Below are 72089 nucleotides of genomic sequence, written 5' to 3' on the forward strand. Positions count from 1 at the left end.
GATTATTAAACAATAAAGATATCTTACTTTACAGGAAAAATTATAGATTTAATTCAAATTGCTTTTAGACCTTTAACTTTATAAGGTTTACCAAAAAGCTTTATAGCACCTTTAAGAAATGATATAAATCTAAATTGAAAACAATATCTTATGGGAATAATTCAATTCAGTTTGGCTCATGGTCTAGTATATTTTGATGTTTACCCAAAATTATATTTATCTCTGTCAGACATAAATATAATAGATTTTTTAACATTAAATTTTAAAACACATGGTTATAATTATACTCCTGGAACATAAATTCTATGTATATGTTATCGTATTTATTATAAATCACTATTTATACTGAATCCTATGTGTAAAAAAATAGATAAAAAATTAAATGAAACTATTCTTATAGAAACTAATTTCAGTAGATCTAATATTACAATCTATAAAATGGGAAGAAATTGAATTTTCAGAACACTGGATAATTGAACAAGTTCCTTGAAATCCTATAATAAATAGAGATTTACAACAAGTTATACAAACTAATGAAGGATATGTTCAAATACAGTTTAATAATGAACAAATAAGATTGTTACCATCTTATGTCTATTCTAGATCAGGATTTAGTCATTCTTTTATTTCACATTTAGATTATATGATGGATATTCAAAAATTTCTAAAGCCTCTACTTCTCAAATAAGATAAGAGATATGATCTTCTATAAAAGATACAGTTAAAGATTTAATTATTAATCAAAATAATATTGTACATCAAAGTAATTTTCAAAAGGTTAGGGAAACTGATACAGTTTCGTAAATGAATTTTACTATTTAATAGACAAAAAATAAAAAATTGATTTTACTAAAGGATCTTGAAGGATCGTTTGCTAGGCACCTTGAGGTGCTTCAAACAAAATATTCTCCAAGAGCTGCAATAGCTCGTGTTCTAAGAATGTTCACACCGATGAATTAAATCGAGTTTGATTAAGAATCAAGCGGAAAACACTCGAAGTAATCATTCGTTAAGAAAAACTGATATATTTTATATAATGTGCAACTGAATAACTGAAAATAGGGGAATCAGTTGTGGCATATATCAGTTCAGTTATGGTGACAATTGAACTGACGAATGCTCTAACTGATCAAATAAGTTGAAAACAAAGGTTAAACAGTTAAAGAACACATGATATGTTTATGGATATTCGGAGACTTCAACTGCTTCTACATTACCCCTTCTACCTCCTCGAATAGAATACACTAGAAAACTTTGATTTATACAACATCTTGTACAAACCCACCCAGCTTAGGACTTACCCATTGCGTAACTGAACTCCTAGACTAGACTGAAGGCAGCACCTCCCAGCCAATACTTGTTTTATGTCTGTGTGTTAAAGACTACATACACAAGTTTAATGTTTTTGTCCAAGACTGTATTTTGGGTGGTGGTGGTGTGTGTGTGAGAACTGAACAATGATCACTACTCGAAGGTGTTCTCACACACTGAGGGAATTTTGCTTATAATCTAAGCTAATAACACAATGAAGTGTTCCCTCTGGGCAAATTGCTTATAGAAAGCAAATATGCAATGTGCGTGCACTTTCTCTATGTATCTTCACACACACTTGTTCTTGTATTTCTTCTTGTTATTTGTCTTCACTGATCTTCTATTTATAGACGAGAAACCGATCGTACAGTGAGGCTCAATAATTGTATCCGTTGCAGCTTGAACGTGTTACTTGAAATTTGTGTCTCGAATTTTCCGACAGCCTTCTGAAACATTTTGGCTTTAAGCTTTGCTGCAACGTCCATTATTGTACTATTAATAGTACAGATACTTTGTATCCTTGTGCGTAGCTGGAATCCATTTTAGATAAGCTTGTCTTGATCTGCGACTGATTGATTCATAACTGATACACCTAACTGGTCATCTGAACTGATCTTCAGTTGGGTTGGTGAAATCTGTTGACTCGTCAGTTGAACTGATTTCACTCTTTCAGTTGAACTGATCAGTTGGGCTCTTCATCAGTTGAGTTCTTCATCAGCTGGCCGGACTTCTGAAGTTCTCTTGCTGAACCACATATCAGCTGGACATCAGTTGAACTCTTCTTTGATATTTCGTTGAGCTGATTCAGTTTAGGCAATCAGCTGGCACTTTCAGTTGTGTCTCGATAGCTTCAGTTTTGGCTCAATTAACTGATCAGTTCGAATCTTGATCAGTTCCAGCTTCCTACGAACTACAATAAATCACTAGAAACAAAATAACAAGTTTTGTTAACATCAAAATCAAGATTGTGAGCATGAAATGTTCTAACAGACCTCTTGCTAGAGCGATGATCAATGCAGAATTTTATCAACCCAAATGAGAATATTTCAGAGAATGTTATTTTAAAAGTTTTTCTGAACAAGAACTTGAATATATTGTTACAGAGTTTTATAAATACTGTGAAAACCAAAATAAATTAACACATTTTGTTCCTTGGTTTTTTAAAACATTTTGTTGGAACATTTTATGTTTGCAATCTTTACTTGATTTTGATGTTAACAAAACTTGTTATTTTGTTTCTAATAATCTACTTTAAGTGCGCAGAAAACTGGAACTGAAATAATCAGTTGAAAGCCCAAATTGAAGACTATCGGATACGCAAACTGAGCGCACCAACTGATCTTATGAACTGAACAAAATCCAACTGATGTATCTTAAATCAGTTCAGCTGACTAACCAGCTGAAAAATAGTTCAGCAGGAAACCTTCAGAAGCCCGACCAGCTGATGAAGTGTTCAACTGATGAAGATCCCAGCTGATCAGTTCAACTGAACTAGTGAAATCAGCTCAGCTGATGAACCAACTGATCTCACCTCTTCAACTGCACACCAGTTCATCTAACCAGTTCAGAAATTCAGTTAGGAGCAATCAAGTTGCGGAACACGACAGTCAACATTATTGGAATCCAGCTGTGCGCAAAAGTACGTAAGCTTTTGTCCAGTCAAAGGACAATAAGGGACCGAACAGCAAAGCTTAAAGACAAATTGTTCCAAAAGAGATGTCGGAAAAGACGAGACACAAACTCCAAGGAACGCATTCAAGCTGCAACGGTCACATGCACTGAGTCTTGGTATACGGTAATCTTGCTGCTATAAATACAGGCCAAGACCATCAGCAAAACAAGACACAGAGAGAGTGTGAATAACAAGAAGGGCATGCTTATTATTCATCAGCTTTTAAGAAGCATTACGCTCAGTTGCAAGAGAACAATTCAAGATATATCAGCTTAGTACAGAAGCTATTTTTCCTTAGTGTGTGAAAACACCCTTCTGGTGTATTTTTTGTTCAGTTCTCACACACACGCACACACACCACCACTCAAATACAGTCTTGCACAAAGACAATAAACTTGTGTATGTTGTCTTTGACACACAGACGTTAAACAAGTGTTGGCTGGAATGTGTTGCCTTCAGTCTAGAGTAGGAGTTCAGTTAGGCAGTAGTGTAAGTCCTAAGTTTTGTAGGATTTATACAATCAGTTGTATAAATCTAAGTCTTCTAGTGTATCCTACCCATGGAGGTAGAAGGGGTGACGTAGTAGCAGTTGAAGTTTCCGAACATCCATAAACATATCTAGTGTATTTAACTGATCAACTGTTGTTTTCAAACTAACTGGATTAGCAAGAGTATCCATCAATTCATTTGTCACCATAACTGAATTGGTGAATGCAAAAACTAATCTACCCTTTTTCAGTTATTCATTTGCACAATATATAAAATATATCAGTTTCCTTAACGAAGGATTATTTCGAGTGCCTTCCACTTGGTTTGTAAACCAAACTCGATCTAATTCATCGGTGTATACATTCTTAGAACACGAGCTATTGCAGCTCTTGGAGTATATTTTGTTTGAAGCACCTTTGGTGTCGAGCACACGATCCAACACATTTATTATAGATTATATTTTTATTCTTGAAAAGAAATTATAAACTTTCTTTTGGACAGATTCAAAAATATGTTTATCCTCCTCAACAATATTTTATTATAGAAAAGAATAATAAAATTTTAAATTTCACTGATTTTTCAACATTATTTGATAATAATATGCTACAAATAACTGTTAAACATATTAATTAGATACTTGAAAAACATAATTATACAAATCTGTATCTTACAATAATAGGAGAAGAAATTATTTCTATCAAAGATAGAATAGATAAAATAACTATAACTATCAATCAGATTAAACATGATGTTCATATACAAACTAAAGAAGAAATTAATATTATTTTTATTGCATCTTCTTCCATCCAATCTCCTACAGAAATAAAATATTTTAAATTTAAGTATTTTGTTTCTGATATAAAGAAAAATTATTAAAAAAAAATTTTAAAAATCTTAATTTAAATAATCTCAATGAAGAGTTTGAAAATAATAAAAATTCTTCTGATGAAGAAATTAATAAAATAAAGTGGACAGATAAACCTACCCAAACCAATTATTATTATGATAGACCTGCTCCCATGGATGTTCTTTTTGAAAAACAAGCATATATTTTTTCTAAGTTATAATGGAAAAAATATTTATGAATGGAATATTGATGGTTTTAGTGATAAGCAAATTTATAATACTACTCACAGAATGCTTATGCATAGAACTGTGTGTAAAACTTTAGGCAGTAATGGTAAAATTATTGCTAAATTGATTAGAGCAGGTTTTACTGGACAACTTAAAGGTTGGTGGGATAATTATTTAAATCAATCTCATAAGGATGAAATTCTAAACTCAATAAAAAATGAGAATAATATTTGTTAAGGAATTACTATTACCTAAGAGTTTTGGTGATCAAAAAAATAAAAGCAGCACTTAACTTTTTCAGGAAACAGCTGCTGTAAGGTCCAGGAAATTTAAATTTACGTAACCTGAATGCATGAAATCTAGGGTTTTATTTAAAATATGTGTTTATTGATTTTTATGCATTTAATGCATGATTATTGCGTGAGTAGGATTCATTTCATGAGTTATTTTAAAGTTCTAGACATCAAATTTTAAGTTGCATTTCGCGCTCGATCGAGGATCGGAGACCGGAGATATTCAGGAAAAATATTTTTATTTAATAATTATTTTTAATTATTTTATAGGAGGTGTTTTAAATATAATTTTTTGAAAATAGGCATTGGATGGGTATTTTTACCCGCCGGACTATATTTTTTACCGGTACGTAAATTTTAACGATTCGGAGGACTTTTTGAGGGCTCGGACAATATTTTCAAAAATGTACCAAAACGAAATATTTTTCGAGAATATTATGTGGCTTGTTGGGTTGGTGTTAATATTTAATGGGCTCAAAATCTATTAATCATTTTTAAAATTTTATTTGGTGCCCATTAGGTTGTCATTAACTTAACCTAAACCTAATTTATTTAACCCTAAGCATCCCCTAACCTAGCAGCCGCCCTTCCCTCTCCTTCAGCAGCATTTACACGTGAAAAAGAAAAGAAAACCAGCAGCAACCTTGCTGCAAGTCGGCCCCTCCATTTTTCTTTCAAACAAGTCTTCTCCCCGCTCCTCAGGTGCTTATCCCACGCTCGTTTCTTCGAGTTTTTGAGCATCTACACATCAAGGCACACTTGTATTTCGTGTTCTCTTCATTCACACCAATAGTATGCTGATATATGTGTATTTTCATGAAGAAAACGTTGGTATATCTTGTAGCTTCATTTTTTTTTGCAAGGTTTACATGAAAATAATGCATACAAGTGTTTGTAACTCACGTTTTTGTTACCTCGGTGCAAGGGGCTGCCGTGTGAGGGTCCTAAGAGGCTGTTAACGTCGATGAGGAAGGGATTTACAGGATGGAGTCGAAGATTTGTTGCATTAGGAGAGGGTCGAACGACTTCCTTGGGATTTCAGCTTGTTTGTGAGGAGATCGGTGGATAGGGCTGAGCCGGCGGTGCAAGGACCGATCAAAGCCATGGACCATGGCCCTGATAGGTTTGAGACATGGCCTAAGATAGCTCGACCACTGCTGGAACTAACCATGAAGCCGATCGATCGTGTTGATGACGGGTTGGATCAGTTGGGGCTCGTTTGATAGATGTCAAGTGTGTGCGTTGTGCGGCGTGCATGGGGCTAGGGTCCTTGGTTAAGGTGGGCTAGGAGGGTCCAGTGGTAGGCTAGGAGTGATTGGCTCGAGGCTGGTCCGGGTTCGGTGAGAGCAAGGTAGAAGATAGCTTCTTTGTGTTTGGATCGTGCAGGGTTAGCGCTGCGGCGTTGCATTTGGAGCGCCGCAGCGCCTATGTTTCGCACCTTGCAGTGCCACGGCGCTGGGATGCAGCGCCTAGGCGCTTAACCAGCGCTGCACTTCGGGCGCCTAGGCGCTGGTGCCGAGCTTAGAGGTTAGCGTTTTGGCGTGCATGTTTGTTTTGGTCGTCTCCATCAAGTTAGATCGGGTTGGTTATTTCAGTAAGCTAGTCCGAGTATTCCAAGATTTGGAGGTATAAGATGGGTCGAAATGTTGAGGTCTAGGGGTAAACGGTAATTGTGGGTCCCAGAGACAAAATGCTCATTTTGCACCCGAAGCGAGATTTTAGTCATGGCAGCGCCCTGAGCAGAATTTATCATGTTTTTAAATGTTTGGTATCACGTATATGATTTTTATGAAATTATATAAATACTTTGCATGCTTGATTTTAAGAAAATTTACGTATATGCATGTTTTATTAAGTGATGAATATGATGACATGTTTTTGAAGGAAGGGAGTTGGTTGTGACTAATACGAATACGGTAATACGATGATATGTAATGCCAATGCTCAGTGGGAGGGTAATGCTGTCGCTGATGTCCTCGCCGCCCGGTACCGCGGTTACACGTAGATGGATCCATCGACTGACATGATAATACGAAAGTCATAGCTAACGAACGGAATTCAAATTAAGAAAATGAACACGTAAATGTTGATATGATGTTATGTGCTATGATTGTTATTATGTTTTGACATGTTATGATTATGCATACGTTTTTCCATGATTATGAAATGTATATTAAGTGCGGTATTTTTCATTGCTGCATGATATGTATATGTATTTGTTATCCCAGTACATGTGTGTTGAGTCTTTAGATTCACTAGGTGTGAATGAGTCAGGTGAGCATGTCGATGAAGGGACAGGAGGTGCCGAATTATGAGTAGGCAAGGCTGGATGTGCGCACACGACCCGAGGACCACATTTTCCCGCACATCACATTTTTACGAGTTTGAGTTGACACGAACATTTTGATACATTGATTTTGTTATGGTGATGATTATCAAGATGTTTGTTTGAGTTATTATTACGTACACATATTATGGTCGTGTCGGCAATTTTAAACTGCAATATTTTATTTGTCAGATATTTTTTAAACTGCAGTATTTTATCTATAAATAATTTACAATTATTTTTAAATGACATATTTTTCAGTAGGGTTGCATGCATGCAAAATATTTAAATGTTTATTTTAGAAAATGTGAGCTTTTAAAAAAAAAATTTAGCAGCATTTTAAATTAATAGACGTTACAGCTGCAATCTTCTGTGTATAACAGGAACCAGTTCAACCGCCTAAACTTACAACCGCCTAGTCTTCAACCACTTGAATTTCAGACCACCTACCATTCAACTGTTTGAAGCAGAAGAAGTTCAAACTTTTAAAGAACTTCCCAACCGGCTGTTCGAAAACTTTAAATCGAATCATTAAAGAGCTATTTATTGCTCACTTAGCGAAAGATATTCTCTGACCAGTTCAGGACATTCAATAGTTTTGCACCGCTACAAGTCAACCATCATGCACCAGTCCCGATATTGATATGTGTTTATGTCATTATCTCAGAAAAGAAAGATTACTTATATCCTACAAGTTCTGATGGTAAAAACAGTTGTCATAAAAGAATACTCAGCAGTAACTCTTCAAGGAACGTGATTCAAAGCTATGCTAGCAAATAGAACATTAAATGCTTTGCTGGAAAACATTTAATGTATTTGCAGCTGATAGTGACACATCATTCCAAGGTTACAGGTTAACGTTACTCATCTTTTTTTTTACAGTTGGAATGACAGCTTATATAAAAAATAGTTGGAAGTATGCAAGATAGACATATATAAATCGTCAAGCTTTCAACAGTGCGATTACTACAAGCCTGCATACTTAAAGAATTTGAGCACAATCAAAGATCACATACATCATCGTTCATCAAACACGCACTCAACATAAAGATATCTGATCATTCAAAGATCATATTTGTGCTACTAAAACAGATTGTTTTGCTTACATCAGTAACCTTTGGTTATTTGATTAATAGTAGTGTTTGGTGAACTGAGGGTTCTTAAAATCCAGAAGTGTAAAGTGATCACTAAGAGTTTCAAAACAGGCAGTGTGATAAGTCCTGATTGGAGTGGGCTGTTGCAAAGATTTTTGTAAAGCCATAATCTTTTAATGAATCCTTCCTACAGAGGAAGAAGTGGTGACGTAGGAGTTTATCTCCGAACATCCATAAAAATCTCGTGTCTTTACTTTTCGCAAGCTTTTACATTTCAAACCATATCTTGTTATTAGACTGCCAACCGGTTGAAATTATCATTAGAAATATTGAACCGTTTTCTGCACTTATCAAATGATACATATTTCTAATTATTTGAGAAAAACTTTCAACTGCACAAAAGACGGTTGAAAACAAATTTTAAAAGCAAATATTTTCAAAAAGTTTATTCATCCCCCTCTAAACTCTTTCCCGATCCTAACAATATTCATGTAAAGAATGCAGTTTACTATCTTATTATGACAATGATTGAACATTTTACTATTATATTCATTGATAATGGTGAACAAATTTGTACTTTATTAAGTAATCTAAAATATAAAATTCTTACTGATTTTAGACGGTATAAAGATACTTTTCTATATCGTATATATGAGATACCAGACTGTAATAATAGTCTTTAGAAATCTAAATTTATAGTTGACTTACCTTTTTTTTTGGCTGAAAGAATCAGAAAAATATTAAGAAAAGATGATATATATTCCATACGAAAATTATACTTATGAAAAGTTAATAAGTACTTAGATACAAGAGGGTTTAGCCCTTTGTAATGAATTAAAATTAAATAATCAAATTAAAAGACAGAATTTACTTGAGAAAAACAATTAAGTAAATTTTGTGATCAATTTGGTATGGATTTACCTAATAAAGGTAAAAAGAAAATTAAAGATAAAGAAGAGAAACTTTATAGAAAGAAAAGACATTTGCTTGATAGATAAAAAGATAGAAAAATAAAAGAAAAAAAAGCCGTGAATCACGAAAAGAAGAAAAATATAATAAAGACAAAAATAAATTTATTATTTGTAGAAAATTCAAAAAGACAGGACATTATGCTAATCAATGTTGGGCCAAAACAAAAATTAATAAATTAGATATATATGAAAATCTTAAAGAAACATTATTTGAAATAATTATGGATTCAAATAAGGATTCTGGTTATAATAGTGAATCTGAAAATTCTTCAGAATTATATGATTCAGAAGAAATTGTAGATAATGAATCAAATATCTCAGATTAAGAAGAATGTCATAATTGTATACAATAAAAATATTGTATAAATCATATAAATAATAACGATGATAAAAATGATGATTTTTATAAACTTATGTCTCAATTTCAGGATCTTAATATCAATGTTTTAACTAATAGTAATATTCTAGAATTCCTTAAAATGATTAAATGTCCAATTTTAAAATCTACAATTATAGATCAAATGAAGAATAATGCTTCAACCAATAGTAATAATATTCTTGTTAAACAAGAATAAACTTATTCTATGAAAGAAATAAAAAATATTTTACAGAAAAAATATAGTAATCAAAGTCCAGTTACTTTTCAAAATCTAATTAAAGAGATTAATAATCTTAAAGAACAAATAAAAATTTCACAACAAAATAATACTAGTTTAAATTATCGTATTTCAGTTATTGAAAATAACAAAGAAGATTTAGTATCTGACGGTTTTGATATTTCATTTTTTGATCCTAATCAAAAAAATTTATCTGTTTCAAGTATGCTTATATATAAGAAATGATATACTAATATTACTTTATTAATTGCTAATTCTTATAAGAAAAATTTAATTACTATGATTGATAGTGGTGCAGATTTAAAGTTATACATAAATGATTAATTCCTAGTAAATATTTTCATAAACTACTCATTCTCTTGATGCAGGAGAACCTTTAGAGATAAATTATAAATTATCAAAAAAATATATTTGCAAAGATAAAAACTATATTTTAACCAGTTTTTTATTAGTAAAAGATATTTTTAACCAAATTATACTTGGACTTCTTTTTATTTATCAAATTTATCCTTTAACTTATGTTGATGAAATATGTATTATATGAATCTTTCAAGATAATCCTATTTCTTTTCATTTTATAACTAAACATGTTCATAGAATCTTAAATGAATTACAAGAAAAGATTGATAAAAAGAACTTTTCGGATTAATTATTTAAAAGAGGATCTTAATATTATTTATTTTCTGTTTATAATTTTTTTTAAATTTCATAATATTAGCCTGAATGACATGCTAAAATATTCGTGCTAAATCATTACCTTACTATGACATAATCTATATTTATTTGAAAGTTGGAAAAAAATTGAGATAATAAAAGATTTATTTGAGTTTTGGAATTCGATGTAATATAGGGTTTTTGGTTAAAACATAAGGTAAAAGATGAACAGGAAATGGTAAACACATAGTTCGAGTTTAGCCAGAAAATACTAAATTCATGTTGCAGTAGTCGAGTGTGACGTTTAAGGCGTTTATGAGTGATTTTTATAAATTTATGTTTCTGAGGTGGATCTCGGAAAAATCCTCTATTGTTTAATTTCTTTGATATATTTTTGTTAAATCTTTTTATGTTTTTTAAAAGTTCCATAGATGAACTTTATATTCATTTTTATTCCAAACTTTAAATGTATCATTTTCTTAGCTCAGTTTTTCTAAATATGGTATATCGGCTGGAAACCTTACGTAACCGCATGTCTTTAGACTATATGACTTTAAAAAACAGGCTCGATAAATCTAACAATATTACGTATCATAATCAATTGTATTTCAAGTCTCAGATGATATCACATAAAAAAATAATTTTAAAACAGATGATATCACATAAAAAAATAATTTTAAAACATATATGATACCATCTGAGGCTTGGAATATAAATTGAATCTGATACGTGGCGTTGTTTTACCAAATGTTTCCTTAGTGACTTTCGCACACATGGAGATTATTGGTTTCCAGCCTATATACCATATTCAAATTATTGAACTAATAAAAGGAAGTATTTAATTTCAAGAATAAGAATGAATATAAGGTTCATCTATGGCAAATTTACAAAACATAAAAGGAATTACAAAAGATATACCAGAAAAATTAAACAACAGAGGATTTCCCGAAGACAACTTCAGAAACATAAATTCATAAAAATCACCCATAAACGCCTTAAACGCCATCTCTCGGCTAAGCAGGCTGAAGGTCTACAACATGAATTTATGCTTCTTAATTAACTTTGAACCTTATGTTTACTATTTTCTGGTTCGTCTTCCAACCTTATGTTCAACCATTAACCCTTATATTACATCGAATTCTAAAATTTAAATGAAATCTTTTATCATTTCAATTTAATACAAAGTTACAAATAAATAAAGATCATGGTTTAGTAATGGGATGATTTAACAAAAATATTTTAGCCTGTCATTCAGGCTAATATATGAAATATAAATATTAAAAACTGTAAATAAAAACAGAAGATAAAAACAGTAAACTTACAGAATTGTAATCAGTAGAAGAGACTTTTATACAAAAGGTTGAAGCTTTTATTAAGAAGGGTTGTTTACAAGAGAGGAATAGAGGGGAGCAAACTCGACCGTGCCCTTCTAAGAACACGGAAATATCCTATAAATAGATGAAAGAGTCGGACATGAATCCCGGATTTCAACTAAAAATATAAAGAGTACATTGCTTTATTAAAGCAAACAGTAACATGGTTACAAAAATCAAAAAGTAAATAGTGATATTCCAACTACTTTTATCATGATCTCATGCCACGATGTGAGATTCCACATTGATGTGATGTGATCTGTCACCTACCACTTTGAATTAAAGATGAATGTCTTAATCATCTTTAATATTATCTTTTAATGAATTCTTTAAATTCTCAAAAATGACATCGATCTGAGAAAATTGAGGAATATCATCCTTTGGATCCTGTGCATCATGCATCTGCATTAGATGAATAAATTGATTTTCACTGGATTCAGATGCCATAGACTTGTCAGATTTTGAATCGGAACATCCAATATTTTTGTAGAGATCTTTTTTTCATCTCTTCAATATAGATTTCTACCATTTTTTCTTTGGAGTAAATCTCTGAATATTTTTGAGTCAATATTTTGAATGGACTCATTGCATCTTTTTCTTTTTCTTCTTGGTGCAGTAGATCTTTCTGATAGGAAGAAATTTTTTCCTCCATTTGAATAAGAGTATCATGGCAATAAATCTTGCCAGTATCTGGATCTTCTCGTAATAATTTATCCCAAAATTTGGTAGAGCTAACTCTCCATAGGCAGGGAATACCTTCATCAGTATAACCACACTTTGGCTGCCATTTCCAGATCCATGGAATTCCAAATTCCATGAAGAACAGACATAAAGTCTTGTCGTCAATCCAATGATCAGAAAATGATTTTTTAATGCTTGGAGAAACATTTAACCAAGTATTCATTGATTTTTATAAAAACCTCAGGCAAAATTTTTGCTGATGGACCAAATATTTTCCACCAAGAAAAAAACCATTTAGGAATTGGATAATGGAAAACATTTTCACATATTTTTAAAAACTATGTATGTTTTCTTTTTTCATTATCATAAAATAGAGTTTTATTAAAACTCTCAATATAATCCCAAAAATTGAATTTAAAACTCATTTTATGAGTCTCAAAATAAAATTCTTTTTCAACTAATGGAGATATACCCCATTCTTCGATTGATATTATCTTTTTGATAATAAATTTAGAGAAATTATAACTTTCTTTTTGTTGAGTATTACTGAAAAAGTGAGTTATATCAACACTTTTTGTGGATAATAGAAGATTTTCATAAAATGCTCTTTGTTTATAAGAACAAAATACATATGATGTATTTGTGAAATATCTTTCTATGATAGTCCACGGAGTCTTCTCCCATTGGGTGTCTTTTTCTTCTATAAGAAGAATTAATTCTCTATGTTTTGTCTCTATATAAAGAGCTGAATCATTATCATCTTTTGTAATGATTTTAGCATATGATGCTGAAGATTGAGAATCTGTATTAGATTTCTGCTTTTGCTTCAAAAATTCTTGAAATTCATTGTATAACTCATTATTCTGCTCAGTATTACTGGCTGATGAACTAGATAAGTTCTGGGCTATTAGCCTCTCCTTGCCATGTTGTGCAATTATATTAGGGGGTTTTTCCCTACCATCTCGCCCTCTATAAGAGGACTCTCCTCTGCCTCGAGAATACATGTCTGTAAATAAAGACATTAAGATAAATATTCACGAGTTAAGAAATCTGGTAAGTGATTATCTTCACCTTTTTTATAAATAATTTCAAAATCAAAAGGGGCTAAATGAGCCTGCCATCTTGCAAACATCTATTTAGAAACATTATGTTTAAAATCTTTATTAAACATAAATTTTGCAGATTTGCAGTCAGTTTTTATAATAAACTTTTGATTATATAAATCATCTTGAAATCTTAATATACATCTTACATTAGCTAAAATTTCTTTTGCTACTGTCGAATAATTTTTCTGGGCCTTATTCCATTTCTCAGAATAAAATCTAATAAGATATTCTTGTTTAGTTTGTGGATCTTTCTGTTTCAGAATTCCACCAAAACCTATATCAGAAGCATCTGTTTCTACGATTTTATCCCATAAAGGATTAGTTAACATTAAACAAGGAAGGTTTTTAACTTTTTCCTTAATGTTTTGAACAGCTTTGGTATGCTTATCTGTCCAAGATAAAGGATTTTTCTTTAATCTATCATATAAGATGGCAGAATCTTGAATCAAAATTTTAATATAGGGAGAAATATAATTTAAAATTCCTAAAAATCTTTGTAACTGAGTTTTATCAGTTATAATATCAAGAAATTTAGAACCAAATTCAATATTTTTTTGAATATGAATTATTTTTCCTTTTTCAATCATATGACCTAAAAATCTTATATTAGTTTGAAATAAAATCATTTTAGATTTTGAAATAACAAGACCATTTTGTATAACAATATTTTTAAACATTTCTAAATGTTTAAAATGAGATTCAATGTCATTAGAAAATACCAAAATATCATCAATATAAACAATTATAAAATTGCTATACTGAGAAAAAATATCATTCATAATTTGTTGAAATTCTGAAAGAGCATTTTTAAGTCCAAATTGCATTACTGTCCATTCATAATGTCCTATTGGAACATTAAAAGCAGTTTTATATCTATCAGATTCTTGCACTTGAATCTGCCAAAATCCTGATTTTAAATCAAATTTAGAAAATATGATTGCATTTACTAATCTATCTAATAAATCTTTTTTATTAGGAATAGGATGTCTAATCCATTTTAAAACCTTATTAAGGGGTTTATAGTTAATGACTAATTTAGGAACACCTCTTTCCTGCTCAGAATGTTTATTAACATAAAAAGCAGTACAAGACCAAGGAGATTGAAAAGGTGTTATTAAACCTTTTTCTAATAAAGAATGACTTTCTTTCTTACATAATTCTAAATATTCAGAATTCATTTGACAAGGACGAGCCTTGGTAGGAATATTTATTTCCTTAAAATCTTCTTCATATGGAAGAGAGATTATATGTTTCTTTCTATTCCAAAAAGCATTTGGAAGATCATTACATATTTGTAATGAAAATTTATTATAAATAAATTTAATCTTATCCTGTAATTTAGGATTTTTTAATGTATCATCTATAGTTAAAATTTTAACTTCTTTTTTTAAAGAATTAATCTGAAAAATTTTCCTATCAATCTTTTCTTGTAATTCATTTAAAATTCTATGAACAGGTTTAGTTATAAACTGAAAAGAAATAGGATTACCTTGATAAGTTCCTATTATACCTGTTTCATCAACATGTTTTAAAGGATATATTTGATAAATAAAAGGTAAATCAAGTATTAAATGGCTAGAAATATCTTTTGCTAATAAAAAACTGGTTTGAATACAGTTTTTATCTTTACAAATATAAACTTTTGGTAATTTATAATTTATTTCTAAAGTTTCTCCTCCTGCATGAGAAAGAAAATGAGTAGTTTTATGAAAATATTTTGTAGGAATTAATCCTTCATGTATAACATTTAAACTGCACCACTATCTATCATAGCAATGAAATTCTTTTTGTAAGAATTATCAATTAACAAAATAATATTAGTATATCATTTTTGAGATATTATCATACTCAAAACAGATAAATGATTATCATTATTAAATGAAATATTTTGATTATTATCAAAATTATCAGATTCTTCTTTGTTATTTTCAATAACAGAAATACGATAACTCAAATGAGTATTATTTTGATGTAAAATTTTTATTTGTTCTTTAAGATTATTAATCTCTTTTACCAAATCTTGTATAGTAACAGGATTTTGATTTACTATATTTTTTCTGTAAAAGATTTTTTACTTTTTTCATAGAATAAGCTTGTTCTTGTTTAACAAGTATGTTATTATTATTACTGGTTGAAGCAGTATTTTCCATTTGATCAATAATTGTTGATTTTAATATTGGATCCTTAATCATTTTAAGGAATTCTAAAATATTATTGTTAGTTAAGACATTAATATTTAAATCTTGAAATTGAGACATAAGTTTATAAAACTCATCATTTTTATTATCATTATTATTTAAATGATTAATACAAGATTTTCCTTGTATACAATTATCAGATTCTTCTTGATCTGAAGAACTGTAATCATTATCTAAAATTTCTTCTTAATTATAAGATTCTAAAATATTATCAGATTCACTATCTGAATTCTGATTAGAATCCATTATTATTTTATTAATTTTATCTTTAAGATTTTCATCAATATCTAAATTATTAATTTTTTTTAGCCCAACATTGATTAGCATAATGTCATGGTTTTTTGCATTTTCTACAAATTATTAATTTATTTTTAGTTTTATAATTTTCAGCTTTCCGTAATTCACGGCTTTCTTTTCTTTTCTTTTTTCTATCTTTCTGTCTATCAGACAGATGTCTTTTCTTGTAGACTTTTTCTACTTTATCTTTAATTTTCTTCTTACCTTTATTAGGTAAGTCTATACCAAATTGATCACAAAATTTACCTAGTTGTTTTTTCTCTAGTAAATTCTGTCTTTTAATTTGATTATTTAATTTTAATTCATTACAGAGAGCTAAACCCTCTTGAATGCAAATACTTATTAATTTGCCATAAGTATAACTATCATAAGAAATATTTATATCATCTTTTTTTAATATTTTTCTAATTCTCCATCTGAGGCTTGGAATATAAATTGAATCTGATACGTAGCATTGTTTTACGAAAGGTTTCCTTAGTGGCTTTCGCACACATGGAAGTTATTGGTTTCCAGCCTATATACCATATTCAAATAATTGAACTAATAAAAGTAGGTATTTAATTTCCAGAATAAGAATGAATATAAGGTTCATCTATGGCAATTTTACAAAACATAAAAGGAATTACAAAAGATATACCAGAGAAATTAAACAATAGAGGATTTATCGAAGACAATTTCAGAAACATAAATTCATAAAAATCACCCATAAACGCCTTAAACGCCATTTCTCGGCTAAGCAAGTTGAAGGGCTACAACATGAATTTATGCATCTTAATTAACTTCGAACCTTGTGTTTACTATTTCTTGGTTCGTCTTTCAACCTTATGTTCAACCATTAATCCTTATATTACATCAGATTCTAAAATTTAAATGAAATCTTTTATCATTTCAATTTAATTCCAAGTTTCAAATAAATAAAGATCATGGTTTAGTAATGGGATGATTTAAACTAATGATTTAACATGTCATTCAGGCTAATATATGAAATATAAAATTAAAAACTATAAATAAAAACAGAAAATAAAACATGAAATAAACTTACAATAGGTGTTATCAGAACTTCAAGCTTTTATTGATTACTGAAGAAAGGTTTATACAAGAGAGAGTAGAGAGGGGAGCAAACTCAACCGTGTTCTTCTAAGAACACGGAAATATCCTATAAATAAATGAAAGAGCCGGACATGAATCCCGGATTTCAATTAAAAATATAAAGAGTACATTATTTTATTAAAGCAAATAGTAACATGGTTACAAAAATCAAAAAGTAAATAGTGATATTCCACCCACTTTTGTCATGATCTCATGCCATGAAGTGAGATTCCACCTTGATGTGATGTGATATGTCACCTATCACTTTGAATTAAAGATGAATGTCCTAATCATCTTTAATATTATCTTTTAATAAATTCTTTAAATTCTCAAAAATGACATCGATCTGAGAAAATTGAGGAATATCATCCTCTGGATCCTGTGCATCATGCATTTGCATTAGATGAATAAATTGATTTTCACTGAATTCAGATGCCATAGACTCGTCAGATTTTGAATCGGAACATCCAATATTTTTGTAGAGATCTTTTTTCATCTCTTCAATATAGATTTCTACCATTTTTTCTTTGGAGTAAATCTCTGAATATTTTTGAGTCAATATTTTGGATGGACTCATTGCATCTTTTTCTTTTTCTTGTTGATGTAGTAAATCTTTCTGATAGGAAGAAATTTTTTCCTCCATTTGAATAAGAGTATCATGGCCATAAATCTTGCAGTATCTGGATCTTCTCGTAATAATTTATCCCAAAATTTGGTAGAGCTAACTCTCCATAGGCAAGGAATACCTTCATCAGTATAACCACACTCTGGCTGCCATTTCCAGATCCATGGAATTCCAAATTCCATGAAGAACAGGCATAAAGTTTTGTCGTCAATCCAATGATCAGAAAATGATTTTTTAATGTTTGGAGAAACATTTAACCAAGTATTCATTGGTTTTATAAAAACCTCAGGCAAAATTTGTGCTGATGGACCAAATATTTTCCACCAAGAAAAAAACCAATTAGTAATTGGATAATGGAAAACATTTTCACATATTTTTAAAAACCATGTATGTTTTTTTTTTCATTCTCATAAAATAGATTTTTATTAAAACTCTCAATATAATCCCAAAAATTGAATTTAAAACTCATTTTACGAGTCTCAGAATAAAATTCTTTTTCAACTAATGGAGATATACCCCATTCTTCGATTGATATTATCTTTTTGATAATATATTTAGAGAATTTATAACTTCTTTTTTGTTGAGTATTACTGAAAAAGTGAGTTATATCAACACTNCTCATAAAATAGAGTTTTATTAAAACTCTCAATATAATCCCAAAAATTGAATTTAAAACTCATTTTATGAGTCTCAGAATAAAATTCTTTTTCAACTAATGGAGATATACCCCATTCTTCGATTGATATTATCTTTTTAATAATATATTTAGAGAATTTATAACTTCCTTTTTGTTGAGTATTACTGAAAAAGTGAGTTATATCAACACTTTTTGTGGATAATAGAAGATTTTCATAAAATGCTCTTTGTTTATAAGAACCAAATACATATGATGTATTTGTGAAATATCTTTCCATGATAGTCCACGGAGTCTTCTCCCATTGGGTGTCTTTTTCTTCTATAAGAAGAATTAATTCTCTATGTTTTGTCTCTGTATAAAGAGCTGAATCATTATCATCTTCTGTAATGATTTAGCATATGATGCTGAAAATTGAGAATCTGTATTAGATTTCTGTTTTTGCTTCAAAAATTCTTGAAATTCATTGTATAACTCATTATTCTGCTCAGTATTACTGGCTGATGAACTAGATAAGTTCTGGACTATTAGCCTCTGCTTGCTATGTTGTGCAATTATATTAAGGGGTTTTTCCCATATAATCATATAAAATAAACATATAATTGATTTATTAAATAAATCAATCAATCAATTTATAAAAATGAAGAAGACCGCCAGTCAATGAAGCCAGCATTAATAATTACAATCCAGCAACAGAAAAGGGGCGCATTTCCATGCAAGCGCAAGTTAGCACTGCAGCGCCGCCTCTGTTCATGCCTTGTCCTTTCTGTTCTTTTTTGTTCACTGAACTTTATGCACTAGTATTTCTACTGGCTGTCGTTTGCCCTTCTGCCGTGTGAAACACACAGTTCCCAATCTTTTAAACCCTTTCACTTCTGTTCAGAGGAATAGTAGTCGATCAACGAAGGTGTAAGCAGCTAATCTCATTCCTGGAGCAACAACCAGACATCAGCCAGGTAAGGTAAGGAGCCTTGAAAGGCAATAGTTAGGTATATTTTCCTCAGGGCTGTCGACTCGAGATGCTTGCTTCTACCTGCTAACAAGACTCGCTTTTGTGGGGCCGTTTTTCGGTGGTGTTGTTTCCTGACTGCGGCTTGGTGCCCGGGGTCTCAAATTTTTTGGAGGAAACCATTTTTCAGGGAATGCGTCTTTGTGGGAGTTTATTTTTCTCGTTAGGTTTAACTTCACGTGTCCTTTTGTGTTTCTTTGTTTGTGTAAAGATCGGAGCTTTGTTGGTGTTTTTAACTGTCTCCAGTGTTTTCTTGATTTCGTGCATGATCACGTCGATGCTGTGTTGTTATGTGCTTTATGATCACGATGGTGCTGTGTAGTTATGCGCTTCTATGAAAGTAGTTTACAAGGATACTAAGCGGCAAGAAGTTATTAAGTCTGGTTAATTAAGTATTTTACGTGATTTTTGCTTGATGCAGATGTTCTCAAAAACACCTCCGAGCGTTTTGGGCAAGAGGCCTACCGAAGAGCCTAGTATAGAAAGGCCTAGAAAGAATCTATTTGGAGGTGTGAAGGTCGAAAGTGATGCGCTTCTTGCTAACAAAATTTTCTGGTTCCGCATCCTTTTACCGAATGGCACGACCCTTGAGCTCAAAATGACCGAGCTTCGTAGTCACATGCCCATTGAGGAGTTTATCGCTGCTGTCAAAAGAGAGTACTTTAATACAGTCCCACGAACACGGTCTGGACAACCCGAGACAAGAATTAATTGGACTTATGCAGATTTGCATTTTACGGATGCAGATGGGAATAAAATGAGAACTGAAGTGAAGTTTCGTGATTTGCTGCCTAATAAGCGGCATATCCTCGCGCTTAATGTGAGATAATGTCTAGACAATCGATCATAAGTATATGTATATGTTATCATTGAACAAATTTATAATTTGTCTGTTCACCTTGATATAGGATGGTTCGGCTGAGCCTGAAGCATATGAGGTGTGTTACTCGGATTTCATTTGGAAGTTTTGGTATTTTATGATATAAGGATTGCTGAGTTTCCTAACCCAGGGCTACGGGTATTTGGCTGTCATATTTCTTGATATATTATTTGTAGTTTTCTTATTGGATTGTCTCCTTTTGGCTTTGTAGGATATGTGGGATCTCACCCCTGATACGGATTTATTAAAGGAGCTGCCTGATGAATATACATTTGAAACTGCCCTTGCTGACTTGATAGTAAGAATTTGATGTGATTGGCTTCTCTGTTTGATATCAATAGTTGGTTACCAATGGTATTAATTTGTTGACTAGGATAATTCATTGCAAGCTGTGTGGTCAAATCACAAAGGCGAGAAAAGATTAATAAGGTATGCCATTCGGTTTTCAGTTCTTATGCTTGAATCTAGATAATTGTTGGTTTGTCATCTTTGGGAAACAAAGCATAGGAAACATCAGGATTTCAAACTCGAAGTTGGAGAGAATCTTGCTCAAAGGATGCTAACAAACAAATTTTCATTAGGAAAAACCTCCATTCCCGAGCATAACAATTGAATGCTTAAATAAAACTAAAGAACTGCTTACTTGTCTAGTTTCTTTGTTGTACATCTCTTTTATATTTAGGTGGCCTATTTTAGTTTAAATTCTTCATCTTCTCACATAACTCGATTCTCACAAATGTTCTTCTATTGTTTGCAGTGTGGACTTACGTAAAAACAGAATTTCAATTTTCGACACAGGACCAGGAATGGATGGAGTGAATGAGAAAATTGTAAAGTGGTACAATTTTTTACATTCTTGGGACATGCAAACGTATCTGTTAAAATATTTGATTCGTAACTTTTCTTGTAAGATTATCTAACCTAAATCGGTTCCTTTTCTCAAGTCCTTTGATGTTAAAAAAATTTTTGGGTTCCACATGTGCGAGTCCATTCCTTGTCTTGATGCTTGTAAAGTTAGGTATGCTTATCTGTTGAGAGGCGAGAGCTACCTCATCAACAATTCAATATTTTAGTTTAGACCTTTACCGCTTGTTTTTGGAAGTATTTTTTGGGTCAGATTTGTCGATATGGATAGCTTGATAAGTGTGATAATATGTTAGAGAGATCATTTTATTCCTCTTCTTTATGAAGTTACACGTGAGGTTCACTAGTTTTGCTCTATGCTTGTTTGATTTTGCATGTTAAATATGTTATGTATTTTCTTTCAAGCTATCATCTTAAGATTATCAATTAAATTTTGATAGGTTTCTTTCCATCACCATTATTTCATGTTTTTTACATCATCTAGGGGAAAAATGGGAGCGTCCATGCACAGAGAAGAAAGGGAACAAGCCATTGGGGGAAAACCTCCATATTTAATGGTGATAGTAACGTGTGCACTATCTTATTGGTGCTTGTGAAATATATTAATTACCTTGTGGTCATTTGTTAACTTCATTCATATGAAATTGATGGTCCTAAAGTAGATGATTTAATTTTTCATTTGCTACAGAGGTTAATATGTATGAATCTTGACAAGCATGACTTGATTTTTTCTTTTAGGATATATTTTTAGAATTATGCTCTAGGTTTCTGTTTAAGCATTTCGTAAAACTCGTAGAAGTTCACCACATATGAGTACCCCTTTGGATGATCATCGTTACACCATTGAGAAAGTCTTTTAAATGCCTTTAACCCTTTCACCTTTATATCCTCCTTTCTGTGTGAACAGCTCAAACTTAATTCTTTGAAGTTCCCATGATGAAGACCTTTTACTCTATTGATCCGACTTTAATGGATTATCGACCGAAAAGAAAGAATAAGAAATTTCAGTGAAGTTGCTTTGAATCAAAAAAGTATCTTGAGGGCTGACCTGAAATGGGAAGTACTTGAAAGGCTCAGATTTTGGTATAATCTGGAGAATTATTGAATAATTGTACTGTAATATCAACTGGTAGATTTGCTCTTCTTTTTTGTAGTCCCTTGTTAATCTTTTTATCATGGTGAATTGCAGCCTTTTTTTGGAATGTTTGGCTATGGAGGTCCTGTTGCCACGATGTTTTTAGGAAGGTATGAAATGGAAGGAACATACATGTAATATATGTACTTTAGAATATATATGTTAAATGATAAAAGGCACTACATGGGAGAAATAGCTTTATCTTATTTCTGCAACCAAAGTGTAGGCATGCGGTAGTCTCATCCAAGACCAAGACTTGTAATAAAGTTTTTACGTTGCACTTGGAAAGAGATGCATTAATAAGCCCTTCACGTACAGAAAACCGGTGGAAGGTAACTGACATATTTCTTTGATTTTGATTTCATTGATGGCTCTTCCTCCCCTTATAGCTGCTAAGTCAGAACCTTTTTCTGTCATTCTCTGAAGACAAAAGGAGGGATGAGAGATCCTCTTGATGATGAAATGAGTAAATCCCATCATGGAAGCTTCACAAAGGTCTTTTGCTTCACGGTTTTTCCTTCATTGTTTACATATCTTCAATTCAACCATGTTATCATGTTTAGGTTTCAAATAATTTTTTCCTATTCAGTTCTCTGTACTGATTCATTTGTCAATAATTCAAGCACCTTTCTTTATAATGTTTTTTTGCGTCGTGACTCTTGATTTCGTGGCTTCACCGAAAGAGCGTATGTCAATGACTCAATGAAGTTGTTTTTGAGCAATGCTTGAAAGACATTCATTGCTAATAAAGTTTTGATGGTGGGAGTTGCATTAAAATGAAATGCATTGCATGAACTGTTATGATCTCTCAAGCACATGACAGGCATGTACATCCATTCTAGAACTTAGGTGAAGTCCATGCATGCAGTATGGGACATCGACTGTCTGGATTGTTTTATCTATCCGGGAACATGTAGAAAGAATGATTATATGGCTATATCCTAGGTTTATTTACCTTTTACCTTCTTGGGTTTCTGAGGCAAAGTTAAAATTGAAGTTCTGAAGTTTTTGCTCATTTCCATTGTCATGATTGTCATTTTATACTAGAGAGTTCACCATTCCATTTTTACGATACAGTCCTTTTTTATCTAACATTGCTTCCAGTCTTTCCACAATGAAGATTTTGTTAAAAAGCATGATATTTGAATAGTACAATATGAGAGTTGCTTATGAAGACTATACTCAACTGTTTTCTGGCTAAATGCTGATTGATTGAGTGGAATTATACTAGTGAAAGTTTACTTTGTTTTTTGTTTGATAATAATATCGTTGCTGCTAGTGCTGTCCGTTTTCTGTCTTTTGAAACCTCTTGCTGGCAATGAGTAGCCGTTTGAAGTGTTAATTAACTATTACCAATTAAAATTCAGTGTTTATTTTCGTTCTTCTCTTCCAATTTCAGAAGGTGCATAGATTCTTGCGCGAGTTAGTTACATAATGTTGTATTTCTAATTTTGATTAACATTTCATCATCGTTAAAGCTGTAGTTTGTTCATGTTAGAAAGAAAATAATTGGATTGCTAACTAAATCTTAATCATGTTCACAGACTTAAAAGTTTTTGTGATTTGTCATAATTTTGCTGTTATAGCATAAATTTAAGCGCCTTATTAATCAAAGCTAAAGATATAGAATATAAATTTTTGTGGGCTTTATAGACCACAAACATGATCACAAACATATTCTACATGTCAAGTGGCAAATCACATGCATATTTCTTTGTTTTTCCTTTCTTTATGAGAATATTGATTTCTGGTTGGCTACTTGGAATTATCGTTATCAATGTCTACTTTGTTAACAGGTTGAAATACTGGAGCCTAAAAGAAGTACCCTGGATGTAAAGAAACTCCAGTGCAAATTGAAAGACATTTATTTCCCCTATATTCAGGTTTTTCTGCGCTTTGTTATGCTCTTCTTTCTATTTCTGCCTTCAATGTTTTATCATTTCCTTGTCATTCTGTTGGGCAGTGTGACGAAATGTCAGGCAAGACAAGTAGACCTATTGAATTTCGGGTGAGTTTGAGACTTTTATCAAATTTTTGGTGTTTTCCTTTGGCAATTCCCTATCGTGATGTTTCCTGTATCTTTATTGACTGCACCTACTGGGTTAACTCCGATTTTCTATGTAGCAAGATTAAGTGGAAATTAAATTTTCTGAATATAAACACCTTAATCAGTCAGTGTCCTGGCTGTGTGGTTCAAATGTCAAGATGGATTCTGGAAATCTTCTATTGTCATAACAAATTTTGCAAAGGGAGTCCGGAAATAACGTCGTGATAAAGCTTAAATGTCCAGAAGATGTTCTCAAGTTTTCTTTGTATTCCTGGAATCACAATTCACAATTTTGCTCGAACTCTGTTTCCTCATGGTCTTTGGTAAAAAATTTCATAATGAGCAGGTCAATGGAATTGATTTAACTGAAATAGAGGGAGGGGAAGTGGCCATAACGAACATGCATTCTTGCAACGGTCCGGAGTTCACTCTGCAACTTCACTTCAGCTACAGCGATGATGCTTCTTCACCGAGTTGTCAAAGTAAGCACATGTTTTTGTGCCTTCAGTTATACATTACAAGTGCGATACTGTTCATGCGATGGTATGAGTGCTCTGAACAGCACATCTCATTTTGTATGACGGGCTCTTAAAAAATATTATTAATTTCCAGGAAAAAATGGATTTCTTGATGCAAATGCCCGGTTGAGGTGTGTTTACTTTCCAGTTATTAAGGTATGGCCAGCACTCCTATCCAAATGTTCCTAGATATTGTTGCTCATTTGACCATTTGCATGCATGTGTCAATGTTGGTGGAATTATGAATGCATGCTCTTTCCAAACTAATCCACTTTTGGTTGATTTTAGGGAGAAGAGAGTATTACAAGAATAATTACAAAGTTAGAGGCTGATGGATTTGAAATAAGAGAGAGCTTTGAGAATTATAGCAGGGTTTCTGTCAGGCGCTTGGGTCGTCTCTTGCCAGATACTCGCTGGGTGAGTCAATTCAACTTTCTTTTACAGTTTTTTATATTATTCATTTCAATTGTTATAGCAACAACACATATTTGAAATCTAGAATCATAAGCATGGCTTATGTTTACGCTATTATAACACCTTGCAACTTTTAGTGTATTTTCTGGAGTGTCATAATATACTTGGCAAAATAATATGACTGGATCTCTATTGAGAGAAATATATAATTAAAAACATATAAATAAATGTAATGTAATCTACGTATTCTTAGTTGATTTGAAACGCTTCTTTGTATGAACCCTGGGATTATATTACTTTTCCACAGACTTGGCTTCCATTTATGGAACCAAAGGCAAAAAAAGGTGAGAAGGCCCAAAATCTGAAACGATGCCGCTACCGTGTCAAATGTTTTATAGGTATAAATATTGTAAGAAACCTTCCGGTCTTGGAAACAGGATATTTGATTTCTTTTTGGGTTTTCGGCATGTATATGTATTTATCTTAGGAAAGTAATTTTATGGCTGCAGAGACAGATTCTGGTTTTAATCCAACACCAACCAAGGTACGAACTCAAGTATCATCTGTTGCATTTTAGATTGTTTAGAACAATGGAATACATCAATTTTTATCGTACTATTCTGACAAATTTATGAACATTTGATTATTAACATATATCTATATGCTCATTGAATTTTATTAAGGCAGCTACAAAACCAAATTTTCAGTCTCAAAGTGGAATTTTTGGTGGATGGTATGGCTGTGATGTTTCTGAAGATATAATCTCCATTACTTTTTTCATACATTAATAGATGTTTTGCATAACCAGTAATGTTTGAATGCAAAAGTGTGAACTCTGTAAACAAAAGGAATTTATTCTCCTCTTGAGTGAAGGGGTTCTCATATGTTCATTAAAAGAAATGGAAAATTTGAAAGTTAATTGGAAACGAGAAAATATGTGGTATCCCCTTCACCTGATCATCCAAGTTTGTAGGCTTGAAAAGGGAGTCTTTGTCCAAGTAGCACGAGCAAGAAACTGTTAAAGGGAAAATATTTACTCATATATGTACGATGTTATGCATTATATATGTCCATTCATTACCAGTTTTTGAATGGTCTATCAAATGAAAAAGGTTGATTTCAAAAAAAAAAAAAAAAATCAAATGAAAAAGGTCTAAAATCTCAAATCCACTTTTAGTTAATGTCTCAATTCCTTGTTTAGATCATACAATTTGTGTTATGTATATCGTCCATTTGTTATGGTTGCATTTGGAGTTTCTTTTGATAGTTGTTGCTGATTAACCGAGTCTACATTAATGATCTAAATATTTATATGAAATGTGTTGTTTAGATCATGACATAAATTGTGTTAATATGTTGTCCATCTGTTTTTGTTGTTGCATAATGAACTTATTTTGATTGGTACTGTTGTTTAACTAAGTTTGCTTCGGTGTTTTGTTTCTGTTAATCTGGGTGTTCTGTTAAAGTTAAATATTTTATATAAAAAAAATACGGCTCCTAACAAAAAAAAAGAATTATGAAAATTTGCAACTGACTGGTTTTCTTAGTTTTTCAGACAGATTTAGCCCACCATCACCCATACACCAATGCCTTGAAGAATTTTGGCAGTGGGACCCCTGTAAATGGAAAAGGTAAAGTTGTTGGTTCTTCATATTCGAAAATGAAATTTGAACTTGCTACAGACTAATTGTTGAATTGAGTCTTATTATTACTCTTTTAATTTTTTTTAAAACAAACAAATTTTCTGAAATAAACATAATTTGTCATGTCATGTAGAGTTGCAAATTGAAATCTGGAGAGATGGAAAGAAGTTGAATCTCACAACACTGGAAAAACTGTACAGTGATTGGATTTCGGAAATGCATGATCTCTATGATGATGAAATTGAAAGTGGTCTGGATCAACCCACTATTCTTATTTCTCCAAAGAATAAAAAGCTTGGCATATCTTCGGATGGTAAGTTTAGCAAGAGTAAATCTAATGACACTTATGTTGCTTTAACACACTTACATTGCTAGCAAATGATTTCTTCTTCATTTTTGGTTACTATAAAAAATGTTTAGAATAATAAAATTCAAGATTACGACTTATTTTATCTTGAATGTGTATAATATACATGATGAGAGTGTACACTTCAGTTATTAGGGTTCATAAAGAGATTCAGAGAAAAAGGACATGCTGGAAGGCAGGACAGAGGATGAAAATATTAAAGGGGGCGTGTGCTGGATTTCATAAAAACAATGTATTTGCTACACTAGAGTACATAATCCTTGAAGGGCTTCAAGGGGATGCTTGTGGTAAGTTCAGTGTTAATCAGGAGAGACTGTGACTAGTTTTTCTACTTCATAATGGTGATCTTCAAGGTGATCTACTTGCCGATGTGCGATATATCAATATGTTTCAAACCTTCAACCTCTGAGATTTTTGGTTTTGGTTTCACTTTTTTTTTAATCATCTGATTGTTTTCTTCATACGTCAAATTAGGCGAGGTTCGACTGATTTGCAGGTTGGTAGTTTATTGAATTTCTTATGAGACTTGGTTCATAGTTATGAACTAGTGACAGTTCTCCCTGTAAAAATTTTCCTCTGATAGGCCACTTGGTCTACCTGAAGCAAAAGGTTGCCGTCTATCAGACAATGGAAACAATGTCCTAGACATTGGCGAGTCTCTATCGTTATCAATTAGTGTGATTGACTCAGAAAAGGTTAGCCACATGTATTAATGGTTTTACTCTTTATTTGTGTGTCAAGTTATTGACCCTTGTACCCATTGAAACAGTGCATAGCTGTCAGTGATATTGAGTGGAATAGCCAACTTGAGAAACATAGGCAGAAATTGCCTTCTGGCATTGATCTATTAAGTTTTGAAGAATGCCAAGAATTGGAAATTGGAGGGGTTAGTTGTAACCATTTTCTTCTCTACTTCAATTTTTTTTAGATAGTACCTATGCCACGGTGCCATTAAAAGGTTTTCACACTTAGGACCCAGCCTCAGAGAAACTCAACCATCTTTGTACGGCATCTGTTTGGTTAACTATGTACTTCTTTTACAGGGATTCCCTACCAATATTATAGAAGCTGGAGATGCATTCCCTCAGAAAATTGTTGCTGTAGTGCGACCAAAGGCTTTTGATTCTGCCTCCAGTACTAAAAGATTGGATCAAAAGTTCATTGTCAGAGAAAATTTTGAGATGATTCTAGAAGTCAACTTCAGAGTCGAAGAGAGTGCCAGAAGTGATCATATTTATTCTGTGAGGATTAAACCCTCATCTCACAAGGGGTTACAAGGCTTGTACATATTTCTTTTGAGTTCAAAAATTGAAAAGTTTCAGAAAGCTGGCTACTATACATTCTTATTCTCACTGGTAATTGCTACGAGAAAGATTATGTTTTTCTTTGAATAATAAAATGACGTGGAACCATTTCTGATGCACTTCTACTTTTGCGACTTCAATTATTAGGCTGATGTGAAGGATGTACATTTTCAAAAAGCAGTGCAAGTTCAGGCATTGGCTGAAATTGGCAGTTGGAGACTTGTGAATCATAATCAGAATTCCCAATGCACAATTAGGTGGGGCCCTTCAAATTTTCTGTTTGTGGCGATTCAATCATTTTTTTCCTTGATCATCATACAATCAGCCTTGTTTAGTAGAATTTAGAATATTATATATGAAAATTTTCAATTGTCTTCTCCTTTTGTTCAAGAATTTTTGTAATTTGAGTGTACTTGTGGATGTTTTCGACAAAAAATTTTAATAACATTTCGTCAATGATGATTGGTTTGATGCACAAGGATGCTCTTGATGCATATAAGTAAATCTTAATGTTAAAATATGGTCCTTCCAATAATCATTTCTCATCAATCTTCTGTATAAATCTATTTGTAGTAATTTCTGGAGAAAAATCCTGTAATTTGTCTGAAACTAAAAATTGCTCATCTTTTTTTCAGTCAAATTTTTCTGAGGTGAATTTTGAAATTTGTTGGACAGGGTTGGTTGTCGCACCCCATCTATTTCCATAGCATGCTACGATCGATACAATAACAGGCTCCCTTTCACTAGCACTCCACGACCAACTATCAAACTCATTAAAGGCAGCCATGTTCTTGCTCAAGTACGTCACATGAAAGTAACAGCTGATAAGTCAGTCATGACAATTAAGGTAAATCTATAATTCTCCACTAAAATCTAAGTTCATTAACCACTGGGCAGTGCTTTACTTTTGCTTAAATTTTTGTAGGACATTGTTGTTGAATGCCATGATTTGGACAAGATTCGTCCAAAATATGAGGCTTACTTAAAAATAAGTTCTGTAGACAAAGCACTATCTGTCAATTGTCCTTGTCAAGGTTTTCTGACTTCCTCATGGTTTCTGTTTCACATAAGTGATCTTTATGTAGATATATATGTATATATTTCCTATTGATTTCTCACTCGAACGTCTTTTTATTGACAGTCCTTCCAGGATCACCAAAAAAAATAACTACTCATCCACCAAAATTAAGAAAACAATTGCTTCCAGGACAGATTATTGAGAAGCTGGTACTCGAAGTATGTTGATCCTCATTCCTCTTTTGTATGCCTTTTTTTATTTCTATCAGTAAAATTTATGTCAGTCAAGGGTAGATTTTTTCGTAATGTATGGCTTTCGGTGAATGATTATTGAGTAGTTGATGAGTATCCTCCTATTTGTATACAAAAATAAAGATTTATTTTCACCAGAAATCATGGAAATTTTGAAATGGAGTCGAACCTGAATTGCTATTATTGCATTCATAATGAGAATTTCACTCTTTATGCAGGTATTTGATGAATATGGCAACCACGTTGAAAAAGATGAGAATATTTTGTTGCGAGTTGATGGATTCTCATTTCTGGATGGCAGCAGTGCTGTCCGCAATGTGGTTACTGATTGTAACAAAATGGTCTGTTTACTTGTCTGGACAAGCATACTAGTATATTTTTTGAAGTACAATATAAACTTTGGTACTCTTTTCAAGTGCATAGTCAAAATAAAACTTTTGGCAGCAACTGGCAGTTAAAAAAGGTATATATATACTCGATGGAAAACCTAATGCTTTATGAGATTCATATAGAGTAGTAACAACATATCTGGCTACAAGGTTCACTTTATGCTTTACTTTGACCGACTTATCTTAAGCTTTATTTCATTGAATCAACCAAAAGACTTGGTAAAAAAACAAGATTGAATAAGTTGTTTGGTTTTTTTTATGTAGTCCTGAAACAGAAGCATGGATTATTATTTGCATATATTTATTTGTTTTTCTCTTGTTGCATCATTAAGCCTGCCTTTTTGGTTTTCTAATATATCAAGACATTTGTGTTCTTAACCTGAATTCTTTATGCTGACAGGTAGATGCCAGGGGATATGTGGACCTGAGCGATCTTCTTAAAGTTTCCAAGGGATATGGCAAAGATGGTAATCAGCTTTATCCTCTTCTGTTCTTTCGCATTTGTGTTCTTCATCTGCTAGTTTTAACTTGATAGTGTTCAAAATCTCTCAGCCTGAACTTGATTTTTTCCATTTCCTACCTATGATAAATCTCCTGAGATATCCTTACATTTGACTTTAATGTGGCAGCTATACGACTCATTCAAAATTTACTTTTTTACTTTTATTGACAAAAAACCTCAGTGTTCTGACATAAATTACTTGAATAATCCCTCACTAAAACTAAGCATGATTGAATGAATGCTAGCAAAGGTGTTAGAATTAAGGAAAGTGGATGCTGCTGTGTATAAAACTCACGAGCTAGGATTCTGAAGCGAGCTTCCATTTTCCGATTCACCAACCATAAAGCTCTTTTGACAGGAAGTTTTATCATGTTATATCAGTTCTGGAAAATTATTTGAATGAATTTTTCTACTTGCTTATAATTCTTCATGCGAGCACTCTTATTCTAGAACTAGAATTTAAGGTTATATGTTCTTATTACAGTATCTCTCTCTGTGATATCCAAAGACAAAGTCATATTCAAAATGGAATTTCAAACTGAAAGAAGAGAACTTCGGACAGATTCAAAGGTTTGAAACCATTTCCATTGCACCCTCCCAACACCAATGACGGGGAGATGAGAAACTTTTTAATGATAAAAACTCCCGATGTTTTATTTGAGTTTCCTGTCGGTTTGCTTCATTTTACTATTTTTTTTAACCTTTCTACAATGTTATGTATCTTGGAAACAGATTTTCAAGTACTGTGAAGCAGGTTCTGAATTGGAGAATATTTTATTTGAAATTGTCGATGCTGATGGTGTTGTGGATGAAAATATAAATGATAATGAGAAACATGGTCAAATTCATACTCTTATTTTAAAGTCGGATTCAATGGATATGGATAATTTTGTACGATATAGCTTCTCCCGTGGACGCAGTACTGTTCGCTCTATTCATCTTCCTCAGAGAGAAGGGATTTTCACACTTACAGCTTTTCACTCCCATTATCCAGATCTGAAAGTGGATATAGAGGTTTTGACAGTTCCATCAATACTTCTAGTTCAGTTGTTATGGCACACTTACAAAAGTTAATTCTTGTACGTAGGTTCATGTTCAAAATGATCTGGGAGAGAATCTTGAATTAGCGGATCATGAAGATTACAGGGATCCTGAAATTTTTCCCAAAGTTTCTTTCAGAAATGCACTGCCACTCCCTCGGACACCTGTCCTCGATGTTCCAGATATCGAGCCTGTTAATGTTTCTCCACAAGGTTTGAAGGAAAATATATTACATTCGGATTATTCAAGTTGTTCAAAGAATCCAAAACTGGAGCATCAGAATGCCCAGAACGAAATTTCTGGGGATAGAGGCAATTTTGCCGGGACTTCATTGATTTGCTTAAAGGTAAATTTGTATTTGCAGATATTTGGTTTTCTGTCTGAAGTTGCCAGCATAAGTTGATTTTTCATGATAATATTGTGCCTATATCCTGCATTTTCTACATCTTAGAAGAATTTTATGCTCTAGGAGCTTGAGGATGATCTTGCTAACTGTGGGATGACAATTGGAAAGCATGAAAGTGATTTAAAGATGCTAAAACAGAAGCAGTCAACACTTCAGCAACATATATCAGATCTCCAAGGTGCTCACTTTTTTTTGTTTATTTGATACAAGCTTTTTTTGTTGGGCCACTACATGACTACATATGCATAAGATGGCAGTAACAGAGATGTCTATGTTAAAATGAATGTAGAATTAGGAATGAAAGGATTATGAGCTATGTGGATAAGATTAAGGAGAGTCGTCTAACATGGTTTGGTCATGTGAATAGGAGATCAAACACGACCCCAATCCGACATTTCTTAAATTGACAGGTTAATGGAAGGAGTAGAAGGAGGGATAGACTTCTGTAAACTTGGATAAAGGTGGTTATCATCTTAGATTTTGGTCTAAGAGATGACACGTTAGAAAATCACTTAGTTTGAAGAACTAACATCCATGTAGTTAACCTCGTAATTAGTGAGAATGTGCTATGATGATGATTTGATTCCAGCTTTTCTTTTGTCCACAAAAAATTTCTTCATTTGGAGCAATTATCTCCATAGCACGGTTAATAAATCGGCATCACCAGCTCAGTTATTTGTGACACCTATCAGTCATACTTAATAAAGGTTATGGAAATAGCAGCTTGTTCTGCTTGAAGTCTTCTAGTTTCATTACATTCTTGATAATCATCGACTCAGACTCCTTTTCATCTCTTGTAATAGAACTTGATGCGCCGAGCACATTTGGAAATGAGTGCATTGAGCAGAAAATTGAAAGCAGAGGTGATTCTGCATCGGCTTTTGTTTGCAAATTAAGAAAACTAGCATTGGAAGATAGGCCAAAGGGCGTACTTGGTGTTGTAGCTCTTCTTGGATCAGTACAGACCATTGAGCTTAGCAGGTTAGGTTAATTCTTGTTTCTCTGAACTTAGAGTTGGTGAATTCATGGTAAAGTTGAGCTGTATTTTTTGGTTGGTGTAGGATGTTGGCACAATATCTCGGCGAGGATCAAATGCTCGCAATTGTGTGTGAAAACTATGCTGCTGCTGAATCCTTTGATACTCGTTTCTCTAGCAAATTTGGACAATCTTCAAGTGGAAGATATCTTACTCTGTGCCTAGAGGGTACAAGGTATCAGAATCAGCACAATTGATTAATGCATCATAGTCTAACAATTTTAAAATTTGTCTCACATTCACCAAGACTTGATCTAAATAAAGGCACAATGTTAGGTGTCCTGGATAACAAAGATTGTCCTTACACTTGGTTAATATATCTACTTCTAATTAATACTAACTTCGTTAATATCTCTGCTTCCAAAATTCAATGATGACAATTTCAGGACAAATGGCAACGAGTTGGAAAGTAATTCCCAAAATCTGGACTCCTTGCAGGAGCCTACCTTGCCAAATAACTGTACCCCCCACGGATTTCTTGGATATGCTGTTCGCTTGGTAAACATGGAAGCAGTCCATTCACACGGGATAAGGAAAAATGATATTAGTACCCGACAAACGTTATTGTGCTGCCTCTTTGGGGAGCTTCAAGTTTATGAGAACAAGCAGTGTATGAAAATGGCACGTGCCTGCATTAGGGATGGAGCCATCTCTTTAGACGGTGGCATCATGAAACGAAACGGACTGATATCCTTTGGCAACTGGTAAATATATACACAACAACCTGTTTTCTTTTTGTATGTCAAGCCACAGAAATTCTCAAACATTATCTTAATTTTCTACTTTTAAAATCAGGGAGCAAGTTACACCTGATGTCATATTTCCAGTTGTGAACAAGATGCCCGTTTCGCTTACGAGGTTAAAAGCTTCGAAATGCTTGGTAGAGAGGGAGTCGGAGCTAGCAGAGGTAACCCGTGAGATAGATGAGAAGAACACATTGTATAAAATAGATATGGAAATTTTCCAACGTTCACGCGACAGGTATAACCTTTACTTATCTCGAATGTAATCAGCTCCTCAAAACAGTTGTATGCATATTTTGGAATGAAAGAAAATTACCTAGGAATGGATTGACTCAACGTGACTAAATTGGTCCTAGTTAGAGTGGAAGAAGGGAGGGGATGCCTGGGATGCTTAGCTTGTTGGTAGTAGCTTTGGTGAAGAAAACAGTTGTCTTGTGGTTGTCTTGTGCTCCAGTGTTCTGTATTTACAACGTAATTAATGTAAAAGTTAGATTAATGTAAATATCTGATCATTGTTTTGTTTTATAAAGTCGGGAATTATATCCGATATTAAAATCCAGTGTTCTGTGTTATAATTTGTATCTCAAAAATATCCAACAATGGATTCGGAAATTTATATTTGATTTTTAATTTATCCCAACTTAATTTCTAAGTTTTTCCAAAAGAAAATATGCTAATAATTTATCATTTTTAAACTTAATAACATGATACTGAATATGAAAAAAATGAATTGAATGTTACGTATAGTCGTTGAATATAAAGAACACCTTAAACACTTTTTGGATTTTTTCTGGTTGTATGAGAGTCTTTAAAACAATTCAAAATTTACAATTGATGGTGTTGTGTAATTTTAGTTGTGTATGTGTAGGGATCTCAAACGTCATTATTTATAGAGAATTAAGATAATCATCGAGTAAGTTTAAATCTAAATTGTAACTTATCAAGATGAGATATTTTGAATTTCAAAATATTATGACCTTGTAACAATAAATTACAAAAATATAATTTTATACATTTAAATATTTACAATTTATGATAAGTAGGTAAGATAAAATTTATGCATAGTTAAATCTTTAAATTATCATAATATGGGCAACTTAACCTAAGATTGATATTATAAACAAATCTTTCCAACATTTTCTCACTTGGCTCGTACACATCTCATCATTACCAAATGAGTAAACAAAATACACGAATCATGATGATAAGTTCCCTAAAGACGAATATTATCTTCCATATATCACGATGTATTATGTTTCACGAACTTAAATAACTTAATGAATAAATCCTATACTTATTCAAGATTCAACTTTACTGATATTTCTCAAATCAATGAATGTGTACTCAAATAACAAATATGAGAAAAATATCATAACAAAGTTTTATTAATAATTGAATTTGTACTTATAACAAAATTATATAGAGAACCAAGTCCCATACTTTCTACATAATCTTAAATTTATGCGGTGACATGTGTTTGGTCAAAGGATCAATAATCATTAAATAAGTGATAATGTGTTCGATAACCATTGTATTATATTTAACATTTTCTATTATAGCTAGATATTTAATATCAATGTGCTTGCTTCGACTTCTACTTTTGATATTCTTAGGCATAAAAACAGTAGTTGAATTGTCACAAAATAATATCAATGAATTAGAAATAGAATCTATGATTCTAAGTCCTGAAACGAAACTCTCCATCCAAACACCATGTGAGTTGTCCTCAAAACAAGATACAAACCCAATTTCCATAGCAGAAGTAGCGGTCAAACTCTGCTTTGCGTTTCTCCAAGATACAACTACACTAGCTACCAAGAAAATATATAATGAAGTGGATTTTCTTGAATCAATTCAGCCGGCATATTCTGAATCAGAGTAATCAATCACTTCCAAATTCTCAGTTCGTCTGAATATAAGCATATAGTTCTTGGTCCCTTGAAGGTACCTCATCACTTTTTTTTGCAGCTTTCCAGTGGTTGATACTCAGATTACAATGATACATCCCCAACATTCCAACTATATATGTTATTCTCAGGTCTAGTGCGAACCTGAGATCTACTATATGAACCTTGATGCCAATAACATAAGATGCGTCACCTATATCCTTTATATTAAAGTTTTTATATAGGAATTGTTTTACCTCATATAACCATCGTTTATCATTGATTGCAAATAATATATCACCCATATATAGGATAAGGAAACAAATCTTACTCTCACCGACCTTCTGGTATATACATTGATCCATGATGTTCTCTACGAAACCAAATGAAGAGATAACATCATGAAATTTTAGATACCACTAACGAGATGCTTGTTTCAATCCATATATAGATTTCTTAAGCTTGCACACCAATTGATCACTATCACTAGAAGAAAACCCTCCTGATTGTTTCATATAAATCTCTTCCTCTATATCATAATCGAAAAACGCTGTTTTCACTTCCGTTTGTTGCAACTCGAGGTCAAAATGTGTAATTAATGTCATAATTATTCGAAGAGAAAATTTCTTAGAAACATGAGAAAATCTCCTTATAGTCGATTTCTTCCCTTTGAGTGAATCTCTTAGCAACGATTCTTGCTTTATATATTTCATTGTTGCCCATTAAGTCTTTCTTTGTTTTGAAGACCCACTTACATCTAATGGTCCTCGCACTATTAGACAACTGAACAAAATTCCAGACTCGAATTGATGCTATCAAATTCATTTTTCCTTTCATGCCATCATACCATAATTTTGATTCACCACAACTTATGGTTTGTGAAACGTATCAAGGTAATTTTCTTCTTTTAATTTAAAGTCCGATTCTTGCATATATACAATATAGTTACTAGGTATTGCTGATTTTCTTATTCTAGTAGATCTTCTTAAGTTGTTATATTGGGAAGCTTCTTGAACAATTATTTCATCAACAATTGTTTCTTCTTCCACATTAACTGTTTGATCGACTAGATTTTCATTAGCATTTTATGGATCTTGATCAATTGGTTGTCCATCACTAATTGGGGCTTGAATAGTGCGAAAGATAGTCAATGGATCACTTAAATAAAGAGGGTATATTATTAATGTGACCTTCTTCAAGAATTGCATCTTGTAGATTATCATTTCCACTAATCAAGTCATCATCAAGAAATTTCACATTTCTTGATTCCACAATTCTAATTCTATGAGATGGACAATATAATTTGTAACCCTTGGATTTTTCAGCATACCCAATGAAATATCAACTTATGGTTCTTGGGTTCAATTTTTTCTCTTGTGGGTTATAAACTCTTACTTCAGACATGCATCCTCTTATGCGTATATGCTGAAAACTCGGTTTCCAACCTTTTCATAATTCAAATGACGTCTTTGGGACAATCTTAGTTGGAACTTGATTTAGTATTTACATTGTCGTTTTAAGAGCTTCAATCCACAAGGCCTTGAGAAGTTTGGAGTTACTCATCATACTCTTAACCATGTCTATTACAATTCGGTTTCTTCTTTCAGCCACACCATTTTGGTCCGGAGAACCAGATATGGTATACTGGGCTACAATCTCATTTTCTTGAATAAACTTCATAAATGACCCAAAAGCTTGTCAATTTTCAATGTATCTACCATAATATTTACCACCTCTATCAGACATATCGATCTTAATTTGTTTATCACATTTTTTCTACTCCAGCCTTAAAAACTTTAAAGGCATCTAGCGCTTCGTGCTTATTATAAATCAAGTAGATATACATGTATCATGAGTAATCATCAATGAAAGTGATGAAATATTTCGAACTTTGTATGTCCATGTGTGGACAACATATATTAGATGTATGAACGATCTTTAACAATTTGGTACTCTTCTTGACACATTTTTGGATTTGTTGGGCTGTTTACCCTTAATGCAGTCCACACAAATCTCAAAATTAATAAAATCTAAAGCACTGAGTACTCTGTCATTTACTAATATTTTAATCATCTCTATGGAGATGTGTCTCAATATCTGGTGCCACAATATAGATGAATCCTTTTTTATAACACATATTTTAATATCTATTTGAACATGCATATTGGTTTTTATGAATTAACAAGGCTCTTGATATGATTGAGCAAAATTTTTGAAAAAAAATACATTTTTAAATTTTCTAAATTTAACCCAAAAAATCCTAATTTTAAAATCAACCCCATCGACCGAGAGCTCACGTCGGGGCGACCAACTTAAGCCACTGGCCGGAGATCTAAGTCAGCGTTTTGATCGAAAAATCGTGCCTCCAATCTACACGTTTTAAGGTCTGTTTTTGGCCGATTTCCAACTGATCTTCAACCATTTAGGGAACAACTATGGAGGGAAAAGGGATACCAAGAAGTCCCCATTCTTATGGAACTAAAACCTGACTGCATATCGCTGTGGATTGACAAAAATCTGCAAGAAACCGATCGCTACTTCTGCACAATTTTAAGGATGTTTCTTCAAATTCCGGATGACATCACGACGAAAAGGGAGCGGGGGCTGAATGGAAGTGGTCGACAGTCCATGGGTGTTGGTCGGTGGTCGGTCATTTGGTCGGAGAAAGTGGCGACGTTGAAGATCGGATTTGGGGTGTAGGTGGGTGAGTCTATGCTCCTCCAGGAGTCATACACCCTACCTTCTGTGATTGACATGTGTCCCATTGTATTATTTTTTAAAATTTCTTTCTCTTATTTTTTTATTGCTTTAATCATAGTTCTTCTTTTATGTTTTCAATGCCCAACCATAGTTAAGTAAAGGCAAGAGAAAATAGGTGGCAGTCTTCATAACACTAAATTAGATTAATTAATGAGCATTTTCTCCCGCTTCTCCACCGAGCATCCTCTTCCCGCCTTCTCGACCGCAGCTGCATCTGTAATTTTGTAATGGAAGGTATACTTTTTGTAGTGTTTTTTTAATGCGTTAACTGTCATTTATTTCATTATTTCTAACACAAATGTTACTTTCCTTTATATATTACTATCTCCATTCATGCATATGAACGAAATATTAACATAATGAAAAATAAAAAAATGAGATTCCAAAATAACACAATATGGAAAGATTGCGTGCATTATATTGGAAATATCTAGCTTTTTTATCTAGGAATATGCAAAAGGGAAGATTTGGCTTTTGATTTTTTTAAAAACTCATTATATATTCCTAATAAAAATATATATAAAATCTGAATAATTATTATTTTTTAAATGATTTGGTTCTTTTGGCTCTAATATTGTGGAGTCATGATATTTAACATCATTAAGTTTTAGCATTTTTATTTGTGCAGGTTCGATACTATGTGTGAATATTAAGAGTAATTTCATGATTTAACAAAATTTTTGACACATTGTCGGGTGCTTAACATTTTTGGATTCAGAATATGACTTCTAGATTTATTTATTTATTTATTATTTGAGTTATATTGTGCAGGTGGATGTTTTATATTGATACTTTTTATCTCTATTATTTGTATAGATTGGATGTCAAATGATGAAAATGATGTTAATTGCACTGATGGAGGTGACAAAGCTGAAAGATTTGAGACTGAATGTTGAGAAGAAACTTGATTCTACAATTGAAGAATTTGAGAAAAAGTTAAATGTTGGTCAAACTATTAAAAGTATTGACGATGCATATTTATTATATTGTGAGTATGCACAGACGAAAGGTTTTAGTGCTCGGAAGGGAAAAGAAGCTTATTTCAGTGGTTCTAAAGATCTTTACATGAAAGAATTTGAATGCTCATCCCAAGGAATAAAGGATGAAAAACGGAGTGCAAATAATAATAGACCTGTGTATCAAAATTTAGAAACAAGAACCAATTGTAAGGCAAGACTTAGAATCCGGAGGAAAAAAAATGAAAATTGGAGAGTCACCATTTTTGAGATTGAACATAATCATGAAATGGTTGATGAAAGTCAAAGATATTTGCTGCGATCGGCTTGTAAGGTTTCATATGCTCAAGGTGAAACTTTAAGAGTAATGTCAGAGGCCGGGATAAAACCTTCTAGTGCATTGTCATATATGGAAAAAGAGTCACACGGGGTGGAGAATTTAGGTTTCATTCGAAAAGATGCCTACAATTATCTGAATTATGTGACGAAGGGACACTCGAGGGTTGAAAATGGTGATGCTTTCGAATTGATACAGTATTTTAAAACTAAATCAAATGATGAAGATTTATTTTATTGGGATGTCCAAATGGATGAAAATGGTCATCTGTCTAATTTTTTCTTCAGAGATAGCCGAGCTAGGATTGATTATGAATACTTTGGCGATGTGCTTTCTTTTGATACAACTTATCGTACTAACAAGTATAATTTAATATGCGCTCCTTTTGTCGGCATAAACCATCATATGGATAATGTGATGTTTGGGTTAGCTTTCATGTCTGATGAAACAGAGACTTCATTTAAGTGGTTGTTTAAATCATTTCTTGAATCTATGGGAGGAAAACAACCAGAAACAATTTTTACGAATCAGTGTCAAGCTATGATGAATGCTATTGAATCGGTGTTTCCTTCGTCACAACATCGTCTTTGCCAATGGCACATTTCAAAAAATGCTCTTTCGCATCTGGGTCATTTGAATACCAATCAAGCATTTAAGGGTATGTTTATGAAGTGTATGCAATCTTGTGACTCTGAAGAAGAATTTGAGGGAGTGTGGACAAAAATGATTCATGATTTTGCTCTTGAAAACCATTCGTGGCTAAGGGGAATGTACAAAATACGACGTAAATGGTCAACATCATTCCATAATTATAGATTTTGTGCTGGACTTAAGGCTACCTCTAGAAGTGAATGCACAAACTCTATTTTGAAAGATGGTGGAAAGAAAACTTTTACTCTTTTTGAATTTGTAAAGAGATTCCAAGAAATTCAAAAACGTTGGCGAATAAAAGAGAGTGAAGAAGACTACAAGTGTCGACATAAATTTCCTGCAATTTTGGTGAAAAATCAGTCATTGCTACGACATGCCGCATATGTTTACACACTTGAAGTCTACAAAATATTTGAAAAAGAATTGGTGAATTCTTTAGACATTGAGTTTGATAGTCTGCCTTCTTTCATGGGCAATCCACTTGAGTTTGCTATAAGATCACTTGGACAATCAACTAGGATTCGAAACGTCACACTAGATGTTGAAACTAATGAAATCAAATGCACTTATCATTATTTNCTGGGTTTCCAAAGGGAAGAAAAGGAAAGGTAATATTTATATCAAAATTTAACATTTTAGTTATATTGTTGTTTTAAATGATACTTTTTCTTTATATATAGAAAGAACAACTAAAAATATGATGGGTAGAGTTGAAAAGATTCATCATGCAAGAGATGGACCTTCACTTGGAGGAACAAACACTCATCCATCGTAATCTTCTCAAAATGGAGCTCAAGAAATTCCTCCTCTTCATTTGCCCTTTCAATTATCTTGTCCAACATTAAATTCGGTAATCCATATGGTAAGTGAAAAATATATATGTTGTTTGATTATATAATTAAATACATTGATATTACTCACATAATACTTACAAAAGAGCATGAACATGGATTACATAACTTAAGTGGATTGACTCCAAATCTGATGCAATATTTATGTCATAACATTCTACAGGTTTGTACCTTGTTTTAAATGTATATGGATACTACTATTATATAAAACATAAAGTCTTTAACTATTATAAATTGAGTGTATTTTTTTACAGGATAATTGAAGACCTCAAAGTTCTGGACATCTTTTGAAGATTTTGAATGACATTGCTTAAATATGTTTTTGCTCAAATATTGCAATGAAAACATAATGCTACTCATCTATTGGTTGGAAAATATGAGTAGATCTTATGTGAGACCGTCTCACGGATCTTAATCTGTGAGACGGGTCAACCCTACCCATATTCACAATAAAGAGTAGTACTTTTAGCTTAAAAAGTAATACTTTTTCATGGATTACCCAAATAGAGATCCGTCTCACAAAATACGACCCGTGAGACCGTCTCACACAAGTTTTCGTCGGAAAATATATATTTTTTTTATGATGATTGTTTCATGTTTGAATTTTAGTATCATTTACATCGTTTTTTTAGTATCATGATGTAGTTTTTTGTGCATTATAAGGAGTTCAAATTTAATTTTAGTAAATATAAATTTTTTATAATATTTAAATTTTATCATATAAAGTCCTAAACTTTTAATTGAATCACTCAAAATTGAGTTTTTCAATTTTATACGGTAAGAAAAAAGTCAAATAATAAATAAATAATAAAATAAAAAAATAAGAAATATTTTCAAAAATAAAAATTAGAAATTAAGAAAGAACCAGAAGCTCAAAACTTATCAAAACAATTAAAAAGAGAGAACAAAAAAAAAATCAGAAACATAAAATAACCAATGAACTATGGTTAAAACAAAACAAAACCGTTCTAAAAAAAAAAAAAACAAAGCAATACAAAACCAGAAAGAGAAAGTTAAAAAATAATATAGTAGGACACATGTCAGTAAAAAGGAGATGGGGTGTATGACTCCTGGAGCAGCATAGACTCACCCGGTGTAGGGTTAGGGTTCTAATTTTCGAAAAACGGGGTTTCTTTTGCAAGTTGACGATTTTTCAAATTTTAGGGACTGTTTGGCTGCTACAATATTTTAAATTTCAAAATTTTTAAAATTTTGAGCTTTTGAATAATTGCCTCTCCAAAATTATGGATATTTTACATGTTTAAAATCATTGATATTTTGCATGTTTACATTATTTAGATAAAATATGTCAAATATTGTGATTTATTTCCTTATCTTATAGGCAATTAAAAATAATGTTAAATTTTTGTTATGCAAGTGAGAAACTTGTTCATATTAAGCTATATTTGGATCCAAAATTTTTATGAACAAATTAATTTAAAATTTTGGCTTATAAAGATCCATAATATGAATAATTAAGTAATAATAATTATGAAATACATATGAAAACATGATCTGAGGGAGTTCTTCACAGACTATATGTTGATGCTAGGCCTTAGAGCCCACTAGTCTTCATGAGAACGTTGTTTTTTCTAAATAGTTTGATTTTTAAAGAGGTCTTAACCCTACCAATTTTTTTTGTGAGCACTCTTGGAAAATATTTATTGTGTTATTAATAATTATTATATAAAAAATTGAGCGAAACCAAAATTTTTGTCCAGCGAACCCTATTATTTCCACATAACCTTTAATTATGAAAAATTATACATTAAGTGAATTTGAATCATTATGTACAAAAATTGTAATTAATTGTAGGAATACAATAAAATTTTATCCTACACAGACTTTTATTATATTTATGTGATTAATTAGGATAAAATTTCAAAATATATTTTTTTAATTTACCAATGGGAGTTAAAAAAAATTAGTTTGATAAGTTTTATTATAAAGCTCCGTAAAATGTAATTGAATTTAAAATTTATTCCACATGTAAGTTTTATGTCACTAGATCTTTTGTACATGATTTAAATTGGTAAAACATGAAATTTCCTCAAAATATTTTTGTAATAAGCATGTTTATTAAATTTTTTATAGTGCAACCTATTAATTTATGGGGTATAAATTGTGATATTCTCGAACTCAAAGAGGATAATTAAAAAGTCTGGAAGGAAAAAGTTCTCCTTCAATTAGGGCATATGGATATTGACTATGCCATAAAGGGAAAACAAACCACCTTGAAATATCTGCTATTCGTTTTTTTAAAACGTGTTAGAAATTTTTTTTCTCTCGTTAATCTCCATAATTCAAAATATACATTTATATAATTTAAAATACCTTGACACGATTTTTAAAATAAAACAACCAACTATCATTTAAAAATCAAAGGAAAATAGTTTGAATCATAAAATCGTCAAATATTTTACCAACTTAAAAACATTACTTGAAAAGTATAGCTCATACCATAATCTCTCAAACATATCTCATAACATAATTAAATAGTCGTAAAAATAGTCTTAACATAAATCATAATCATAAACTAGTACGAAAAACTAGCGTTGGTTCTCGGGTTATGTGCACCTTCAGTCCAGCAAAGTCAACCATCAAGACCTCCATAACCACCTGCATCAATCACACCTAGTGAGTCTAAAGACTCAACACACCATAAACTTGATAACAAGTACTACATATACAGATAACATGCAACAGTGAAAAATACTTGTACTTAAAATATCGTTTTCATTAAATGCGTAAAATTTAAACATGAACATTTTCGTAAACATTTTCATGATGCATAACCTTTAAATATAAACCTGTTCGTAAACATTTTCATAAACTTTTGCATAAAAGTTTTCATATCATCATAAACATATTTATATTCATATCATCATCAACATATACGTATTCATATTATCATCAACATATACGCATTCCTTTTTCTTTTCGTTGAATTCAGATCATTAATTGTGACTTTCGTGTTCGTCTACGTCTACGTGTTATGCGATGGATCCATCTACATGTAACCACAGTACTGGGCGACGAGGAAAACAACAACACTCTCGCCGGTAAACTGGGCATTGGCCTATCCTCATAATATGAAAATACGATCTTCGGGGCTTTCTCAGGGGCCTTCTCCCATAGACGGGCTCCCTCTGGGGCTTTTTTCCACGAATGGGCTCCCTTTGGGGCCTTCTCTCGTAAATGGGCTCCCTCTGGGGTTTTCTTCCCTCATGACATCCCCATTCATATCATCATATCATCATATTCATATCAATAGACATACGATCGTCGGGCTCCCACAGGGACCATAACTCTCACGATATCTCCAACATATCATCGTATTAGTCACAATTACTTAACTTCCTTCAACGTTTCATATTCTCATCACTTTATAAAATTTAAACATGCATATACGTTTTTCTTTTAAACCAAGCATGCAACATATCTTTTAACGTTTTCGTTTTATCATGAAAACCCATAAATATACTAAATCATAACATATTAAATCATAAAATCCATAAAAATTTTAAAAATACATTTTTAACATATTAAAAATCCGTAAACATTTAAAATAAACGTTTTAACATATAAAAATCATAAAAGGCCATAAACATCTTAAAATCATCATTTTTACATATTAAATCATAAACATTTAAAATAAATATTTTGAAATAAAAATCCTTAAACATATAAAATTCCATAAACTTTTAAAATAATCATTTTAACATATAAAATTTCATAAACATCCATAACCATTGAAAATAATCATATTAGCATATAAAACAGCATTCGGGACACTGCCATGACGTTTACAAATTTCTAGGTGTAAAATGACCGTTTTACCTTTAGACGTAAAATTTCAGGTTTTTTACTTTTTCTTAATTTCATTGACCCTAACATGTCCCAAATAATTATTTAAGCTTACATGAATTTTCTCATATTTTTATTTGGCTTAAATCGATGATTTTTTTAATTAATCTTTAAATAAGACGTATTACTGCGTTTTAGTCCCGAATTAAACCAAATATTAATATAAAATTCTCAAATTAAAAAAATTAGACTTTTAATAATTATTTGAGCTTAAATATAATTTTTCATAATTTTATTAAGCTTAAATCTAGGCGTTTCAATTAATTCTTTAATTACCGTTTCGTGCGGCGATTAAATCCCGGATAAATCCAAAACTCATTATTTTGATCCCAAATTTTAAACATAGCATATTTATTATTTATTCTACCCTTCCAAATCATGAGCCACACCCGTGGATCCATGGAATCAATTTTTCTTCTTTAATTTTTGTTTTTGACACCTAATCGAACACACCGAGCCATCTCCCAATTTACTCGAGCCAAACCCTATCCAACCCACCTAGGCGCCCTCCTGACCAAGCCCAAGCCCAAGCCCTGGCTCGCTCAAACTTACCTAGAGCCGAACCCAAAATCTGTATGTGGTGTGCGTCTGTATCCTAGCAATAGTAGGACTCCTAACCCAACTAGGACACTTTCAGCCCTTAACCACTTGACCCTTCATGACCATAACCTTCCCTAGACCACGTCCAGACCCAGCCCAGACTAGCCCAGCCCGTGGAACCTAAGCACGAAGCTTCTGAATCCAAGGAAATAACCTACGCGTCTTCCTTGCTCACTCACGACTTCCATCTTTTCTTCGAGCTAGCAGCGACCCAACCGCCCCAGCCCCTAGCCCGACCTCTGCCCATGACTCTTGGATCCTGGTGGACCTACCCAGCTCGCCCTTAGCCCCGCTGCAGCCCTCTCCCGAAGCCCAGCAGTGCACAGTGCATGGGGAGAGTCCCACCTCACGTGGACTCTTCCCCAGCCCATGACTCGAGCCCTAGCCCTCCTAGGACTCTCCCTAGGACCTAACCATGACCTCTAGGACCCAACCACCAGACCTGGTCGAGCCCTCTTGCCCCATGCACAACCAACCGAACCTTGCACCTTGAAAAATCAAACAAAACCTACGGCCCCTTTTTCTATTTCTCTTCCTTCGGTTTCAGCCTAGTTTTCTTTATTATTTATCTTGTTTTTGGCTATAAACCATTCCATATTAATACCCTATCCATGGCAGCCCCTTAAACAAAATAAAAACATGAATTTGGAAGCAAAAATCACAAGTAAATCTCATGCATGTACCTAGCTACGAAAATAACAACTTGTGTGTCATGTTTTCATTCAAAATATTCTTAAACAATTACTATGCTATTATAGATGTTTGAAAGAAAGAATATGGCGTGCCTTTGCATTTTTAACGCACGATTATTCGTTGACGATTGCGAAGAATGACGACGACAACCTTGGCTTGATTTTCCTTGAAGGCTTTGACTTTTCTATATTTAGGTGTGTGTGTCGTGTAAAAATTGAGGGGAGAGTTTGATTGAGGTTGGGAAAGTGGGCGTGTAAGTTAATGGTGTGGGGAAAAGGGTTTTGCACTTTAAATAGCTAATAAAACACTAACAAGGTTTAGGTCAATTAAGTATGTAAATTAGGCCCATTAGTGCTTAATTATCATATTAAAAATAATTTTGTTTAAATAAGTTCGTGAATTTATTAGCCGGATTGCCAAAATGTTTGTATTTTTGTTGAAAAACCAACACCGATAAAATTTACGTCCCGACGTATAAAATCACCTCAAATGTAGAACCCGTAAATTAGACTACGTATAAGTCATGCATAATTCTTAGTACTTAAATTAAAATGATTTTATTGCATCAGTATTTAAATTCTTTTCTTTAAATTTATTTATTTAGTTCATGCAGTAGTTTAATTATTAGCTTTTCAATTAATTAAGTGAGGCCGGACTGGAGTTGGAGTAAAGAGATAAATTTTAATATTTAGAAAATATTCCTAGAATTTATTTAAGTTAAATAATAAGTAATTTAATGAAAAAGAAGGTTTAAGGAATTATCTAAATAAGTTGAGATAAGTAGTAAATAAAGTTCAATAATTAATTCCTTAATTCTCTAAAATATTTAATGAGTAGATAAAAAACTAAAGATTCAAAATACAATATTTAAGAAATATTTTTCCTCCATTTTTGATGAAATTTTTGGCCCTCTTTAATTAATTTAAAATTAGTTGTCAACCTAATTAATTAATAGCTTTCCCTATCCATTTCATGGTAGATAATTTCCTCAAATTAAATCCTCACTTAATTATTATTTAAGCAATATTCTACCATGTCTATCTAGCAATATTTTCCCCCATTTAATTAATAAAAAAATCGGTCACTTCTTTTTGGTAGATTTAAATAATTAACAACTCATTTCTTTGAATTCTTTCCTTATCCTTTTTCTTGGGAGATAATTATATCACACTAAATCTTCAACAAATAATAATTAAGCAATTTCCACCCCATTCTACTAGCTAAAAATCGGCCACTCCTTTTTAAATTAAAAGATTTTATTAGTTGGACAAATTATTCTTTAATTATCTTCCTTTAAATTTTTTTAGATAGATATCTTCCCAAACTTTTAAATCACAAACAATATTTAATTAAACCATTTTTCCCTTTGAACCTAACCTTAAAATCGACAAAATACACCCCAATATCCCCTCAAAATCTTTGATATCATTCTTGTTTCCTATCTAGCAAATAAACTAGGATAAAAAGAATATTTCCCCTTCCATTTATCTTGTACCTTCCCTATTCTCCCTAACCATTCTCTCCCCCTCCTAGTCTCGAAATTTAGAGTAATTCCAGAGCATTACTCAGTGCAAAACCGTAGGAGAGAAATCGAGTAGCAAGCAAGGTAGAAAAGCGCTCCGTCTCCTCCGCGCCGCGTTGTCGTTTCGTTTGTTTTTCGTTCAAAACAAACCAAGACATGTTTATATTTTTCCTTGCTCTTCAATCAAGTCATATTAACATTTTTAAACATTATATGATCATCATTTCTATGGCATAACCGAAATATATCAAGAACTTTGAAAATAAAAGATGCAGATTTTCGGCCTTCCTTGTGCTCCTCACGGTTCACTTGTTTTTGGTGTTTCAGGTGGATGGCTCGATCCTAGGCTCCCAAGGCTGCTCCTAGGCATGTACTAGGACATGTTAGGAACACATTTGTCCATTGTTTCTAGCCCCATACCCACTGGAATCCAGAAATGACAGCAACTTCCCCATGAGTGTCATATTGTGTTCGATTTTCTGTCATGTTGCTGTCAAGGGGAAGTGTCTGATCTTGGCTGCCCTAGGGGCCTATAGCCATGGTTAGAACACCTCCCTAGCATGTCTAAGGCGTGACCAAGTCACCCTTTTGAGGCTTGGTCCATGATTGCATCGGTTTTTAAATCAAAACACAAGAACAGCCCCTTCCCCTTTCGGCCCTTCTCATTTTTACAGCAAGTGTGTTTTGGGTATTGTGGAATGGTGTGGATCTTGGTTGGCCTATGGCCCTTAGCCACAGTTCACACCCTACCTCTGGATGTCTAGATCATGCCAGGGCCAATCAAATGGCCACTGGAATGGTCCATGACAGCAAGAACCACAGCAACATCCCACATGCAGAATTAGTGCTCCGTTGGGACGCATGATTTGTTTCTGGTGTGATGCGAATTGTGGCTAGCCTAGGGCCCTTATCCATTCTTCAAATCATTCCCTAGGATGTTGGTAAGAGGTTCTGGTCGGTGGTTCAAGCCCCAATGGCCATTATCCTCTCAAACGACGCAAGGAAACCAAAGCACAGCTGTTGTATTTTTGTGATAGCAACTTGCTGCGGCGGTTCAGTGGCTCGTTCGAGTTCTTGGTTGGCTTTTAGCCTATGGCCTTTGACTGAACAGTGCCTCATCAAGTTGAGAAGGTCATGTTTTTGGCCGTTTGTGATTCGGATCATTTTAGAGGTCGTACGAGAATTTACGGTGCGATGTGCCAAATTGACTCTCGAAAGAGCGTTTCATGTTTTGGCTTCCATTCCCCAAAATTTCGGGCCTTACCATTTTAGGAGCATTATTTCATCATTTTAAGTGTATTTTAATCATGACTAAATGATGGTTTGGTGTTTGTTCGGGTCGGCTCGGAGTCGTGATTATATATTAAGTCAGTGGGCGTAATTGTCTCGTTTTTGGATTCAATTACAAAGTTTGGTCAAGTAAATCATTTGCCTATTTTTCATGACATAATTAGGTCGCAGCGAGCCTGGGAACGGTCCAACCCTTATGGTAAAATTTATACAGGATATTTAATTTTTGTATTTAATTATATTACGTGCAAAAATGTAAAATATTCGTTTTTGAGAGTTATGTGATATTGCTTGTGGCCATTGTACTATCATGGGATTATTACTTCACCCGGTCGCCAGTTACCGGTCAGTTTAGTTGTGTACTACCCAGTATACTGTGGCATTAGTCTGATCAGACGATTAGTATTTCACCCGGTCGTCAGTTACCGGTCCCGGTCGTCAGTTACCGGTCAGTTCAGTTCAGTTCAGTGCAGTTCATGGGGCCACTTGCGTAGAACATAATCTCAACAAAATTATGACAGGCTATTTTATTATAGAGCTCTATTGAGCAAACAGTTCTCTTATGATTTCCAGTTCAGTTATGCGCGTATTTATAATTATCCATGATAAGATATTTACAGTTCAGTTATGCAAGTACTATAATTACTCATGACATGATATTTTCACTTCGCATGCAATTTTATTATTATCTATTCACTTGTTATTTACGATATATGCATGCTGAGTCTTTAGACTCACTAGACTTGATTGTTGTAGGTACTGATAATGTCGGGATCGAGGGCGGGGACCAGTGATCCAGCTCGAGTCAGCAGTAGTGGGACCCGAGGACCTCATTTATCAGTTTATTTATTATTTTTGCGAAAACTCATTTTATTACAATGAATTATTTTAAGCTGTCGTTTTGAAACATTATTTACTTCCGCTGCTATTTTTGAACATTAAACTTTATTTATCAGTTTATTTATGAATGAGGCATTTTATTTAATTAAAGAGAAAATTTTTAAATTTTTCCGCAAATTTTCAAGCACGAATTTAGAGGCCTCTACGGGTAGTATCAGAGCCTATGTTCTTGTAAAGGGTTGCACTACTACTGACCTCGAGAAGCTCACGAAGTCACGTCTTCGGTCTGTAAGTTTTACATTCATGCATTTTATTTAAAGCCGGAATTATTTTAACTGCATGTTCTCATGAAGTATTTTTACGTTCCGATTTTAATTGTTCAGTATTTATTTACATTTAAATAAATTATGGAATTATGCATGTTGGTTACGTATGGGTTATATATGGAACAGTATGCCTCCTAGACGCCAGGTTGGACGCCCGAGAGGTGATGATGAGCGGCGTCATGAAGATGGTGAGGATCAAGGACAGGGGGGATTCGGACCTCCACCCCCTCCACCTAACATGAATGCCCAGATGCTAGCTGGGATGAACCGGTTCTTCGCACAGTTTGCGGGGAACAATGCCGCGGTGGCAGCTAGGCCGACAGGGCCTGATGCTGTCTACGAGAGATTCATGAAGATGCGTCCTAAGGAGTTTTCAGGGACGACGGACCCCATGATTGCCGAGGGCTGGATCAAGTCCCTCGAGGTTATCTTCGAGTTTATGGAGCTTGGAGATGCAGACAGAGTTCGATGTGCCACATATTTATTCGGAGGAGATGCCCGCTTATGGTAGGAAGGAGCATCAGTAGCCCTGAACTTGGCTACACTGAGTTGGACGCGTTTCACGGAGGTATTCTACTCCAAGTATTTTACTGAGGAAGTGCGCACCAGGTTGACCACGGAATTCATGAGCATGAGACAGGGAGATTTGACTGTTACGGAGTTCATCCGTAAATTTGAGAGGGGTTGTCATTTTGTACCCCTGATCGCGAATGATGCCAAGGCCAAGTTAATGCATTTCTTGGTGGGTTTACGGCCGATCTTGCGCCGTGATGTTAGGGTATCTGACCCTACTACTTATGAGGTCGCTGTCTCCAGAGCTCTAGCCGCAGAGCAAGATCAGCGGGATATCGAGAGAGACCGTCAGGGCAATCGACCAGTCCAGGTACTGCACCGCCCTCCTCCTCAGCAGCATCAGCAGCAGAATAAGAGGCCTTTCCAATACCACCCAGGAACAGGGGCTAGCAGCAGCAGCAGCAGCGGGGACGCGCAGTCCCTAAGCCTATTGAGCATCCGATCTGTCCTAAATGCTCACGCCGCCATCCTGGAGTATATATGTATGGCTCTGGGAAGTGTTACAAGTGCGGTAACCCAGACCACATGCTACCGCAGTGCCCTCAGAGGGACCTGCCTACCGAAAACAGGGTATTTGCTCTCCATGCAGCGGAGACGAACCCTGATACCATGCTTATGACAGATACTTTTAAGATTTAAATTTATATTTGGGATTTAACGTTTTGGGTCGAGATTTTGAACTTAGAATTGCGATAGGGTTGCATGCTCTACTCAGTATTATTTTTGGGAAATTAAGTTAAAAGAACTTTGGCCTATGCATGTCTATAAGTTAGTTTTGTGATTATTGGGTTCAACCTAGTGTTCTAACCTTTCAGGGAGAATTTTCATAGCTGGCTCAGCTACAAAAGCCCTGATAGATTCAGGGGCTACTCACTCATTTATTTCTGAGGTCTTTGCGAATTTTCTCAAAGTTAAGACCGTTGGGCTAGATGTAGCCTACTCAGTGGTACTGCCTTCGGGAGAGGAGATGGCAGCCATCAATGTGATCCGAGACATAGATCTGGAGCTTCATGGCAACCTTGTTTATGCGGATCTGATCGTATTGCCGATGCCAGAGTTTGACATCATATTAGACATGTATTGGCTATTGCGGAACAGAGTGTTGATAGACTTCTAGCGGAGATCTGTTCTAGTCCGACCGTCTGGGATGACACAGTTCTTATTTGAGCTGGACATGTATTTTCCCTTACCGCGCATTATTCCTTATGTCCAGGCTAGGAAGCTCATGCATAGAGGGTGTCGAGCGTTTTTAGCAACTTTTATATCTGTCCCCGAGGCACTCAGTCAGTCAACCTCAGATGTCCCAGTTGTCAGAGATTTTCTAGACGTTTTTCCGGAAGACGTCTCGGGTATGCCACCTGAGCGAGAGGTGGAGTTTTCCATTGAGCTTATGCCAGGTACGGTTCCGATCTCAAAAGCACCGTACCGACTAGCACCGACAGAGATGGCAGAGCTTAAGAAGCAGATTCGGGAACTTCTTGACAAGGAGTTCATTCGCCCAAGCTTTTCACCATGGGGCGCGCCAGTTTTGTTTGTGAAGAAGAAGGATGGATCCATGAGACTATGTATTCACTACCAGGAGTTGAACAGGGTGACAGTGAAGAACAAGTACCCACTGCCGCGGATTGAGGATCTATTTGATCAATTCCAGGGAGCTGCGGTATTCTCCAAGATTGATCTGCGGTCCGGTTATCACCAGTTGAGGGTGAAAGACGCTGATGTTTCCAAGACTGCTTTCAGGACTCGTTATGGCCACTACGAGTTCCTTGTGATTCCGTTTGGTGTGACGAATGTGCCATCGATCTTCATGGATCTCATGAATCGCGTATTTCAGCCGTATCTTGATCTGTTTGTGATAGTGTTCATAGACGACATTCTCGTCTACTCGAAGAATCAAGAGGATCACAGCAGACATCTGACCATAGTGTTGCAGACCTTACAGAAGCATAAATTATTCGCAAAGTTCAGTAAATGCGAATTCAGGTTAGAGAAGGTGGCGTTCTTAGGCCACATTGTTTCTAGCAGTGGTATTGAGGTAGACCCAGCGAAAGTTGCAGCAGTCAGAGACTGGGTTGTGCCGCAGAATGCATCTGAGATCCGCAGTTTTCTGGGCTTAGTAGGATATTACCAAAAATTCATTCAGGGATTTTCTTCCATAGCAGTTCCACTCACATCATTGACAAAGAAGAATGTGAAATTTGAGTGGAGCGACGAGTGTCAGAAGAGCTTTGATACTTTGAAGCAAGCTCTCATTTCAGCACCAGTTTTGGCCATGCCGTCAGGGTCCGGTGAGTTTGTCTTGTATACCGATGCTTCGAAGCTCGGTCTCGGCGCAGTATTGATGCAGCATGGGAAGGTGATAGCGTATGCTTCTCGACAGTTGAAAACTCATGAGAAGAACTACCCTACCCATGATCTAGAGTTGGCAGCCGTAGTATTTGCCTTGAAGATTTGGATGCATTATTTGTACGGGGAGAAGTGCAAGACCTTTACCGACCATAAGAGCCTCAAGTATTTCTTTACGCAAAAAGAGCTGAATATGCGTCAGAGGCGATGGTTGGAGCTTGTGAAAGACTATGATTGTGACATTAGCTACTACCCGGGTAAAGCTAATGTAGTTGCAGATGCACTGAGCAGAAAAGTCGCAGTGATGGCTCATCTGACGGTTCAGAGACCTCTTCAGTCTGAGATGCAGATGTTTGATCTAGAGGCATATTCTCAAGGTAGAGTTCCCCGTCTATCCACCTTGACGATCCAGTCTTCTCTCATTGACCGTATTCGCAGTGGTCAGCCAGCAGATGAGCAGTTGGCAAAGTGGAAGCAGAGAAATGAGGCCAAGGGCAGTGGCTTGTATTCAGTTAGTGACGGTATTGTGAGATACCGAGACAGGATATGGGTTCCTAGCAGTGATTCCATTCGAGCGGATATTCTATTAGAGGCTCATATGTCACCGTACTCTATTCACCCTGGATGTACGAAGATGTACAAAGATTTGCAGTTATTATATTGGTGGCCAGGAATGAAGAAGGACATCAGACGTTTTGTATCCGAGTGTCTGACTTGTCAGTTAGTAAAGGCGGAGCATCAGAAACCAGCAGGGTTGCTCAAGCCTCTTCCTATTCCCGAGTGGAAGTGGGAGAATGTTACCATGGACTTCGTAACCGGTTTACCAAAGTCAGTCAGAGGATCAAATGCTATCTGAGTGATTGTTGATCGTCTTACCAAATCAGCGCACTTCTTGCCTATTAAGACGACTTTCACCATGGTTCAGTATGCAGAGTTGTATATCCGGGAGATAGTCCGACTTCATAGTATTCCAGTTTCTATCGTATCTGACAGAGACCCCAGATTTATTTCCTCATTTTGGAAGAGTTTGCATTCGACGATGGGAACGAAGTTGTTGTTTAGCACAGCTTTCCACCCTCAGACAGACAGGCAGTCAGAGCGAGTTATTCAGATTTTGGAGGATCTTCTCCGTGCTTGTGTTATCGATTTCTCCGGGAGTTGGGAGTCGAACTTGCCATTAGTGGAGTTCACCTATAATAACAGCTTTCAGTCGTCTATAGGAATGACTCCGTATGAAACATTGTATGGTCGCAAGTGTAGATCTCCTGTTCATTGGGATGAGGTAGGAGAGAGAGCAGAGTTGGGTCCAGAGATTATTCAGCAGACTGTCAATGTAGTAGCCCAGATCCGTGACAGGATGAGGACTGCTCAGAGTCGACAGAAGAGTTATGCGGACCAGCGGAGGAGAGATTCAGAGTTCGCCGTGGGCGACCATGTCTTTGTGAAAGTGGCACCTATGAAGGGTGTCATGCGATTTGGGAAGAAAGGGAAGCTCAGTCCGAGATTCATTGGACCATTTGAGATCCTCGACAGGGTTGGGACGCTAGCTTATCGTGTTGCTCTTCCGCCGAATCTGGCCGGAGTACACAATGTGTTCCACGTCTCCATGCTGAGGAAGTATATGGCCAATCCTTCGCATGTCCTGAACTTTGAGCCGTTGCAACTTACTCCGAACCTATTTTATGAGGAGAGACCAGTGCAGATCCTAGACAGACAGGAGAAGAAGCTTCGGAACAAGCTGGTTAAGCGAGTTAAAGTCAAGTGGCTTAACCATTCAGAGGAGGAGGCTACGTGGGAGTTTGAGCCAGAGATGAGGAGTCGTTATCTCGAGTTATTCGGTAAGTTTTAATTTCGAGGACGAAATTTTTTTTAAGGGAGGAAGGATTATAGAACCCGTAAATTAGACTACATATAAGCCATACATAATTCCTAGTACTTAAATTAAAATGATTTTATTGCATGAGTATTTAAATTCTTTTCTTTAAATTTATTTATTTAGTTCATGCAGTAGTTTAATTATTAGCTTTTCAATTAATTAAGTGAGGTCGGACTGGAGTTGGAGTAAAGAGATAAATTTTAATATTTAGAAAATATTCCTAGAATTTATTTAAGTTAAATAATAAGTAATTTAATGAAAAAGAAGGTTTAAGGATTTATCTAAATAAGTTGAGATAAGTAGTAAATAAAGTTCAATAATTAATTTCTTAATTCTCTAAAATATTTAATGAGTAGATAAAACACTAAAGATTCAAAATACAATATTTAAGAAATAATTTCCCTCCATTTTTGATCAAATTTTCGGCCCTCTTTAATTAATTTAAAATTAGTTGTCAACCTAATTAATTAATAGCTTTCCTTATCCATTTCATGGTAGATAATTCCCTCAAATTAAATCCTCACTTAATTAATATTTAAGCAATATTCTACTATGTCTATCTAGCAAAATTTTCCCCCATTTAATTAATAAAAAAAATCGGTCACTTCTTTTTGGTAGTTTTAAATAATTAACAACTCATTTCTTTGAATTCTTTCCTTATCCTTTTTCTTGGGAGATAATTATATCACACTAAATCTTCAACAAATAATAATTAAGCAATTTCCACCCCATTCTACTAGCTAAAAATCGGCCACTACTTTTTAAATTAAAAGATTTTATTAGTTGGACAAATTATTCTTTAATTATCTTCCTTTAAATTTTTTTAGATAGATATCTTCCCCAACTTTTAAATCACCAACAATATTTAATTAAACCATTTTTCCCTTTGCACCTAACCTTAAAATCGACCAAATGCACCCCAATATCTCCTCAAAATCTTTGATATCATTCTTGTTTCCTATCTAGCAAATAAACTAGGATAGAAAGAATATTTCTCCTTCCATTTATCTTGTACCTTCCCTATTCTCCCTAACCATTCTCTCCCCCTCCTAGTCTCGAAATTTAGAGTAATTCCAGACCATTACTCAGTGCAAAACCGTAGGAGAGAAATCGAGTAGCAAGCAAGGTAGAAAAGCGCTCCGTCTCCTCCGCGTCGCGTCGTCGTTTCGTTTGTTTTTCGTTCAAAACAAACCAAGACATGTTTATATCTTTCCTTGCTCTTCAATCAAGTTATATTAACATTTTTAAACATTATATGATCATCATTTCCATGGCATAACCGAAATATATCAAGAACTTTGAAAATAAAAGATGCAGATTTTCGGCCTTCCGTGTGCTCCTCACGGTTCACTTGTTTTTGGTGTTTCAGGTGGATGGCTCGATCCTAGGCTCCCAAGGCTACTCCTAACTAGGACATGTTAGGAACACATTTGTCCATTGGTTCTAGCCCCATATGTAATGCCCGAGAAATTGATTATCGTAATCTGATGTGATTTATTGATCATGAATTGATGTGAGTGTAGACCACTTCGAGACCCAATTGGTTACAACATATGAGTTACGTGATTTTCGGGCAGAACCTGTGGCGCCCGAGCGATAGAAGACGACCGCCCGAGTGCCAATGCATTACAAGAGCATGTTGTGGACAGAACGTCTGGCGCCCGAGCGGTAGTTTTTGACCGCCCGAGCGCCAATGTTCAATAAGAATATGTATCGGACAGAACATCCCGCGCCCGAGCGGTAGATTGCAACCGCCCGAGCTCCGACTGAAATTCAAGGAATTGTGCCACGTTTCTTCAAGCATGCAAGTAGATATATATATATATATATAACAATTCTCCAGAATTCAGTAGGAAGAAAGAAGAAAAACGAGAAAAAGGAACGAGAGAAGTTATAGAAAATCCTTACGCCTTTATATTTCGATCCGCCCGTTAGATTTTGAATCCGACTTCAGTACGGTGTTCCTATCGACGCGGGCTACAACTGGACGTAAGTTTTGTTTCGTTTTGATATGTGTTGAAATTATGCTATTGTCAGAATTGAATAAAATTCATATATGATGTTCTTGATATGTTAGACATCATAGAATCGAAGTCAGATTAAGAAACAGATTGATTACGGATTTGTTATAATTTTTCAGATTATATTGAGTGGTATTGGACAGATTTGGATTATGGGTGAATTACAGATTGTNTTGTTGAGATTATGCTATTGTCAGAATTGAATAAAATTCATATATGATGTTCTTGACATGTTAGACATCATAGAATTGAAGTCAGATTAAGAAACAGATTGATTACGGATTTGTTATAATTTTTCAGATTTTATTGAGTGGTATTGGACAGATTTGAATTATGGTTGAATTACAGATTGTATTGGATATGTGTTATGATTGGTAACTGTTATCTGGTGATGTTGTATTGACGAAGATATTGAAATTGTCCCGTTATGCTGTTGATTTTGAATTAAATCAAGATTGATCAGATTGTTATTGATTTGAACAGTATATTGATATGAGATTATTTGATATTGTCATTGCCAGACAGACTTTGAGGTCAGAACTTCAATTGTTTTAGACCGAGACTCCAAACGAAAGGTATAAGTCAATGTGGTATTGGGAGATCGACACAAGTAGGATATACTTGTGTTTCCCTAAATCACATACTATTTGTTATTATTTGCATTGATTTGATTTGATATGCTTGTTCTATTGATGTATAGAGAGCATGTGTTAGACGAATATTAGATGAGTGATCTTGTGACAGAAGTACCTGATAGTGGTGGGATCGCCACGGGCACATTGCACGATGTCACAAGATAGTGTATTGGCGATAGTGCCACAGTCTGTGACGGATAGGTCAAGACACTGGATGTTTGGTTATATCGACGTGGATAGAATCGGAGTTTCTTCTATTACTGTTGGTCGATATAGGAATACCAACTTCTGGAATCCGGGATCCCTAGACTAGGATTGAGTCTAGTCTGAATTGTAAAGTTACGAGCATTGTCGACAGTCTGATATCGATTATGTTTCAGATTTTGATACATATTACTGTTATTTGTTACATGCTTTATATTTGTTTATATAATTGCATGTTTCGTTGATTTATACTGGGATTATATTCTCACCGGAATTATCCGACTGTTGTCGTGTTTGTATGTGTGCATGACAACAGGTGGGACAGGATCAGGGTCAAGGAGATGAGGAGAGATCGTGATTAGAGTGGAGACTACGGACTTGATGTTGATGTAGATAGGGTTTAAACACTTGATATTTAGTTGTTGAACCTTAGTTTTAGTTTGGTTGTTTGTTGTACAAGACTTGTACTATTATACTGATATGTATATGAATTTGATTCCATTACGTTCCGCATTTAAAAAAAAAAATTTAGACCCTGTTTATTTATCACTGATTCAATAGTCCCAATGATGATTAATAACATGATTAGCGTCCGGGTCCCCACACCATACCCACTGGAATCCAGAAATGACAGCAACTTCCCCATGAGTGTCATATTGTGTTCGATTTTCTGTCATGTTGCTGTCAAGGGGAAGTGTCTGATCTTGGCTGCCTTAGGGGCCTATATCCATGGTTAGAACACCTTTCTAGCATGTCTAAGGCGTGACCAAGTCGTTCTTTTGAGGCTTGGTCCATGGTTGCATCGATTTTTAAATCAAAACACAAGAACAGCCCCTTCCCCTTTCGGCCCTTCTCATTTTTACTGCAAGTGTGTTTTGGGTATTGTGGAATGGTGTGGATCTTGTTTGGCCTATGGCCCTTAGCCACGGTTCACACCCTACCTCTGGATGTATAGATCATGCCAGGGCCAACCAAATGGCCACTGGAATGGTCCATAACAGCAAGAACCACAGCAACATCCCACGTGTAGAATTAGTGCTCCGTTGGGACGCATGATTTGTTTCTGGTGTGATGCGAATTGTGGCTGACCTAGGGCCCTTAGCCATTGTTCAAATCATTCCCTAGGATGTTGGTAAGAGGTTCTGGTCGGTGGTTCAAGCCTCAATGGCCATTAGCCTCACAAACGACGCAAGGAAACCAAAGCACAGATGCTGTATTTTTGTGACAGCAACTTGCTGCGGCGGTTCAGTGGCTCGTTCGAGTTCTTGGTTGGCTTTTAGCCTATGGCCTTGGACTGAACAGTGCCTCATAAAGTTGGGAAGGTCATGTTTTTGGCCGTTTGTGATTCGGATCATTTTAGAGGTCGTACGAGAATTTACGGTGCGATGTGCCAAATTGACTCTCGAAAGAGCGTTTCCTGTTTTGGCCTCCATTCCCCAAAATTTCAGCTCTTACTATTTTAGGAGCATTATTTCATCATTTTAAGTGTATTTATTCATGACTAAATGATGGTTCGGTGTTTTTTCGGGTTGGCTCGGAGTCGTGATTAAATACTAAGTCAGTGGGCGTAATTGTCTCATTTTTGGATTCAATTACAAAGTTTGGTCAAGTAAATCATTTGCCTATTTTTCATGACATAATTAGGTCGCATCAAGCCTGGGAACGGTCCAACCCTTATGGTAAAATTTATACAGGATATTTAATTTTTTTATTTAATTATATTACGTGCAAAAATGTAAAATATTCATTTTTGAGAGTTATGTGATATTGCTTGTGGCCATTGTACTATTATGGGATTATTACTTCACCCGGTCGCCAGTTATCGGTTAGTTCAGTTGTGTACCACCCAGTATACTGTGGCATTAGTCTGATCAGACGATTAGTATTGCACCCGGGCGTCAGTTACCGGTCCCAGTCGTCAGTTACCGGTCAGTTCAGTTCAGTTCAGTGCAGTTCATGAGGTTACTTGCGTAGAACATAATCTCAACAAAATTATGACAGACTATTTTATTACAGAGCTCTATTGAGCAAACAGTTTCCTTATGATTTCCAGTTCAGTTATGCGCGTATTTATAATTATCCATGATAAGATATTTACAGTTCAGTTATGTAAGTACTATAATTCCTCATGACATGATATTTTCACTTCGCATGCAATTTTTTTATTATCTATTCACTTGTTATTTACGATATATGCATGCTGAGTCTTTAGAATCACTAGACTTGATTGTTGTAGGTACTGATGATGTCGGGATCGAGGGCGGGGACCAGTGAGCCAGCTCGAGTCGGCAGTAGTGGGACCCGAGGACCTCATTTATCAGTTTATTTATTATTTTTGCGAAAAATCATTTTATTACAATGAATTATTTTAAGCTGTCGTTTTGAAACATTATTCACTTCTGCTACTATTTTTGAACATTAAACTTTATTTATCAGTTTATTTATGAATGAGGCATTTTATTTAACTAAAGAGAAAATTTTTAAATTTTTCCGCAAATTTTCAAGCACGAATTTAGAGACCTCTACATCAAAACCCCTTATTTTCAAAAACAATAAACATCAATCATATTTTAAATAATTAAAAACAATTAATTAATAAAAATATTTTCTATTTTTCAGCCATCGGTCTCCGTTCATCGATCGCAACTCTAATAACCTTTAAAAATACACTTTTTAATGCAACCATGTAGAAAAATATATTTTAAACATGCAAATATGCACAACATAATTAATTCATGAAATTAAAACATTTAATTAAAATAATAGAGAATTTAATAACTTACGTGCATGTGGTTCGCGTGGAGCTTTAAATTTTCTGGGCGTTACACACTTGCCATAGATGAATTCAGCGAACCTGATGAGGCCGATCTTTATGAAAGTGAGAGCAATCTAATCGCCTTTATGCTATGTTCATAAAGAACAAGATCTTTGTTTATGTACGTGGTTTGATTGAGGGCCACGAAAAAGTCAAGGACCTACTTAAAGCAATTGATACTAAACTTGCAACTTGAGACAAGGTCTTTGCCACCACCCTAATAATGGAGTTCCCTTCATTAAGGCTCACAAGTATGAAAGGTGTGCGAGAGCACATCGTGAAGATGAGGGACAAACACCCATGTGTGTTCAAGAGGAAAGAATGTTGTTTATGGAAAAGAGTGATAGTTTTTTTCTGAATACACAAGAAAAGTCTAAGAAACAATCCAAAGTCAAGGGAAAAGAAAAATTCCATCTCAACCTGATATAAAGAAATAATCCAAATGTTTTTTCTGTAAAAAAAAAACTGTATACATGAAGAAAGATTACACCAAATTTAAAAATCATCTTGAAAAGAAACGTATTCCTGTTTCATTTGTTTGTTATGTGAAACGACCTCTACTTTTTTTTTTCTAATCATAAATCATAAACTCAAAAATTGCTACCCATAATAACTTAACATAATCATAAATCAACCTTTGAAATCTCAAGTGCATAAAATAAATATCTAAATCATCAACTAACCAAAACTTCCTAAATAGACCTTTAAAAAGATCAACTATCAATAAAATAAACCATAAAAATATCTCTAATAAATCATTAGCATAAATCCTTTAAATATTTTATCTAACAAGCTAGTGCGGAAAATGAAAGGGTCCCTCGGGAGTGTACTGCAGCACTCGATCCACTCAATCATCAGCGCCTCCCATAATATCATCAAATCCTGCAGCATACAAACCTAGTGAGTCTAATGACTCAGCACGTTCTAAACATGAGTAGCAAATAATACATATACAATCACAAGCATTTAAAAATCATACTTTTATTTTAAAAAATCTTTTAAACATAAATAAACAATTTAAAATTGTTTAAAACTCAATTAAGCATAATTAAATCATTTAAAATGATTTTAAGCATAAATCATATATCATAAATCATTTTATTCGTAAAGCTTTCAATCCTTTATCATTTGGGCGAAGTTTGATCCTTGAAAGTGACTAACATTTATCCTTTGGTCGACTGATCAGTCTTCAGCTCCACATGGTTCATGGGGTGAACACTAGGCTCCACCGTAGAAATACGATTTTCGGGGCTCTCTCGGGGGCCTTCTCCCATAGACGGGCTCCCTCTGGGGCCTTTTCCCATAAATGTGCTCTCTCTGGGGCATTCTCCCGTAAATGAGCTCCCTCTGAGGCCTTTTCCCTCACGACATCCTCACAAAATCATATATCATTTGTCACAGTCAATTCACATCCCTCAAAATATTTTTCATTTTCTTTTAAAATCATAACATATCATAGCTTTCCAAAAATAGCATTTTAAACAGTATAAATTGCACAGCTTTACCAGAAATCATAAAATATCATATTTTCATCAAAATCATCATTTTAAATCATAAAATATCATTTAACATACATTATGATTCTTCGGGATGCTGCCAAGCTTTTACTTATTTTTTAGGTGTAAAATTACCGTTTTGCCCCTAAACGTAAAAATTCTCGATTTTATCTTTTTCTTGTTTTTAATGACATGAGTTTATCCCAAATAATTAATTAAGCTTAAATATAATTTTTCATAATTTTATTCAGCATAATTCGAGGCTTTTCGATTAATTCTTTAATTAATTATTCGAGAGGCGATTAAATCCCGGATAAATTCAAAACTCATTATTTTGATATCAAATTTTAAAAATAACCTTTTTGTTTCCTAAACTACCTTGTGAGCCATGAACCACACCCGTGGACCCATGGTTTCAATTTTATTCTCATAAATTCGAAATATGATACTTCAAGGAACCCACCGAGCCATCTCCTTATTTACTCGAGCCATGGTCGAGCCACCTCAAGCCAAACCTGAGCCAACCCACCTAGGAACCCTACTGACCGAGCCCAGCCCATAGAACAAGATCCTATCTCGCTCAAACAATCCTGCCCCTCAACCCGATTGCATGCATGTGTGTATGTGTGTATCCTAGTTGCACTAGCACTCCTAGTTAGCCTAGAACTCTTTCAGCCGAGCCACCATCGAGCCCACCTGACCCTAACCAACCCTAGACCATGCTTAGACCCAAACAAGCCCAACCCAAACCATTGAACAGCGTCGCGAGCCTCATGCAAATGAACAGCAGCCTGCGCGCCCTTGTGTTCTCCACGTTTCCACGTTTTGCTCGAGCCCTGTCGAGCCACACCGCACAGCCCCATGAGCGCACCCCCGACCAACCTCCCTTGACCCTGCTGGACCTACACTGAGCCACATAGCCCCAGCAGCGAGCACCCCCTGGCTGCTGTTGCACTCCTTAGCCGCGAGAGGAGTCCTTTCTTTAAGGGGCTCCTCCTTGGATGCAACCGGCTAGGACTCTTCCTAGCCCTGAAACATGACCCTAAACAAGCCCCAACCAGCCCTGGCCGAGCCCCAAGTAACCATGCACCCTAGCCAACCCCATGACTCAAGTGCAACCCCAAACAAACCATCGGCCCACTCCTCTTGATTCCCTCGGTTTCCAGCTCGTTTCCCCTTTAAAAATTGTCATGTTTTAACCATATTTTTATCATGTATTGGCAGCGTACTCGTTGGGAATCATAACGTGTTTTATATTTGCGCAAAAATATCATATTTTTGAAAATAAACATTTGACCGTAAAAATATTCAAACTCCTATTTTTTTTCCATGCATAAACAATTAAATCATGCATATTATGATTTATATGATGTTTTTTTTTAAAAAAATTTAGAGAACGTGCCTTTGCGTTTATAACACCCGAATAATCGATCGATGGTGAAGGTGCGACGTCGGACAAGAAGACTCCTTGATTTCCTTCCCAACCTTTTTCTCGAAATTTCTAGTGTGTGTGCTGTGTGTTTTCGGCTGAATTGAGGCTAAAATTTGAAAGCCTAGGTAACATATTTATAGATTTAATCAAGATGCTAATGAGCTTGAGTTTTGGGCTTGCAAGCTTAAGAGCAATTGGACCCACTTTAAATAATTAAATTGGGCCCAATAACTCTTATCTTTTACTATTTATTAAGTTCAAGCTCCACATAGAAACTGACGGTGTCTTGGTCTGTTTTCTAATTACCCAAAATTGCCCCTGTACCCACCCATGTCTTCTATTTTCCCTTCCCCAATCACTTTCCCCTTTTCAATTATAGATTGTGTTTTCCTTTTACCCCTCATCAATTCACGCTCTTCTCAACTCAAACCCATCCTTTTCTCTCAAACAGAACAATCGGACAGCAGTTTCTCTCGGACTGGAAAATTACAAATCAAGGTGGTTGTTGCTTCTTCTTCAACTTTCAAAAATTATCAACCCTATCGTCTGTTTCTTTTTCTTCCAATACAAATAAAATAAAACCCCCGCAACTCTATTGATTATCAAAATATTCGGTTGTAGCTTCTGCACGAAGTCAATTTTCGCATACAGAGTGAGACTCACGGTGGCAGTCGCGGTGATCGTGGGAACACTGAACGGGGCTTTGGAAGCGGAGGTGAGAAAATTCGGGCATTATTTTCGGTTAGATTTTTGAAGGATTTTTTTCGGTGCCAATAAAAAATAACCCCCATAACATGATTGATGCAGTGCGCCACAATCAACTCCCACTTGATAGTTGTATGAGAAACTCTTACCAAAAACCACGTTTTCTTATTTGGTTCGCTTCAGTTGTTGATTGTGTCAATTCATTATTCTTTCATTTATTTTGAATCAACCCCACGTTAGATTCTTTTTCTTTCACTGCCAATAAACTTTCTCTGTTTAGTGTCAATTTTAGTTTCAAATGGTATTTTTATTTCATTTTCAAATTTAATTTTTTCTGATTGGGGATTTTAAATAATATTCAATTTGATTTGTAATTATAGTTCCAATTCAATCATTTCAATGTATGCTTGGTATTTTTTTACTGTTCGATTTCATAAATTAAGTTACGTTGATTGGTTCCATTATCTTATTGTACCATAGTCTTTTGGATCGTTCTATTTATGGGATAATAGCCTATACAAATAAGCACTTATTTAACAATGCTATTTTTTGTTATTTAATTAACGTAGGTTCCTATTAGTTTTATATTCATAGTTGCATTTGTTAAAAGACAGTGCATACAAAATTTTATCAAACTGTTGGAGGTGTTAGCTTCTATATGATGTGGGCTTCTCATAAATCCAAATTGTGTGTTTTATATCTAATCTAGCAATTTATTCTAGCGATATATGATTACTATTGTTAATTAATTATAATTCCACTAAGTAGCAGAATCTAATTTATGCCTTTTTCTCCCTTCCATCATTCTGCTAGATGACGTGTTACTTCATAACATGGCCATGCTGTAACAATGGGCTTTTAATGTTAAAGTTTCACATGATTTGCTAAGTTTATGAGTGATACAGCGCGTGGAAGCTGGCTTCAAAAAGATAAAACAAAGAAATAACAAACTTATTGGTCATGCATTAACCATTTCAATCGCTTATGCAGGTACACGCCTATTTAACAATGCTCTGTTTTGTTCTTTAACTCACGTTGACAACTAATAGTGTTATGTTCATTATTGAATTTGTTAACAGACATTACATACATAGTTTTATCAAACTATTCGGGTTTGTTAATTTTTTTTATTTGCCTTGATTTGGTTGCTTTCTATCCTTGTAATCCTTTAAAAATGATTTCTTCATGGCGTTGTTTCTCATCGATTTTTCATTCTACTAACTCATTTTCAGAGATTTTGTGAAGGTTTGTCGATGCATTAGCGATTTTGCGTGAGAATTTTTTCATGTTTATTTTATTTTGCCTTCTTTGTCAAGGTTCATTGAGGAATTAGCGATTTAGAGAAAAAAGCTTTTCGTTTTTCTTTTTATTTGCCTTATTTTGATTGATATCGAGGGCTGTGTTTTCTTCACGACTCCGAGTCGTCAGTCATTTATTGTGATTTCAAAAAATGAAACATTTTGTTAGATTTAGTATGTTGTATTTAAATAAATTTATGATATATAGTTAAGATTATATATATTCTATTTGGAGTTCTTTACTTCTTTTTATATCTAATTATGATGATACAAGTCGTGATTTTGATGTTTGTGTAGGAATTTCAAGCAAAGTTACCGGACTTTGAGTTGGTAAAATTTGGGCCCGTGTTCCAGACTTTTATATTCTTTCATTCACGTTGCTCATCTTTTTTCTCCCTATTCCCCCCATGTTCCTCTTCAGTATTCCGACTGCCCACGTTCTTCTCTTCCACGTGAGTATAAACATTTAAAATTTTAAGACACTATAATCAGTTTCCATTTGTTGCTCTCAATTTTCCATTATTTGTCGTTTTTATGCATATTTTGGTGTGTTGATATTTCACAATCTAATTCAATAATTCAGATATAACGAGTTTGAAAATACGTAGACGTGATGTTAAATATCTCGTTTTCACTATATTTTTTCGTCTCTTATCTTCAAGTATTGGTTAGGATTAACATATTAAGTTTTAGTTTGAAGAGTCTATTCAACATTTCGAATCTTGGTTGGATAGACATTAAGCATGTATGTGAAAGGTGTAAACTTGAATGTTATGCGAACTATCTTAAGATTAGAACCGAAGAACATGTGCAAAACACTTTTTTATTGTCTAATTGTCGTTTGGATTTGAGGCTTTGCCCTCACAGTGACATCATTACTCAAGATTCAAAATTTGTAGGAAAAATATTATTTTTTGAAATCCAAAAATTATAATTTATCTTTCATATGTTGTTGAACATTATATATGATATATTGTATGATTTATAATATCAATAATTCTACCAAACTCATTGCATTCTTATAAATGTGTGTTTTTTTCTCTGAGAAAGCAATATGTGTCATGACAAATTAAATTTAAATAATGCATTTGCATTTGTTTCATAATCAGTTAGTTATTCTTTGTTTCCTATCATTAGTTATTTTATTGCTTATTTTCATCCTTTTGATTTGTTTAATTTTTTTTTACAAAATCATGTTTCTCTCCGTAGAAAATCTGTTATATGAAACTAAATCCAATGTTTAAGATTGTGATTGAATCATATGAAATTAATGAGTTTTCTTCCAACTAATAGAGTTGTAACTCGATTAATAAATTGAATATTTTTCACTCTAGTCTTCATCTCTTTCAAATAATCCAAGATATTTTTGAATTATGTTAATCTAAGATCCAACTTTGGAAACAAATTTAAGATCGATTGATCGCTGGAGATTTAACGACCCTCAACCAATTTTCAACACTCTTCGGTCTTCACTAATCAAAGCCTCCACATATTTAACTATTGTGTTTCTATTCCTTGAAGAACTTGCTCAAGTATGTTAAACTTAAGTTTATAAATGTTTTTTGTTTAATGTTCTGGTTATCAATTTTTGGTTTTTTTATTTTGTTTCTATTTGTTAGTTTTCACAAACCTTTTCATTTCTTCAATCTTAATAGGATGTTGTACTATTAGTTTATGTAGAGGCCTCTAAATTCGTACTTGAAAATTTGCGGAAAAATTTAAAAATTTTCTTTTTCATTAATTAAAATACCTCGTTCATAAACAAATTGATAAATAAAGTTTAATGTTCAAAAATAGCAGCGGAAGTAAATGATGTTTCAAAACGACAGCTTAAAAAAATTCATTGTAATAAAATGAGTTTTCGCAAAAATCATAAATAAACTGATAAATAAGGTCCTCGGGTCCCACTATTGCCGACTCGAGCTGGCTCACTGGTCCCCGCCCTCGATCCTGACATCATTAGTACCTACAACAATCAAGTCTAGTGAGTCTAAAGACTTAGCATGCATATATCGTAAATAACAAGTAAATAAATAATAAAATCGCATGCAAGTTAAAATATCGTGTCATGAGGCATAACGTAAAATATCGTGTCATGATTAATTATAATACGTGCATAACTGAACTAAAAATCATAGTGAAAATGTTTGCTCCTTGGAGCCCTGTAATGAAATAGCATGTAATAATTTTCTGGTGAGATTATGGTCTACGCAAGTGGTCCCTGAACTGAACTGACCGGTAACTAACGACCGGGACCGGTAACTGACGACCGGTGAAATAATAATCGTCTGATCAGACTAATGCCACAGTATACTGGGTGGTACAAACTGAACTGACCGGTAACTGGCGACGGGGTGAAGTAATGATCCCATGATAGTAAAGTGGCCACAAGCAATATCGCATAAATCTCAAAATGAATATTTTTGCACGTAATATAATTAAATAACATAATTAAATATCCTGAATAATTTTACTGATTGGGTTGGATCGCTCCCAGGCTCGCTGCGGCTTAAATTAAACATGAAAAATATGCAAATGAATTTTTTGACCAAACTTCGTAATTGAATCCAAAACGAGACAATTACGCCCAACGACTTCGTATTTAATCATGACTCCGTGTCAACCTGAACCAACAACGAACCATCATTTAGTCATGATTAAAATACACTTAAAAATGATGAAATAATGCTCCTAAAATGGTAAGAGCCGAAATTTTGGGGAATGGAGGCCAAAACATGAAACGCTCTTTCGAGAGTCAATTTGGCACATCGCACCGTAAATTATCGTACGACCTCTAAAATGATCCGAATCACAAAGGGCCAAAAACATGACCTTCCCAACTTGATGAGGCACTGTCCAGTCCAAGGCCATAGGCTAAAAGCCAACCAAGAACTCGAACGAGCTACTGAACCGCCGCAGCAAGTTGCTGTCACAAAACTACAGCAGCTGTGCTTTGGTTTCCTTGCGTCGTTTACGAGGCTAATGGCCATTGGGGCTTGAAACACCGACCAGAACCTCTTACCTAGGGAATGATTTGAACCACAGCTAAGGGCCCTAGGCTAACCACAATTCGCATCACACCAGAAACAAATCATGCGTCCCAACCGAGCACTAATTCTGCGCGTGGGATGTTGCTGTGGTTCTTGCTGTCATGGACCATTCCAGTGGCCATTTGGTTGGCCGTGGCATGATCTAGACATCCATAGGTAGGGTGTGAACTGTGGCTAAGGGCCGTAGGCCAACCAAGATCCACACCATTCCACAATACGCGAAACACACTTGCTGTAAAAATGAGAAGGGGCGAAAGGGGAAGGGGCTGTTCTTGTGTTTTGATTTAAAAATCGATTCCAACATGGACCAAGCCTCAAAGGGGCAACTTGGTCACGTCTTAGACATGATAAGGAGATGTTCTAACCATGGCTATAGCCCCTAGGGCGGCCAAGATTAGCAACATCACCCTTGACAACAAAACTGGAAAAAAAAAAATCGAACTCAATATGACACTAGTTTCACGCTTGCAGATTGGAGCATCTAACTCACGGTTTTGGGACATGAACCCTGGATCAAACTCGACCCTAACATACCCTAGGACATGACCATAAGCAACCTTGAGTGCCTGGAACGAGCCATACCCTGAAACCATCAAAACAACTACCAGCGTGAAGCATGAGGGGAAGTAGAAAAATCTTTGCAGAATTTTGTTGTGTAGTTGCTGAAATATTTCGGTTTTTCTATTAAAAATCATGAACAAATATGGTTTAAAAACATGTATATGACTTGATTGAAGAGTGAAAGAAAGATATAAACATGCCTGAAATTTGTTTGAATAAGAAAACAAACACTACGACGGCACGGCGCGGAGGAGACGGAGTGATTTTCTTTGCTTCCTTGTTTATACTCGATTTTTCTCCCTACTTTCCTCTAGCTAGAACTTGATTTTTCTCTATTGAAAGGGACTGGATTTTCGAGAATATGGAGGGGGAAAAATGGTTAGGGAATGAATTGAAAGTTTACTAATAGATGGGAGGTTAGAAGGGTAAGATAAAATCTTTTCTATTCTAGAGTTGAGAGATAAAGGGGGTTATTGATATCAACAGATTTTTGAGGGATGATCAAGAGTGCAGATGTTCGACTTTAGGGTCTAGGTACAAGCGAAGAATTGCTTAATTATTTATTTGGTAGAGATTTAAAAGTGGGGAGGATATCTACCTAGAACAAGATGATGGAAAGATAATAAGGAAATGAATTGTCCAACTAATAAAATCTTTTAAAATATAAAGGAGGGGCCGATTTTTATAAATAAAGTAGGGTAGAAACACTGCTTATTTAATAATTAATGAGGACTTAAAATGGTGAAGGATTATCTCCAAGAAAAGGTTAAGGAAAGAAATAAGAAAGTGATTTGTCAAAATAATCCAAATCTTCTAAATGAAGGGGCCGAAATTTGATGATTAAAAGAGGTAAAAATATTGTTTAATTATTAATTATTGATGATTTAGTGTGATGGAATTATCTCCCAACAAAATAGATAAGGAAAGATATATAAAAAAAAATTGGTGAGTTGTCAAAAATCAAATCTTATAAAATGAAGTGGCCGATTTTATCTAGTCAAAAGAGGTAGGAAAATTGCTTAATTAATATTTATTGAAGATTTAAAGTTGAATGATTTATTCTACCAAGGAGGAATAAGGTAAGGTGATCAAAATTGTGAGTTGGCAATTTAATGAAATCCCTAATAGATGATGGCCAAAAATTTGAGATAATGGGAGGTAAAAATATTGCTTAAATATTGTATTTTAATTCTTTAGAGTTTTATCTACTCATTAAATATTTTAGTGAATTAATAAATTAATTTTGGCATAACATTATCTTGCATGCATGGCTAAATCTTTAAATTAAATTGCTAACATGTTAAGTTGAAATTTCTTAATTAATATAAGTCTAAATTAACTTATCTCAATTGGTCACATATTTTATTTTAGGCTTTTAATTAAATTATTGGACATAAAGAATTTATTTACTACTTATCTCAAGTTAATTAAATAAATTCTTAAACATTCTTTTATACTAAAATAACTTATTATTTATCTTAAATAAATTCTAAGAATGTTTTCTTAATATTAAATTTTATCTCTTTACTCCAACTCCAGTCCGGCCTTACTTATTTAACTGAAAAAGCTAATAATTAAACTACTGCATTAAAATAATTAAATTTAAAGAAAAGAAATTTAATACTCATGCAATGAAAAATCATTTTAATTTAAATATTAGGAATTATGCATGGCTTATACGTAGTCTAATTTACTGGTTCTACAATCCTTCCCCCTTAAAAGAAATTTCGTCCTCAAAATTAGCACTCACCGAATAGTTCCGGATACCGACTCCTCATCTCGGGCTCAGACTCCCACGTAGCTTCCTCCTCTGAATGGTAAAGCCACTTGACTTTAACTCGCTTAACCAGCTTGTTCCGAAGCTTCTTCTCCTGTCTGTCTAGGATCTGCACTGGTCTCTCCTCATAAGACAGGTTCGGAGTAAGCTGCAACGGTTCAAAATTCAGCACATGCGAAGGATTGGCCATATACTTCCTCAGCATGGAGACGTGGAACACATTGTGTACTCCGGCCAGATTCGGCGGAAAAGCAACACGATAAGCTAGCTTCCCAACTCTGTCAAGGATCTCAAATGGTCCAATGAATCTCGGACAGAGCTTCCCTTTCTTCCCAAATCGCATGACACCCTTCATGGGTGTCACTTTCACAAAGACATGGTCGCCCATGGCGAACTCTAAATCTCTCCTCCGCTGGTCCGCATAACTCTTCTGTCGACTCTGAGCAGTCCTCATCCTGTCCCGGATCTGGGCTACTACATCGACAGTCTGCTGAATAATCTCTGGCCCCAACTCTGCTCTCTCTCCTACCTCATCCCAATGAACAGGAGATCTACACTTGCGACCATACAATGCTTCATATGGAGCCATTCCTATAGATGACTTAAAGCTGTTGTTATAGGTGAACTCCACTAATGGCAAGTTCGACTCC

General features: G+C 34.3%; 2 protein-coding genes and 1 long non-coding RNA gene across 5 annotated transcripts in view; all 3 read left to right on the forward strand.

The window, feature by feature from the left end:
• Nucleotides 1-19189: 19189 nt before the first annotated feature.
• Nucleotides 19190-34616, forward strand: LOC140989785 (structural maintenance of chromosomes flexible hinge domain-containing protein GMI1). Of its 3 annotated transcripts, none has more exons than XM_073459183.1 (39): nucleotides 19190-19465; nucleotides 19935-20333; nucleotides 20422-20451; nucleotides 20605-20691; nucleotides 20767-20822; nucleotides 21151-21231; nucleotides 21742-21814; nucleotides 22447-22502; nucleotides 22619-22724; nucleotides 22819-22887; nucleotides 24189-24275; nucleotides 24356-24400; nucleotides 24786-24921; nucleotides 25052-25113; nucleotides 25246-25374; nucleotides 25679-25769; nucleotides 25881-25915; nucleotides 26927-27002; nucleotides 27148-27327; nucleotides 27510-27668; nucleotides 27856-27877; nucleotides 27965-28076; nucleotides 28151-28267; nucleotides 28425-28736; nucleotides 28833-28942; nucleotides 29361-29532; nucleotides 29611-29719; nucleotides 29827-29921; nucleotides 30173-30295; nucleotides 30744-30810; nucleotides 31330-31415; nucleotides 31578-31859; nucleotides 31933-32232; nucleotides 32356-32470; nucleotides 33072-33273; nucleotides 33354-33503; nucleotides 33715-34032; nucleotides 34124-34408; nucleotides 34447-34616. In XM_073459183.1, exons 2-38 carry the CDS (start codon nucleotides 19935-19937, stop codon nucleotides 34335-34337), a joined length of 4863 nt encoding a protein of 1620 aa, XP_073315284.1. In that variant the 5' UTR covers nucleotides 19190-19465; the 3' UTR covers nucleotides 34338-34408; nucleotides 34447-34616. The 3 variants fall into 3 exon arrangements, with proteins under 3 accessions (XP_073315284.1, XP_073315286.1, XP_073315285.1); XM_073459185.1 differs by having other exon boundaries at nucleotides 33096-33273; XM_073459184.1 differs by having other exon boundaries at nucleotides 19190-19460.
• A 4956-nt stretch (nucleotides 34617-39572) lies between these two features.
• Nucleotides 39573-41273, forward strand: LOC140989460 (protein FAR1-RELATED SEQUENCE 5-like). The gene has a single exon (XM_073458657.1). The coding sequence runs from the start codon at nucleotides 39573-39575 to the stop codon at nucleotides 41271-41273; it is 1701 nt and encodes a 566-aa protein (XP_073314758.1).
• A 23085-nt stretch (nucleotides 41274-64358) lies between these two features.
• LOC140990398 (uncharacterized) overlaps nucleotides 64359-72089 on the forward strand; it is a 15961-nt gene continuing 8230 nt past the window's right edge. Inside the window, exons 1-3 of the long non-coding RNA XR_012177646.1 lie at nucleotides 64359-64763; nucleotides 65659-65743; nucleotides 66349-67587. This is a non-coding gene — a long non-coding RNA (uncharacterized lncRNA). The remainder of the gene's footprint in view (nucleotides 64764-65658; nucleotides 65744-66348; nucleotides 67588-72089) is intronic.

This window comes from Primulina huaijiensis, chromosome 12 (assembly GCF_012295235.1).
Source record: "Primulina huaijiensis isolate GDHJ02 chromosome 12, ASM1229523v2, whole genome shotgun sequence".
In the NCBI taxonomy this organism is placed as follows: Eukaryota; Viridiplantae; Streptophyta; class Magnoliopsida; order Lamiales; family Gesneriaceae; genus Primulina; species Primulina huaijiensis.

What these genes read in the sequence shown, in the direction of transcription:
- LOC140989785 (XM_073459183.1), top strand. Translation starts at nt 19,935, where the DNA reads ATGTTCTCAAAAACACCTCCGAGCGTTTTGGGCAAGAGGCCTACCGAA. An exon ending in GTGTGATTGACTCAGAAAAG is followed by an intron (nt 28,077 to 28,150) that starts GTTAGCCACATG and finishes CCATTGAAACAG; the next exon opens with TGCATAGCTGTCAGTGATAT. An exon ending in ATACATTCTTATTCTCACTG is followed by an intron (nt 28,737 to 28,832) that starts GTAATTGCTACG and finishes TTCAATTATTAG; the next exon opens with GCTGATGTGAAGGATGTACA.